The 61730-nt window shown below is 45.8% G+C and overlaps 2 protein-coding genes across 3 annotated transcripts; both read right to left on the bottom strand.

The window, feature by feature from the left end:
* Positions 1-26643: 26643 nt before the first annotated feature.
* On the bottom strand, positions 26644-32612 carry LOC147645881 (maestro heat-like repeat-containing protein family member 7). The gene is made up of 16 exons (XM_086874162.1): positions 31982-32612; positions 31727-31882; positions 31393-31457; positions 31134-31283; positions 30796-30944; positions 30344-30491; positions 29907-30094; positions 29680-29817; positions 29287-29401; positions 28977-29114; positions 28587-28763; positions 28295-28450; positions 28035-28136; positions 27709-27811; positions 27372-27428; positions 26644-27081 (listed from the first exon to the last, which is right to left on the bottom strand). The coding sequence occupies exons 1-16, from the start codon at positions 32103-32105 to the stop codon at positions 26882-26884; spliced, it is 2166 nt and encodes a 721-aa protein (XP_086730288.1). The 5' UTR covers positions 32106-32612; the 3' UTR covers positions 26644-26881.
* LOC147645880 (maestro heat-like repeat-containing protein family member 7) lies at positions 26644-60666 on the bottom strand. 2 transcript variants are annotated; one of them, XM_086874161.1, is made up of 17 exons: positions 60036-60666; positions 59778-59936; positions 59444-59508; positions 59185-59334; positions 58847-58995; positions 58395-58542; positions 57958-58145; positions 57731-57868; positions 57338-57452; positions 57028-57165; positions 56638-56814; positions 56346-56501; positions 56086-56187; positions 55760-55862; positions 55423-55479; positions 54897-55132; positions 26644-26844 (listed from the first exon to the last, which is right to left on the bottom strand). In XM_086874161.1, the coding sequence occupies exons 1-16, from the start codon at positions 60157-60159 to the stop codon at positions 54933-54935; spliced, it is 2169 nt and encodes a 722-aa protein (XP_086730287.1). In that variant the 5' UTR covers positions 60160-60666; the 3' UTR covers positions 26644-26844; positions 54897-54932. The 2 variants fall into 2 exon arrangements, with proteins under 2 accessions (XP_086730287.1, XP_086730286.1); XM_086874160.1 differs by lacking the exon at positions 26644-26844 and having other exon boundaries at positions 54690-55132.
* Positions 60667-61730: the final 1064 nt, after the last annotated feature.

Consider the following 61730-nt stretch of genomic DNA (forward strand, 5'->3'; position numbering starts at 1 on the left):
AAATTCCCTCAAAATTCTTCAAGTCTCCTCCAAATCTCACAGAATTCGAGAGAAATCCTCAAAATTCCAGGAAAATGCTACAAAATTCCTTGAATCTTCTCAAAACCTGACCAAACTCCAGCCACATCCCACAAAATGTCCACAAATTGCCACAAAATTCCAGAAAAATCCCACAAAATTCTTCAAGTCTTCTCAAAATCCCAGAAACATCTCACAAAATCTCCTCAATATCCCACAAAATTCTAGAGAAATTCCACAAAATTCCAGGAAAAATCCCACAAAATTCCCTCAATCTTCTCAAAACACAACCAAATTCCTGCACCATCTCACAAAATCTCCAACAATTTCCAGAAAAATCTAAGAAAAATCCCTCAAAATTCTTCAAGTCCCCTCCAAATCGCACAAAATTCTGGAAAAGCCCCACACAATTCTCTAAATCTTCTCAAATTTCTACCAAATTCCTGCAACATCTCACAAAATCTCCACGAATGTCCACAAAATTCAAGAAAAGTCCCACTAAAATCACTAAATTTCCTCAATATCCCACAAAATTCCAGAACCATCTCACAAAAATCTCAACAAATTGCCACAAAATTCAAGAAAACTCCCACAAAATTCTTGAAAGCCTCTCAAAATTCCAGAAAAATCCCACACAATTCCCACAATCTTCCCAAAACATTACAAAATACCAGACATCTCAAAAAATCTCCACACATTTCCACAAAATCTACGAAAATTCCCTCAAAATTCTTCAGGTCTCCACCAATTTCCACAAAATTCAAGAAAACTGCCACAAAATTCTTGAAAAGCTCCTCAAAATTCTAAAAAAATCCCACAAATTTCCCTAAACCTTCTCCAAACATTACAAAATTCCACAGACATCTCACAAAATCCCCACAAATTTCCACCAAATCTAAGAAAATTCCCTCAAAATTCTTCAAGTCTCCTCCAGATTCCAAGAAATTCAAGAGAAATCCTCAAAATTCCAGGAAAATGTTACAAAATTCCTTCAATCTTCTCAAAATCCTACCAAACTCCAGCAACATCCCACAAAATCTCCAACAATTTCCACAAAATCTAGGAAAAATCCCTCAAAATTCTTCAAGTCTCCTCCAAATTCCACAAACATCCCACAAACATCCCACAAAATCTCCTCAATATCCCACAAAATTCTAGAGAATTTCCACAAAATTCCAGAAATATCCCACAAAATTCCCTGAATCTTCTCAAAACACAACCAAATTCCTGCATCATCCTACAAAATCTCCACGAATGTCCACAAAATTCAAGAAAAATCCCACTAAAATCACTAAATTTCCTCAATATCCCACAAAATTCCACAGGCATCTCACAAAATCTCCACAAATGTCCCACAAAATCTAAGAAAATTCCCTCAAAATTCTTCAAGTCTCCTCCAAATCTCACAGAATTCGAGAGAAATCCTCAAAATTCCAGGAAAATGCTACAAAATTCCTTGAATCTTCTCAAAACCTGACCAAACTCCAGCCACATCCCACAAAATGTCCACAAATTGCCACAAAATTCCAGAAAAATCCCACAAAATTCTTCAAGTCTTCTCAAAATCCCAGAAACATCTCACAAAATCTCCTCAATATCCCACAAAATTCTAGAGAAATTCCACAAAATTCCAGGAAAAATCCCACAAAATTCCCTCAATCTTCTCAAAACACAACCAAATTCCTGCACCATCTCACAAAATCTCCAACAATTTCCAGAAAAATCTAAGAAAAATCCCTCAAAATTCTTCAAGTCCCCTCCAAATCGCACAAAATTCTGGAAAAGCCCCACACAATTCTCTAAATCTTCTCAAATTTCTACCAAATTCCTGCAACATCTCACAAAATCTCCACGAATGTCCACAAAATTCAAGAAAAATCCCACTAAAATCACTAAATTTCCTCAATATCCCACAAAATTCCAGAACCATCTCACAAAAATCTCAACAAATTGCCACAAAATTCAAGAAAACTCCCACAAAATTCTTGAAAGCCTCTCAAAATTCCAGAAAAATCCCACACAATTCCCACAATCTTCCCAAAACATTACAAAATACCAGACATCTCAAAAACTCTCCACACATTTCCACAAAATCTACGAAAATTCCCTCAAAATTCTTCAGGTCTCCACCAATTTCCACAAAATTCAAGAAAACTGCCACAAAATTCTTGAAAAGCTCCTCAAAATTCTAAAAAAATCCCACAAATTTCCCTAAACCTTCTCCAAACATTACAAAATTCCACAGACATCTCACAAAATCCCCACAAATTTCCACCAAATCTAAGAAAATTCCCTCAAAATTCTTCAAGTCTCCTCCAGATTCCAAGAAATTCAAGAGAAATCCTCAAAATTCCCGGAAAATGTTACAAAATTCCTTCAATCTTCTCAAAATCCTACCAAACTCCAGCAACATCCCACAAAATCTCCAACAATTTCCACAAAATCTAGGAAAAATCCCACACAATTCTTCAAGTCTCCTCAAAATTCCACAAACATCCCACAAACATCCCACAAAATCTCCTCAATATCCCACAAAATTCTAGAGAAATTCCACAAAATTCCAGGAAAAATCCCACAAAATTCCCTGAATCTTCTCAAAACACAACCAAATTCCTGCATCATCCTACAAAATCTCCACCAATTTTCACAAAATCTAGGAAAAATCCCACAAAATTCTTCAAGTCTCCTCCAAACCCTAGAAAAATCCTCAAAATTCCAGAAACATCCCACAAAATCTCCTCAATATCACAGAAAATTCTAGAGAAATTCCACAAAATTGCAGAAAAATGCCACAAAATTCCCTAAATCTTCTCCAAACATTACAAAATTCCAGAGACGTCTCACAAAACCTCCACCAATTTTCACATTATCAAAGAAAAATCCCACAAAATTCTGGAAAAGCCCCACACAATTCCCTAAATCTTCTGAAAACCTTACCAAATTCCTGTAACATCCCACAAAATGTCCACGAATGTCCAAATCATTCAAGAAAAATCCCACAAAATTAACTAAATGTCCCCAATATCCCACCAAATTCCAGAACCATCTCACAAAAATCTCCACCAATTTCCACAAAATTCAAGAAAACTCCCACAAAATTCTTGAAAGCCCCTCAAAATTCTGGAAAATCCTCACAAAATTCCCTAAATCTTCTCAAAACATTACAAAATTCCAAAGACATCTCACAAAATCCCCACAAATTTCCACCAAATCTAAGAAAATTCCCTCAAAATTCTTCAAGTCTCCTCCAGATTCCAAGAAATTCAAGAGAAATCCTCAAAATTCCCGGAAAATGTTACAAAATTCCTTCAATCTTCTCAAAATCCTACCAAACTCCAGCAACATCCCACAAAATCTCCAACAATTTCCACAAAATCTAGGAAAAATCCCACACAATTCTTCAAGTCTCCTCAAAATTCCACAAACATCCCACAAACATCCCACAAAATCTCCTCAATATCCCACAAAATTCTAGAGAAATTCCACAAAATTCCAGGAAAAATCCCACAAAATTCCCTGAATCTTCTCAAAACACAACCAAATTCCTGCATCATCCTACAAAATCTCCACAAATGTCCACAAAATTCAAGAAAAATCCCACAAAAATCACTAAATTTCCTCAATATCCCACAAAATTCCACAGGCATCTCACAAAATCTCCACAAATGTCCCACAAAATCTAAGAAAATTCCCTCAAAATTCTTCAAGTCTCCTCCAAATCTCACAGAATTCGAGAGAAATCCTCAAAATTCCAGGAAAATGCTACAAAATTCCTTGAATCTTCTCAAAACCTGACCAAACTCCAGCCACATCCCACAAAATGTCCACAAATTGCCACAAAATTCCAGAAAAATCCCACAAAATTCTTCAAGTCTTCTCAAAATCCCAGAAACATCTCACAAAATCTCCTCAATATCCCACAAAATTCTAGAGAAATTCCACAAAATTCTAGGAAAAATCCCACAAAATTCCCTCAATCTTCTCAAAACACAACCAAATTCCTGCACCATCTCACAAAATCTCCAACAATTTCCAGAAAAATCTAAGAAAAATCCCTCAAAATTCTTCAAGTCCCCTCCAAATCGCACAAAATTCTGGAAAAGCCCCACACAATTCTCTAAATCTTCTCAAATTTCTACCAAATTCCTGCAACATCTCACAAAATCTCCACGAATGTCCACAAAATTCAAGAAAAATCCCACTAAAATCACTAAATTTCCTCAATATCCCACAAAATTCCAGAACCATCTCACAAAAATCTCAACAAATTGCCACAAAATTCAAGAAAACTCCCACAAAATTCTTGAAAGCCTCTCAAAATTCCAGAAAAATCCCACACAATTCCCACAATCTTCCCAAAACATTACAAAATACCAGACATCTCAAAAAATCTCCACACATTTCCACAAAATCTACGAAAATTCCCTCAAAATTCTTCAGGTCTCCACCAATTTCCACAAAATTCAAGAAAACTGCCACAAAATTCTTGAAAAGCTCCTCAAAATTCTAAAAAAATCCCACAAATTTCCCTAAACCTTCTCCAAACATTACAAAATTCCACAGACATCTCACAAAATCCCCACAAATTTCCACCAAATCTAAGAAAATTCCCTCAAAATTCTTCAAGTCTCCTCGAAATCCCACAAAATTCAAGAGAAATCCTCAAAATTCCAGGAAAATGTTACAAAATTCCTTCAATCTTCTCAAAACCCTACCAAACTCCAGCCACATCCCGCAAAATGTCCACAAATGTCCACAAAATTCAAGAAAAATCCCACAAAATTAACTAAATTTCCTCAATATCCCACAAAATTCCAGAACCATCTCACAAACTCTAAACAAATTTCCACAAAATTCAAGAAAACTCCCACAAAATTCTTGAAAGCCCCTCAAAATTCTGGAAAATCCTCACAAAATTCCCTAAATCTTCTCAAAACATTACAAAATTCCAAAGACATCTCACAAAATCCCCACAAATTTCCACCAAATCTAAGAAAATTCCCTCAAAATTCTTCAAGTCTCCTCCAGATTCCAAGAAATTCAAGAGAAATCCTCAAAATTCCCGGAAAATGTTACAAAATTCCTTCATTCTTCTCAAAATCCTACCAAACTCCAGCAACATCCCACAAAATCTCCAACAATTTCCACAAAATCTAGGAAAAATCCCACACAATTCTTCAAGTCTCCTCAAAATTCCACAAACATCCCACAAACATCCCACAAAATCTCCTCAATATCCCACAAAATTCTAGAGAAATTCCACAAAATTCCAGGAAAAATCCCACAAAATTCCCTGAATCTTCTCAAAACACAACCAAATTCCTGCATCATCCTACAAAATCTCCACAAATGTCCACAAAATTCAAGAAAAATCCCACAAAAATCACTAAATTTCCTCAATGTCCCACAAAATTCCACAGGCATCTCAGAAAATCTCCACAAATGTCCCACAAAATCTGAGAAAATTCCCTCAAAATTCTTCAAGTCTCCTCCAAATCTCACAGAATTCGAGAGAAATCCTCAAAATTCCAGGAAAATGCTACAAAATTCCTTGAATCTTCTCAAAACCTGACCAAACTCCAGCCACATCCCACAAAATGTCCACAAATTGCCACAAAATTCAAGAAAAATACCACAAAATTCTTCAAGTCTCCTCAAAATCCCACAAACATCCCACAAAATCCCACAAAATTGCAGAAAAATCTCAAAAATTCCCCAAATTTACTCAAAACCCAACCATATTCCTGCAATATCCCACAAAATCTCCACAAATGTCTAGAAAATCTAAAAAAATTCCCCCATAATTCTTCAAGTCTCCTCAAAATCCCACAAACATCCCACAAAATCCCACAAAATCTCCTCAATATCCCACAAAATTCTAGAGAAATTCCACAAAATTCCAGGAAAAATCCCACAAAATTCCCTGAATCTTCTCAAAACACAACCAAATTCCTCCAACGTCTCACAAAATCTCCACCACTTTCCACAAAATCTAGGAAAAATCCCACAAAATTCTTCAAGTCTCCTCCAAACCCTAGAAAAATCACACAAAATTCCAGAAACATCCCACAAAATCTCCTCAATATCACAGAAAATTCTAGAGAAATTCCACAAAATTGCAGAAAAATCCCACAAAATTCCCTAAATCTTCTCCAAACATTACAAAATTCCAGAGACGTCTCACAAAACCTCCACCAATTTTCACATTATCAAAGAAAAATCCCACAAAATTCTGGAAAAGCCCCTCACAATTCCCTAGATCTCCTGAAAACCTTACCAAATTCCTGTAACATCCCACAAAATGTCCACAAATGTCCACATCATTCAAGAAAAATCCCACAAAATTAACTAAATTTCCTCAATATCCCACAAAATTCCAGAACCATCTCACAAAAATCTCAACAAATTTCCACAAAATTCAAGAAAACTCCCACAAAATTCTTGAAAGCCCCTCAAAATTCTGGAAAATCCTCACAAAATTCCCTAAATCTTCTCAAAACATTACAAAATTCCAAAGACATCTCACAAAATCCCCACAAATTTCCACCAAATCTAAGAAAATTCCCTCAAAATTCTTCAAGTCTCCTCCAGATTCCAAGAAATTCAAGAGAAATCCTCAAAATTCCAGGAAAATGTTACAAAATTCCTTCAATCTTCTCAAAATCCTACCAACATCCCAAAAAATCTCCAACAATTTCCACAAAATCTAGGAAAAATCCCTCAAAATTCTTCAAGTCTCCTCAAAATTCCACAAACATCCCACAAACATCCCACAAAATCTCCTCAATATCCCACAAAATTCTAGAGAATTTCCACAAAATTCCAGGAAAAATCCCACAAAATTCCCTCAATCTTCTCAAAACACAACCAAATTCCTGCACCATCTCACAAAATCTCCAACAATTTCCAGAAAAATCTAAGAAAAATCCCTCAAAATTCTTCAAGTCTCCTCCAAATCGCACAAAATTCTGGAAAAGCCCCACACAATTCTCTAAATCTTCTCAAATTTCTACCAAATTCCTGCAACATCTCACAAAATCTCCACGAATGTCCACAAAATTCAAGAAAAATCCCACTAAAATCACTAAATTTCCTCAATATCCCACAAAATTCCAGAACCATCTCACAAAAATCTCAACAAATTGCCACAAAATTCAAGAAAACTCCCACAAAATTCTTGAAAGCCTCTCAAAATTCCAGAAAAATCCCACACAATTCCCACAAACTTCTCAAAACATTACAAAATACCAGACATCTCAAAAAATCTCCACACATTTCCACAAAATCTACGAAAATTCCCTCAAAATTCTTCAGGTCTCCACCAATTTCCACAAAATTCAAGAAAACTGCCACAAAATTCTTGAAAAGCTCCTCAAAATTCTAAAAAAATCCCACAAATTTCCCTAAACCTTCTCCAAACATTACAAAATTCCACAGACATCTCACAAAATCCCCACAAATTTCCACCAAATCTAAGAAAATTCCCTCAAAATTCTTCAAGTCTCCTCCAAATCTCACAGAATTCGAGAGAAATCCTCAAAATTCCAGGAAAATGCTACAAAATTCCTTGAATCTTCTCAAAACCTGACCAAACTCCAGCCACATCCCACAAAATGTCCACAAATTGCCACAAAATTCAAGAAAAATCCCACAAAATTCTTCAAGTCTCCTCAAAATCCCACAAACATCCCACAAAATCCCACAAAATTGCAGAAAAATCTCAAAAATTCCCCAAATTTACTCAAAACACAACCATATTCCTGCAATATCCCACAAAATCTCCACAAATGTCTAGAAAATCTAAAAAAATTCCCCCATAATTCTTCAAGTCTCCTCAAAATCCCACAAACATCCCACAAAATCCCACAAAATCTCCTCAATATCCCACAAAATTCTAGAGAAATTCCACAAAATTCCAGCAACATCCCACAAAATTCCCTGAATCTTCTCAAAACCCAACCAAATTCCTGCACCATCTCACAAAATCTCCACCAATTTTCACAAAATCTAGGAAAAATCCCACAAAATTCTTCAAGTCTCCTCCAAACCCTAGAAAAATCCTCAAAATTCCAGAAACATCCCACAAAATCTCCTCAATATCACAGAAAATTCTAGAGAAATTCCACAAAATTGCAGAAAAATCCCACAAAATTCCCTAAATCTTCTCCAAACATTACAAAATTCCAGAGACGTCTCACAAAACCTCCACCAATTTTCACATTATCAAAGAAAAATCCCACAAAATTCTGGAAAAGCCCCTCACAATTCCCTAGATCTCTTGAAAACCTTACCAAATTCCTGTAACATCCCACAAAATGTCCACAAATGTCCACATCATTCAAGAAAAATCCCACAAAATTAACTAAATTTCCTCAATATCCCACAAAATTCCAGAACCATCTCACAAAAATCTCAACAAATTTCCACAAAATTCAAGAAAACTCCCACAAAATTCTTGAAAGCCCCTCAAAATTCTGGAAAATCCTCACAAAATTCCCTAAATCTTCTCAAAACATTACAAAATTCCAAAGACATCTCACAAAATCCCCACAAATTTCCACCAAATCTAAGAAAATTCCCTCAAAATTCTTCAAGTCTGCTCCAGATTCCAAGAAATTCAAGAGAAATCCTCAAAATTCCAGGAAAATGTTACAAAATTCCTTCAATCTTCTCAAAATCCTACCAACATCCCGAAAAATCTCCAACAATTTCCACAAAATCTAGGAAAAATCCCTCAAAATTCTTCAAGTCTCCTCAAAATTCCACAAACATCCCACAAACATCCCACAAAATCTCCTCAATATCCCACAAAATTCTAGAGAATTTCCACAAAATTCCAGGAAAAATCCCACAAAATTCCCTCAATCTTCTCAAAACACAACCAAATTCCTGCACCATCTCACAAAATCTCCAACAATTTCCAGAAAAATCTAAGAAAAATCCCTCAAAATTCTTCAAGTCTCCTCCAAATCGCACAAAATTCTGGAAAAGCCCCACACAATTCTCTAAATCTTCTCAAATTTCTACCAAATTCCTGCAACATCTCACAAAATCTCCACCAATTTCCACAAAATCTTCACAAAAATCCCACAAAATTCTTCAAGTCTCCTCCAAATCTCACAGAATTCGAGAGAAATCCTCAAAATTCCAGGAAAATGCTACAAAATTCCTTGAATTTTCTGAAAACCTGACCAAACTCCAGCCACATCCCACAAAATGTCCACAAATTCCCACAAAATTCAAGAAAAATACCACAAAATTCTTCAAGTCTCCTCAAAATCCCACAAACATCTCACAAAATCTCCTCAATATCCCACAAAATTCTAGAGAAATTCCACAAAATTCCAGGAAATATCCCACAAAATTCCCTCAATCTTCTCAAAACACAACCAAATTCCTGCACCATCTCACAAAATCTCCAACAATTTCCAGAAAAATCTAAGAAAAATCCCTCAAAATTCTTCAAGTCTCCTCCAAATCGCACAAAATTCTGGAAAAGCCCCACACAATTCTCTAAATCTTCTCAAATTTCTACCAAATTCCTGCAACATCTCACAAAATCTCCACGAATGTCCACAAAATTCAAGAAAAATCCCACTAAAATCACTAAATTTCCTCAATATCCCACAAAATTCCAGAACCATCTCACAAAAATCTCAACAAATTGCCACAAAATTCAAGAAAACTCCCACAAAATTCTTGAAAGCCTCTCAAAATTCCAGAAAAATCCCACACAATTCCCACAATCTTCCCAAAACATTACAAAATACCAGACATCTCAAAAAATCTCCACACATTTCCACAAAATCTATGAAAATTCCCTCAAAATTCTTCAGGTCTCCACCAATTTCCACAAAATTCAAGAAAACTGCCACAAAATTCTTGAAAAGCTCCTCAAAATTCTAAAAAAATCCCACAAAATTCCCAAAACCTTCTCCAAACATTACAAAACTCCACAGACATCTCACAAAATGTCTACAAATTTCCACAAAATCTAAGAAAATTCCCTCAAAATTCTTCAAGTCTCCTCGAAATCCCACAAAATTCAAGAGAAACCCTCAAAATTCCAGGAAAATGTTACAAAATTCCTTCAATCTTCTCAAAACCCTACCAAACTCCAGCCACATCCCACAAAATGTCCACAAATTGCCACAAAATTCAAGAAAAATCCCACAAAAATCACTAAATTTCCTCAATATCCCACAAAATTCCACAGACATCTCACAAAATCTCCACAAATGTCCCACCAAATCTAAGAAAATTCCCTCAAAATTCTTCAAGTCTCCTCCAAATCTCACAGAATTCGAGAGAAATCCTCAAAATTCCAGGAAAATGCTACAAAATTCCTTGAATCTTCTGAAAACCTGACCAAACTCCAGCCAGATCCCACAAAATGTCCACAAATTCCCACAAAATTCAAGAAAAATACCACAAAATTCTTCAAGTCTCCTCAAAATCCCACAAACATCTCACAAAATCTCCTCAATATCCCACAAAATTCTAGAGAAATTCCACAAAATTCCAGGAAATATCCCACAAAATTCCCTCAATCTTCTCAAAACACAACCAAATTCCTGCACCATCTCACAAAATCTCCAACAATTTCCAGAAAAATCTAAGAAAAATCCCTCAAAATTCTTCAAGTCTCCTCCAAATCGCACAAAATTCTGGAAAAGCCCCACACAATTCTCTAAATCTTCTCAAATTTCTACCAAATTCCTGCAACATCTCACAAAATCTCCACGAATGTCCACAAAATTCAAGAAAAATCCCACTAAAATCACTAAATTTCCTCAATATCCCACAAAATTCCAGAACCATCTCACAAAAATCTCAACAAATTGCCACAAAATTCAAGAAAACTCCCACAAAATTCTTGAAAGCCTCTCAAAATTCCAGAAAAATCCCACACAATTCCCACAATCTTCCCAAAACATTACAAAATACCAGACATCTCAAAAAATCTCCACACATTTCCACAAAATCTACGAAAATTCCCTCAAAATTCTTCAGGTCTCCACCAATTTCCACAAAATTCAAGAAAACTGCCACAAAATTCTTGAAAAGCTCCTCAAAATTCTAAAAAAATCCCACAAATTTCCCTAAACCTTCTCCAAACATTACAAAATTCCACAGACATCTCACAAAATCCCCACAAATTTCCACCAAATCTAAGAAAATTCCCTCAAAATTCTTCAAGTCTCCTCGAAATCCCACAAAATTCAAGAGAAATCCTCAAAATTCCAGGAAAATGTTACAAAATTCCTTCAATCTTCTCAAAACCCTACCAAACTCCAGCTACATCCCACAAAATGTCCACAAATTGCCACAAAATTCAAGAAAAATCCCACAAAATTCTTCAAGTCTCCTCAAAATCCCACAAACATCCCACAAAATCCCACAAAATTGCAGAAAAATCTCAAAAATTCCCCAAATTTACTCAAAACCCAACCATATTCCTGCAATATCCCACAAAATCTCCACAAATGTCTAGAAAATCTAAAAAAATTCCCCCACAATTCTTCAAGTCTCCTCAAAATCCCACAAACATCCCACAAAATCCCACAAAATCTCCTCAATATCCCACAAAATTCTAGAGAAATTCCACAAAATTCCCGCAACATCCCACAAAATTCCCTGAATCTTCTCAAAACCCAAACAAATTCCTGCAACATCTCACAAAATCTCCACCAATTTCCACAAAATCTCCACAAAAATCCCACAAAATTCTTCAAGTCTCCTCCAAATCCTAGAAAAATCCCACAAAATTCCAGAAACATTTCACAAAATCTCCTCAATATCACAGAAAATTCTAGAGAAATTCCACAAAATTGCAGAAAAATGCCACAAAATTCCCTAAATCTTCTCCAAACATTACAAAATTCCAGAGACGTCTCACAAAACCTCCACCAATTTTCACATTATCAAAGAAAACTCCCACAAAATTCTTGAAAGCCCCTCAAAATTCTGGAAAATCCTCACAAAATTCCCTAAATCTTCTCCAAACATTACAAAATTCCAAAGACATGTCACAAAATCCCCACAAATTTCCACCAAATCTAAGAAAATTCCCTCAAAATTCTTCAAGTCTCCTCCAGATTCCAAGAAATTCAAGAGAAATCCTCAAAATTCCAGGAAAATGTTACAAAATTCCTTCAATCTTCTCAAAATCCTACCAAATTCCAGCAACATCCCACAAAATCTCCAACAATTTCCACAAAATCTAGGAAAAATCCCTCAAAATTCTTCAAGTCTCCTCCAAATTCCACAAACATCCCACAAACATCCCACAAAATCTCCTCAATATCCCACAAAATTCTAGAGAAATTCCACAAAATTCCAGAAATATCCCACAAAATTTCCTCAATCTTCCCAAAACACAACCAAATTCCTGCATCATCCTACAAAATCTCCACGAATGTCCACAAAATTCAAGAAAAATCCCACTAAAATCACTAAATTTCCTCAATATCCCACAAAATTCCAGAACCATCTCACAAAAATCTCAACAAATTGCCACAAAATTCAAGAAAACTCCCACAAAATTCTTGAAAGCCTCTCAAAATTCCAGAAAAATCCCACACAATTCCCACAATCTTCCCAAAACATTACAAAATACCAGACATCTCAAAAAATCTCCACACATTTCCACAAAATCTAAGAAAATTCCCTCAAAATTCTTCAGGTCTCCACCAATTTCCACAAAATTCAAGAAAACTGCCACAAAATTCTTGAAAAGCTCCTCAAAATTCTAAAAAAATCCCACAAAATTCCCTAAACCTTCTCCAAACATTACAAAACTCCACAGACATCTCACAAAATGTCTACAAATTTCCACAAAATCTAAGAAAATTCCCTCAAAATTCTTCAAGTCTCCTCGAAATCCCACAAAATTCAAGAGAAATCCTCAAAATTCCAGGAAAATGTTACAAAATTCCTTGAATCTTCTCAAAACCCTACCAAACTCCAGCCACATCCCACAAAATGTCCACAAATTGCCACAAAATTCAAGAAAAATCCCACAAAAATCACTAAATTTCCTCAATATCCCACAAAATTCCACAGACATCTCACAAAATCTCCACAAATGTCCCACCAAATCTAAGAAAATTCCCTCAAAATTCTTCAAGTCTCCTCCAAATCTCACAGAATTCGAGAGAAATCCTCAAAATTCCAGGAAAATGCTACAAAATTCCTTGAATCTTCTGAAAACCTGACCAAACTCCAGCCAGATCCCACAAAATGTCCACAAATTCCCACAAAATTCAAGAAAAATACCACAAAATTCTTCAAGTCTCCTCAAAATCCCACAAACATCTCACAAAATCTCCTCAATATCCCACAAAATTCTAGAGAAATTCCACAAAATTCCAGGAAATATCCCACAAAATTCCCTCAATCTTCTCAAAACACAACCAAATTCCTGCACCATCTCACAAAATCTCCAACAATTTCCAGAAAAATCTAAGAAAAATCCCTCAAAATTCTTCAAGTCTCCTCCAAATCGCACAAAATTCTGGAAAAGCCCCACACAATTCTCTAAATCTTCTCAAATTTCTACCAAATTCCTGCAACATCTCACAAAATCTCCACGAATGTCCACAAAATTCAAGAAAAATCCCACTAAAATCACTAAATTTCCTCAATATCCCACAAAATTCCAGAACCATCTCACAAAAATCTCAACAAATTGCCACAAAATTCAAGAAAACTCCCACAAAATTCTTGAAAGCCTCTCAAAATTCCAGAAAAATCCCACACAATTCCCACAATCTTCCCAAAACATTACAAAATACCAGACATCTCAAAAAATCTCCACACATTTCCACAAAATCTATGAAAATTCCCTCAAAATTCTTCAGGTCTCCACCAATTTCCACAAAATTCAAGAAAACTGCCACAAAATTCTTGAAAAGCTCCTCAAAATTCTAAAAAAATCCCACAAAATTCCCAAAACCTTCTCCAAACATTACAAAACTCCACAGACATCTCACAAAATGTCTACAAATTTCCACAAAATCTAAGAAAATTCCCTCAAAATTCTTCAAGTCTCCTCGAAATCCCACAAAATTCAAGAGAAACCCTCAAAATTCCAGGAAAATGTTACAAAATTCCTTCAATCTTCTCAAAACCCTACCAAACTCCAGCTACATCCCACAAAATGTCCACAAATTGCCACAAAATTCAAGAAAAATCCCACAAAATTCTTCAAGTCTCCTCAAAATCCCACAAACATCCCACAAAATCCCACAAAATTGCAGAAAAATCTCAAAAATTCCCCAAATTTACTCAAAACCCAACCATATTCCTGCAATATCCCACAAAATCTCCACAAATGTCTAGAAAATCTAAAAAAATTCCCCCACAATTCTTCAAGTCTCCTCAAAATCCCACAAACATCCCACAAAATCCCACAAAATCTCCTCAATATCCCACAAAATTCTAGAGAAATTCCACAAAATTCCCGCAACATCCCACAAAATTCCCTGAATCTTCTCAAAACCCAAACAAATTCCTGCAACATCTCACAAAATCTCCACCAATTTCCACAAAATCTCCACAAAAATCCCACAAAATTCTTCAAGTCTCCTCCAAATCCTAGAAAAATCCCACAAAATTCCAGAAACATCCCACAAAATCTCCTCAATATCACAGAAAATTCTAGAGAAATTCCACAAAATTGCAGAAAAATGCCACAAAATTCCCTAAATCTTCTCCAAACATTACAAAATTCCAGAGACGTCTCACAAAACCTCCACCAATTTTCACATTATCAAAGAAAAATCCCACAAAATTCTGGAAAAGCCCCACACAATTACCTAAATCTTCTGAAAACCTTACCAAATTCCTGTAACATCCCACAAAATGGCCACGAATGTCCACATCATTCAAGAAAAATCCCACAAAATTAACTAAATTTCCTCAATATCCCACAAAATTCCAGAACCATCTCACAAAATCTAAACAAATTTCCACAAAATTCAAGAAAACTCCCACAAAATTCTTGAAAGCCCCTCAAAATTCTGGAAAATCCTCACAAAATTCCCTAAATCTTCTCAAAACATTACAAAATTCCAAAGACATGTCACAAAATCCCCACAAATTTCCACCAAATCTAAGAAAATTCCCTCAAAATTCTTCAAGTCTCCTCCAGATTCCAAGAAATTCAAGAGAAATCCTCAAAATTCCAGGAAAATGTTACAAAATTCCTTCAATCTTCTCAAAATCCTACCAAATTCCAGCAACATCCCACAAAATCTCCAACAATTTCCACAAAATCTAGGAAAAATCCCTCAAAATTCTTCAAGTCTCCTCCAAATTCCACAAACATCCCACAAACATCCCACAAAATCTCCTCAATATCCCACAAAATTCTAGAGAATTTCCACAAAATTCCAGAAATATCCCACAAAATTTCCTCAATCTTCCCAAAACACAACCAAATTCCTGCATCATCCTACAAAATCTCCACGAATGTCCACAAAATTCAAGAAAAATCCCACTAAAATCACTAAATTTCCTCAATATCCCACAAAATTCCAGAACCATCTCACAAAAATCTCAACAAATTGCCACAAAATTCAAGAAAACTCCCACAAAATTCTTGAAAGCCTCTCAAAATTCCAGAAAAATCCCACACAATTCCCACAATCTTCCCAAAACATTACAAAATACCAGACATCTCAAAAAATCTCCACACATTTCCACAAAATCTATGAAAATTCCCTCAAAATTCTTCAGGTCTCCACCAATTTCCACAAAATTCAAGAAAACTGCCACAAAATTCTTGAAAAGCTCCTCAAAATTCTAAAAAAATCCCACAAAATTCCCAAAACCTTCTCCAAACATTACAAAACTCCACAGACATCTCACAAAATGTCTACAAATTTCCACAAAATCTAAGAAAATTCCCTCAAAATTCTTCAAGTCTCCTCGAAATCCCACAAAATTCAAGAGAAACCCTCAAAATTCCAGGAAAATGTTACAAAATTCCTTGAATCTTCTCAAAACCCTACCAAACTCCAGCCACATCCCACAAAATGTCCACAAATTGCCACAAAATTCAAGAAAAATCCCACAAAAATCACTAAATTTCCTCAATATCCCACAAAATTCCACAGACATCTCACAAAATCTCCACAAATGTCCCACCAAATCTAAGAAAATTCCCTCAAAATTCTTCAAGTCTCCTCCAAATCTCACAGAATTCGAGAGAAATCCTCAAAATTCCAGGAAAATGCTACAAAATTCCTTGAATCTTCTGAAAACCTGACCAAACTCCAGCCAGATCCCACAAAATGTCCACAAATTGCCACAAAATTCAAGAAAAATCCCACAAAATTCTTCAAGTCTCCTCAAAATCCCACAAACATCTCACAAAATCTCCTCAATATCCCACAAAATTCTAGAGAAATTCCACAAAATTCCAGGAAATATCCCACAAAATTCCCTCAATCTTCTCAAAACACAACCAAATTCCTGCACCATCTCACAAAATCTCCAACAATTTCCAGAAAAATCTAAGAAAAATCCCTCAAAATTCTTCAAGTCTCCTCCAAATCGCACAAAATTCTGGAAAAGCCCCACACAATTCTCTAAATCTTCTCAAATTTCTACCAAATTCCTGCAACATCTCACAAAATCTCCACGAATGTCCACAAAATTCAAGAAAAATCCCACTAAAATCACTAAATTTCCTCAATATCCCACAAAATTCCAGAACCATCTCACAAAAATCTCAACAAATTGCCACAAAATTCAAGAAAACTCCCACAAAATTCTTGAAAGCCTCTCAAAATTCCAGAAAAATCCCACACAATTCCCACAATCTTCCCAAAACATTACAAAATACCAGACATCTCAAAAAATCTCCACACATTTCCACAAAATCTATGAAAATTCCCTCAAAATTCTTCAGGTCTCCACCAATTTCCACAAAATTCAAGAAAACTGCCACAAAATTCTTGAAAAGCTCCTCAAAATTCTAAAAAAATCCCACAAAATTCCCTAAACCTTCTCCAAACATTACAAAACTCCACAAACATCTCACAAAATGTCTACAAATTTCCACAAAATCTAAGAAAATTCCCTCAAAATTCTTCAAGTCTCCTCGAAATCCCACAAAATTCAAGAGAAATCCTCAAAATTCCAGGAAAATGTTACAAAATTCCTTCAATCTTCTCAAAACCCTACCAAACTCCAGCCACATCCCAAAAAATTTCCACAAATTGCCACAAAATTCAAGAAAAATCCCACAAAATTCTTCAAGTCTCCTCAAAATCCCACAAACATCCCACAAAATCCCACAAAATTGCAGAAAAATCTCAAAAATTCCCCAAATTTACTCAAAACCCAACCATATTCCTGCAATATCCCACAAAATCTCCACAAATGTCTAGAAAATCTAAAAAAATTCCCCCACAATTCTTCAAGTCTCCTCAAAAGCCCACAAACATCCCACAAAATCCCACAAAATCTCCTCAATATCCCACAAAATTCTAGAGAAATTCCACAAAATTCCCGCAACATCCCACAAAATTCCCTGCATCTTCTCAAAACCCAACCAAATTCCTGCAACATCCTACAAAATCTCCACCAATTTCCACAAAATCTCCACAAAAATCCCACAAAATTCTTCAATACTCCTCCAAATCCTAGAAAAATCCCACAAATATCCAGAAACATCCCACAAAATCTCCTCAATATCACAGAAAATTCTAGAGAAATTCCACAAAATTGCAGAAAAATGCCACAAAATTCCCTAAATCTTCTCCAAACATTACAAAATTCCAGAGACGTCTAACAAAACCTCCACCAATTTTCACATTATCAAAGAAAAATCCCACAAAATTCTGGAAAAGCCCCACACAATTCCCTAAATCTTCTGAAAACCTTACCAAATTCCTGTAACATCCCACAAAATGGCCACGAATGTCCACATCATTCAAGAAAAATCCCACAAAATTAACTAAATTTCCTCAATATCCCACAAAATTCCAGAACCATCTGACAAAATCTAAACAAATTTCCACAAAATTCAAGAAAACTCCCACAAAATTCTTGAAAGCCCCTCAAAATTCTGGAAAATCCTCACAAAATTCCCTAAATCTTCTCAAAACATTACAAAATTCCAAAGACATGTCACAAAATCCCCACAAATTTCCACCAAATCTAAGAAAATTCCCTCAAAATTCTTCAAGTCTCCTCCAGATTCCAAGAAATTCAAGAGAAATCCTCAAAATTCCAGGAAAATGTTACAAAATTCCTTCAATCTTCTCAAAATCCTACCAAACTCCAGCCAGATCCCACAAAATGTCCACAAATTCCCACAAAATTCAAGAAAAATACCACAAAATTCTTCAAGTCTCTTCAAAATCCCACAAACATCTCACAAAATCTCCTCAATATCCCGCAAAATTCTAGAGAAATTCCACAAAATTCCAGGAAAAATCCCACAAAATTCCCTCAATCTTCTCAAAACACAACCAAATTCCTGCACCATCTCACAAAATCTCCAACAATTTCCACAAAATCTAGGAAAAATCCCACACAATTCTTCAAGTCTCCTCAAAATCCCACAAACATCCCACAAACATCCCACAAAATCTCCTCAATATCCCACAAAATTCTAGAGAAATTCCACAAAATTCCAGGAAAAATCCCACAAAATTCCCTACATCTTCTCAAAACCCAACCAAATTCCTGCAACATCTCACAAAATCTCCGACAACTTCCAAAAAAATCAAAGAAAAATCCCAAAAAATTCTTCATGTCTCGTACACATCCGACAAAAATTCCCTCAAAATTCCAGAAACATCCCACAAAATCTCCTCAATATCATAGAAAATTCTGGAAAAGCCCCACAAAATTGCAGAAAAATGCAACAAAATTCCCTAAATCTTCTGGAAACATTACAAAATTCCAGAGACATCTCACAAAACCTCCACAAACTTCCACATTATCTAGGAAAAATCCCTCAATATTCTTCAAGTCTCCTCCAAATCCCACAAAATTCTGGAAAAGCCCCACACAATTCCCTAAATCTTCTCAAAATCCAACCAAATTCCCGAAACATCCCACAAAATCTCCACAAATGTCCACAAAATTCAAGAAAAATCCCTCAAAAAAACCTAAATTTCCTCATTATCTCACAAAATTCCAGGACCATCTCACAAAATCTCCACAAATGTCCACAAAATTTAAGAAAAATCCCACAAAATTTATGATAAGCACCACAAATTTCCAGAGAAATTCCACAAATCCCCTAAATCTTCTCAAAACCCAACCAAATTCCTGAAACAGCCCACAAAATCTCCATCAATTCACAGAAAATCTAAGAAAAATCCCTCAAAATTCTTCAAGTTACCTCAAAATCCCAGAAAATCTCACAAAAATTCCTAACTTTTTTCAAAACCCTACCAAATTCCACCAACATCCTACAAAATGTCCTCAAATATAAAAAAAATTCATGAAAAATCCCACAAAATTCACTAAATCTCCTCAAAACCTTAACAAATTCCAGAAACATCCAACAAAATCTACACAAAGGTCCACAAAATTCCAGAAAAATCACACGAAATTCCCTAAATCTCCTCAATTTCTCACAAAATTCCATGAAAATCCCACAAAATTCCCTAAATTGTCTCAAAACTCAAAACATTTAGCAAATGCCCCAATTTCTCATCTCCTACTGAATATATTTGTTTTGGAGGCAAATTAAATTGAGATACATTAACTTTTAAAGAAATCAATGCCATTGTTCTTTGCACTTCTCGAGCAATCTGTCGAGCTGTCCAGTCTGCTTTTCCATTTTCTTCACAAATTTTGGAGTTTCCTGATTGGTGTCCTTTGCAGTGCATATTTGCTACTTGTTCAGGTTTTGTATTGCTTTTATCAATTGCAGGACTGCATCTTGATGTTTAATGTGTGTGCCTTGAGCAGACAGCAGTCTTCTTTCTTTCCACAGCACTCTGTGGACATGCACTACTCCAAAGCATACTCTGAGCCAGACCAGATGTTTCCCCTTTTCCCTTTACTCAATTCTAGTGCTCTGCTTAAGGCAACCAGTTCTGCCCTCTGGGCAGATGCATTTGCTGATAATGCTTTTGCCTCCACTATTGCACTGACTGCTGTTACCGCATATCCAGCGTATCTGGTCCCGTTCTCCACCAAGCTGCTTCCATCTGTGAATAGCTCTCACTCTGCTTGCTCCAGTGGGATGTCTTTCAGGTCTTCTCTTGCCAAATAGGTGTCCTCTATTACTTCTACACAGTCATGCTCTAATGGGCCTTCTTCAGTTGTGGTACCCAGGAACAGAGCTGCATTCAAGAGGTCAGTTGTCTTTAGTGTGACATCATCCTGCTCAGTCAGGATTACCTGGAATTTCATCATCCTGCTTGGAGATAGCCAATGGCCCCTCTTTTGTTCTAAAACAGTGCTCACCATGTGTGGCACAGAGACATCTATGTGTCTACCCATGGTGAGTTTCCTGGCTTCTTGTGGCAGCATCACGCTGGCTGCAACTGCCCGCAGGCATGAAGGCCATCCAGCACTCCCCTTGTCAAGCTGTTTGGAAAAGCAGCCTACCGGCCTTTCCCAGCTTCCCAAACCTTGGCTCAGCACTCCCAGTGCTAGGTGTAGTCTTTCATGCACAAACAGCTGGAAATCTTTGGACAAATCTGGCAATCCGAACGCCGGAGCAGTTGTCAATGCCTCCTTCAGTTTGAGGAAGGCCTCCTTCTGTGCTCTGCCCCAGGTAAACGGCTGCGTCTTCTGGGCCTCATCCAGGGCTTTTGCAATTAGTCCATAGTCCATGATCCACAGGCAGCACCACCCTGTCATCCCAAGGAAGACTCGCAGCTCATGCACGTTCTGGGGTTCTGGAATAGCACAAATAGCTTGAATACAATTAGTACCCAGCTTACATTGCCCTGGTGAGATTTCACATCCCAGGGAAATCACACTCTGCCAGGCAATTTGTGCCTTTTCTTTAGACTCCTTATATCCTCCCATTCCCAGCTGATTTCAAATTTCAATTGTTACCTTTATGCAGGTTGTTTTCTCTTCTGTAGCTATCAGTACCCCATCAATATACTGTAACAGCAGGTATTGTTTTCTCAGTACTTGCCCGTTCTCAGTCCAAATCTCCAGCTCCTTCCCCAGCTGGCTTCCAAATAGGGTTGGACTCTTCTTGTATCCTTGTGGGAGTCGTGTTCAGGTGAGCTGAGTTTTCCTTCTATTTTCTGGACTTTCCCACTCAAAGACAAACAGTTTCCTACTTTTTTTGTCAAGGGGTGTGCAGACAAAGGCATCTTTTAAATCAAGTACAGTAAACCATTTCTATTTCTCTTTTATAGATGTTAACAATGAGCAAGGATTAGCTACCACTGGGTAAATATCTTTAGTTATTCCATATATTGCTCTCAAATCCTGCACTAGTCTTTATTGGTCAACACAGAAATTTGGGCTCCAGTGTTAACTACAAAAGTAAAAAGTGGATGTATAGGACCCACTATTATTGAGAAACCGCTCAGACTATTCAGCCTAGCCTTCACAGAAGTATGGAGAACACCATTTATTTCTATCTTCAGCACACTTTTATAGGGTTTTACAGGGTTCCCGGGCTAAGCAAGTTATTCTTGGTTAATCCACACAGGTTTACATTTTTTCTCTTATACGCAAGGATGTTGTTTTGCTTCATTCTCTCTGCTTCAGGAAAGTTTCAAGGACATGAGCCTTTAATATCACAACTTATACCAAAAGCTGGTTTGTGCAGACAGGCCTTTACTAAAATATCATGCCCACCTTCTGTTCAAATATTCTCTACACACTATTGCTGTAATCAATATGTCTCCAGTTTTGTTATTTCTCGTGAGCATTTGAAATAAAAGCAACCTCTGCCTCTCTGCTCACCCAGGAGAGGCAGAGTTCCCAGTTTCCCTGATTCTGAGGCTCTTTGGGCTCCACTCCCAGAAGCTGAGAAGGAGACGGCTTTGGCTCACAGCCCAGAGCCTGTGGAGCTGTGCTGGGTTATCCAATGGGGCATTCCATACAATGAACTTGGGACAGTGCCAATTAGAAACAACTTCACTCAACTTTGAAGTGAGAAGCCATCTATTACCTTGCTGGGGACCCCCTTCTTTATCTCCAGTGACCACCAATACTGGCAGTGAGAGATTTCTTTTGTCTGGGTTTTCCTTAAGAGAACCAATGCATCTAACACCTTTGCTTTCTCTGATTTTTCTTCTGCCATTTTTACAGGTCCATCATTTCTACTGGAATGAATTAGCTCTTTTGGAGGGTAAATTTGATTCAGGACAGAGGTTTCCCCCTCTTCTTTCCTCAATTCTTTGCTTAAAGCCAGTTTTTGGAGCTGCTGTAAAACAAGCTCCCAAAACTGAGCAGAGTAGAGTTTGATTTTTGACCAATTTAAATTTTCTTTCATCTTGTAAAGAACACACTCTATCAATCACATTTTCCAAATTAAACCACTAACTAAGCGCCTGCTTTTCCCCTCCCACAGAAGGTCTGGCATTGTGTTTTGCTAACAGAGCATAAAATGCAGCTTTAACTTCAGCACTGCCCTTTTCAGTCATTTTTACAAAGGGAAAACCACTATAGGGAGGTATAAACTTCAATTATAAACACACCCACACCCACACCCACACCCACACTGCTTTTTGCTTCCCTGTGTGGGTAAAAAGACCAAATCTGCTCAGGAGGCACTCTTTCAGTTTAAAATTCTGATTGTCTCTTTGCTACACCAAGCACTCAAAATTCACACACACAACAACAACAAAAACATTCCCACCCTTTTGCACTAAGAGATCTTTTGTGAAATTCTGCAGACAGAGCCCTCAAGTGAGTGTGGGGTGCTTTTCACCTCGGCGGTGCAGTTTGTGGGAAATTTGAGTTGCCCCCCTTGCTTTCTAGACACCGCTCACTCTCTTGGGAGTGTCGGGCTGGGTGCGGCTGGAGCAAAACATCTTTCCCCTAATACAGACTGCACAACAAACCTGCAGCCCCTTCTGTCTGTCAGAAATCCTGTCCGTGACTCCAGTTTAAATGTCACGATTCGCTAACGCCAGTGGGAGTCGCGAGAAGTTTCTTTGATCTCAGAGGGCAAAAAGGACACAAGGGATTTCAGTTGAAATCACAACAGCAATAATGTACATTTATTTTAGTGATAACAAAGACTATGTGATAGAGGAGAGGGAGTGAGAGAGAGAGAGAGGAGAAAGAAAACAAAGTAAAGAAAGAGAGAGGTTATAGCTACCAACAGATGAGACAGTGTCACAGGGGTCTTTTTCCGTGGGGAGATCTCACCAAAATCAATTCAGCCTTATGTAATTCTTCCCCAAAGTGACCTTGTTTCCAATGTGCTAATAAGCACCCCAAAGGAGAAGTTCCTGCTATGAGAGCATTGCTGCCCAAAACCCCTTTAAGCTTCTCCATGTCACAACTACAATACACCACAAATGCCGAACCTGCAACGCTTTCGCAGTCGTCTGACGGACGGCGCCCAGGCAATCCCAACAGGAATTCCTTTAGCCCAACCAAGCGCAGCTTTTGCTGCGTCTTATTGGCAGGCACCCAAACCAAAGTGAAAGCACCTTACCTCTTCTCCTGGAGACGCTGTGAGCAGCGCAGACGGTCGCGGCTGATGGGCTCCCCGAGAATCCCTCGGTGCCGGCTGGAGCAGGATCGGGTCGCGAGCTCGCTCAGCAGCACTCACAAGGTCCCATCTGGGTCACCAAAATGTTAGAGTTCAGGAACACACATCATCACACAATGATTATATGCAGGTGCTTTATTGAAGAGCTCTGGGTGTCAGGGGTACACAGACCCAAATCTGACCCATCTTGCTTTTGAGCTGAACATGTTTGGTACTCTATCATTATATAACTTACATATTAATTATTAAACTTACATTGTTCTATTGTATGCATTGTTTTTACCCAAGCATGGATTTCTCGTGATCCCACCTCAGCCCCCTAACATTGTTCCTCATGTTCTTTAAACAATAATTATATCTAATCACATCTAACAATTCTATCATTTATCATATATTGATTACACAGGTGCAGTTTCACATGATCTTTAGCAAGCACAAGGCCTAACATTTCCAGGGCCTACTTTTCCCAGGGCTTGCCAAGCCTAACTTTCTTCCTGAGTTCCCGAATTTCCTAAGATTTTAAAATGTTTTACGATCACCTCCAGACACAAAGAGTCCTGTCTGAACAGTCACAGTGCTACATCTATTTTTAATTTTAATTTTTATCAATTTTTCCAGAGCCTGCTGGCTGTGTTCAAGATTTTCTCCCTATTCCCTCCCTAGTGCACATTCTCCAGAAACTCTGCTTTTACATCCTTTTGCATTGATTAAACTTACCTGCAATGACCAGTCAATCCAAACCCTGGGAAAACTTCAACTTCAATGTGTACCTAGGGAAAATATTTACCTCCCACATCTGAAGCCATGAGCTGCCAAGTACTGTCCCCACTGTCATACCCTGTCCCCTGGAGGTGTGCTGATGCCATTTCAAAAGGGTTGCCAATGAAAACAAGTTTGAATATTTTGGTAGTTTCCACACTGGCATTCAAATCCTTGACTAGAAAAATCACAAGTCATGATTTCTAGGATTCTTCCATACCAAAGCTGTCATTCTCACCCTGGATTTTAGAGTGTCTGAACAGTCAGACAAGGTTTTAGTTTTAGACTCTACAGACAAAGTCCCTGCTGTTCGGCGATCCCATTCCATCAGCATATAGTCCTGCTGATTCCTTTAGGCAGGAGCAGCAAAAGGCAAGAATGAGGCAAACAAGCTGCTCCTGTGTTCTCATGTCCAGCACAGCAGTAACTGGGAATTCAAGAATGGATTCAGGAGACAATGGGTGCACAGGGAGCCACCACGACTTTGGGATGCTGAAATGGACCAGCGTGGTGCCTGTGCCCGGGCTGCACCGCGCTGAGCTCCAACTGGACAATCTAACAATGGTTGAATGGACACACCATGGGCCACTGGAGACTCCTACTCCTAGTTCTGTGAGCTACACTATTCACCTGTCATTCACCAGATGATGTTTTCATCTCTGCTTGAAATCCAGGAGAGGAAAAGGTCAACATGGAAAAGTGTTCTCCCAATTCTAGTGACACCTGTGCCTGCACACCACCTGTGCCCATGGCAGGGTGGTTGGAGGCTGGATGATGTTGATGATACTTTGCAACAACAAGTGCTCAGGGATTCTGGGATTGCCCAAGTGGAGAGCAAAACTGAGCCGTGTAAGTCCCTGGTTTTTTTCAGCACATGCTGCTTCTTCCTTTGTTCCAAGCAAGTCCAGGATTTGGTTTCATGTGTCTTTAAGGTGCCTGGACAGATGACAGGGAGGGCAGCTGCCCCATCAGACTCTCTCTCTCTCTCTCTCTCTCTCTCTCTCTCTCTCACTCAGGATGGTGCCAATGCCGCTGCCTTGGGACACCTGAGTGTGGAAGGCGAGCTCGCCCTCAAGCACGGCCATCCAAGTCAGTCACAGGCACAGGCTGCAGCTGAAGCTGCCAAGCGTTGCTGTGAGGCTGCAAGTGAAGAGAAAGCCATTGTGGCCAACTCTGCTGAAGCCTTTTGCCAAAGCAAAGGCAATTGTGCCCAAAGCCTCCCCCTGTTTGGCACCCGGCTGCTGCGGACGCCTCAGTGCGCAGGTGCTGACGTTGGGGCTGCTGCTGTTCCTGGGCACACTCTGCTGCTGTTTCTGTGGGCTCCAGAGCCGCTTGGGCAGCAGCCACTGGGCAGCCCTGCTGGAGGAGACATCGCCACCCTCCCCATGGTGGCAGCAGCTCTGTGGGCCCCGAGCTCTGTGTCAGGGGGGCCTCGGTCACAGCAGCGTGGCCTGGGCAGCCGCGAGGGCCCGGGCTGGCCGTCAGCCCTGCCTCTGCCCACTGCCCCTTCCTGAAGGCACCCAGTGGCCGTGGCCTGGCAGCACCCCCTGCCCTCCATGTCCCCAGCTAGCCCAGCCTGGGCACCTCGGGCTGTCCCCACCCTCCCGCTGGGGTGGTGTCCCAGCCTCCAGGCCTTCTGCTGCAGGCCTGGGGGACATTTTGGGACAGCACCGGAGCAGCCGGGTGTCAGGGACCAGGCGGCTGCCCGGGGGCTGCTTATGGCCTCTGACACCCAATTCCTCAGGGCTTCCCACCACCCCGGCTCCTCCAGGGCCTTCTGTCCCCTTGGAACCTCCTGCCACCCACTCCCTCACACATCCCCCTCGTGCCTTCCCACTGCCTTGTCCCGTCTGGGCCTCCGCAGCCCCTCATCCCTTCACGGCCTCCCAGCACCCCGTGCCCTCAGGGGCTCCCCCAGCCTGGCCCGGCAGCAGCGCCGCAGCCCCACAGGAGCTCCAGCAGCTCCTCAGCCATCACGGCAGCAACACATGGGCAGCAGGACACAGATGGCGCTTCCTGCCTGCCACAGGGCTTGTGGCTTCAGCACAACCACCAAAGGCCAAGGGGCTTCTGGCCATTTCCCCTGCACCACTGCATGCCCTGGCAGGTTGCTGAACACAAGAACCCTTTTCCCTCTCTTCCCCTATGCCCCGCACACCCTGGGCAGCAAAGGAAAGGTCTTGGGACTCTTGTGGTTTATAACATATCCTATATTATTTACATACTAGATGGAAACGAAACAAAGAACAATCTCTATCAAACAAAAACTAACAGATGGCCCATGTGGCCCCAGAAGACAGAGCCTCTCAGCCCTAACATATCCTACATTATTTACATAGTAAAAAGAAGAGAAAAAAGGAAAAGAACAACCCTTATGAAAAAAAAAATCCTGGCTGGCCCATGTGGCCCCAGAAGACAGAGCCTCTCAGGTCAGCTCTGAGTACACCTCCAGCAGCGCAGCCAGCCCAGGCCTGACAGACGAGGCCGTGTCCTCCATGCCCTGAGGATTTGGTCTTGCATCCTCTGGAGAATGGAGTAACGGGCACTCTGGATGGCCCGGAGGACATACAGCGTTTCAAGTGCCAGATCTGACACGGCACCGCTTCTGTCCTCCGTCAGGCGTTCGAGGGCTGCAAGAGAGACAAACAGAGCCACGGTCAGACCCCAGAGCTGTGGGGGCCCATCGAGAGCCCCCTGCCAGGGCCATGCCAGCCGGCTCTTGCCTTGGCCAGGAGGGAGCAGGGACCAAGGGGGTCAGCCCGAAGCTGCTGGCCACAAATGCCCCACGTGGCCCTGAAATCTCACTGTGCTCTGCCCACGCCGTCCCTCATCGGCACAGGGAGCAGAGCCCTCCACAGCCTGGCCAGGGCTTGCAGCTGCCCCCGACAGCCACTGCTGTCAGCCCGCTGCCCTGGCTCACCTCTGCACAACACCTGGAGCTCTGCGTGCTGCCCCCTCAGCTGCTCCCCGGCCATCCCTGAGAACACAGAGCCTGTCAGGGTCCCAGCAGCACAGCTCCCTGCCAGCGGCGCTGCCAGCCCTGTGGCCACACGGCCTCCTGCCCCGGCAGGGCTCAGCCCGGGCCCTTACCGCATCCTAACCCAGCCCAAGGGCACGGCTGCCAGAGGCCGGCAGCAGCAGCCCCGAGGGCAGCCGGGGCTCCAGGGCGCCGGGCCCGGGTGCCGCTGCCGGGGCAGCAGCCGGGGCTGGGGCCGAGCTGCGGCGGGGCGGGGAGGGAGCCCGGGCTCGGGACTCACCGATGACCCTGATGGCCGCCGCTCGCAGGGTCTCCTGTGGGTCCTGCAGGTACTGCAGGGCCCGGCGCAGGTGCTGGGCCAAGGGGATCCTGTGGTCTGCCAGCTGGAGAGAGCGGCAGGAGGGAAGGGTTGGCGCGGGCTCTGCCCCTCGGCCGGGCGCTGCTGCCTGCGGCCAGTCCCGGCCTCCCGTGCCCGGCCAGCCCTGAGAAGCCGTGCGGCCCCCGGCTGCAGCAGTGGGCAGGGGCACAGCTGCCAGCCCCACACACTGAGCACCGGGGCCAGGGGGCTTCTCTAGCCTTTGGCTGGCACTTGCAGCCCGCCCTTACCACGAGCTTGGCAAACTTCCACAGCTTCTCCTTCCTCACAGCTTTTTCCAGGTCTGGCCTCTTCAGAAAGCCAGCCGCGCGAAGGAGCGTTGTCCGAGAGGCCTGGGGAGCAGCAGAGAGCCGCAAATGGCCCCACAAGGCAGGGCACAGGAGTGTCCCAGTGCCAAGGGCTGGAGGAGGCTGCAGCCTGCAAGCCTGCGTCAGGGCAGGAGGCAGCTGAGCCCCCTGCCAAGGCGCAGCAGCAGCCCAGGAGTCCTCACCTCTGCTACATGCCGATTCTCATCTTGGCAGTGGAAAAAGAGTGGGAGCAGGCTCTGGTACACTCGTTCCTTCAGGGGCTTTCTTCCTTCTTCTTCTGCCGACGACATCATTCTTCGAAGGAGAGACATGGAGAGCAGCTGCACCTGGCTATCAGGCTGTATGAAAGGAAGGAAGGAAAAATGACCTCATCATTGGCTTCTTGTGGCCCACATTGGCGCAGGCCTGCAAATGCACAGGGCACAAAGTGTCCGGGCAGCAGGCAGTGGCCGTGGCTGGGGCACAGAGCCTTACATTGTCCAGGAGTTTCAGGAGCGGCTCAGCCAGCTGCAGGGCCCTGCGCCAGGATATTGGGGTTTCTTCATCCAGGAAAATATAGCTCAGGAGAGCAATGCTCATCCTGGCCACGTCACTGTCCAAGTCCCACAGGAGGTGCACTAGTCTTCCTGTCAGGCTCTGAATTCTTTCGGCCTGTGCAGAACACAAGGGTGTGAAAGCCCGGGCAGCTGCCGCAGGGCCCAGAGGCCAAAGGGCTGTCCCAAAGCACTCGGGCAGCTGAAGCAGGAGGCAGGAGAGCTGCGAGGAGCTGCCTCAGCGCCCAAGGCAAAGGCCAGCCAAGGCCAAGTGACAGCATTGCCCAGCCTCATGCTGCCCACACGGCTTCAGCTGCTGCCCCCTTCTCACCATGGAGGGACGGTCCTTTAGCAGGAGGAGAGCCCTGAGCACCTGGTGATGCATCTCTGTGGAGTTGTACCACAGGTACTTATACAAGATCTCCATTAGGCTGTCACCACAGTCACTCAAGTCCAGGCAATCTAGGAGCTGAAAGGCACAGGGCAGTGAGAGGGGAGCTGGCCGGCAGGAGCCTGGAAGTGCGCAGGGCTGGGCCCAGGCAGTAGCACAGGGCGCGGGTGCCGTCCCAGGCAGCTGTGGCTATGCCAGGGGACAGGGCTGGCAGGGAGCTGAGCGAGGTAGTGCTGGCCATCAGGCTCACCTCCACAAGGAATGCCATGGCAGAGACATCCCAGTGTGGCAACGGTTTGCTGAGCACCTCAAGCAGGTAGCTTAAGATGCTTTTGCACAAGTGGGCGGATGCACGGCGCATTACCCTGGAAGGCAGAAAATGGCAGAAAGAGTCTCAGCAAGGGTGTAAAAAACCTCTCCCAGGACTGACTGACACAGTTGTCCTATTGCCCCAGCACCCTGTGAGGGTATTTGGGCCCTTCAGATGTGGCTGCTCCTGGGCACCCTCCTCTCACAGCCTTTTGCAGTCTCCTTGGCCATCCCTCGGTGACGAGGTCCTCAGGCCCATGGCCACGGGGACTGTGGGGGGCATCCCGGGCAGGGGGCACAAACGTCAGAGGCAGTGGGGAGATGGGGGGCTCACCTGGCCAGCAGACCCACGGCATAGTGGTGGGTGTCAGCACAGAGCAGCGTGTCCCAGCCACGCTTGCGTTCCATTGCCACCACCACATGCTCCAAGTGGAGACTGCAGAGCAGGGCCTTCAGGGTCTGCACTGCAAACCTGTGCGCACAGCAAAGCCCAGGTGATGCTGGGAGCACTGGCTGTGAGGCTGGGGAAGTGGCAGGGACAGGAGGAGTGGCATGGAGCACCTGTTGGGGCTGGTGGAGAGGCCGTGTTGCTCCTGGCATTCCTTCCAGAAGGTATGGACGTCCTCTGTCATATACAAAGTACTGAAGTACGTTTGGAAGAGCAGATGCACAAAGAGGCGGGGGAAATAGACTGTGAGGATCTGTGGGCAACAGGGCCCCTGGAGGATCTTCCACATCACCAGAGTTGCCTGCAGAGGACAAAGCAGCCCGAGACAGCGCTCAGTGCCGGGGCGTCCGTGTGGCAGGGCCTGAGCGTGGCAGGGAGAGGCTGGGGCAGACGCAGGGGGAGCAGCGGGCCTGGTGGCCCTGAAGCTGCCCCTAGGCCAGGTTTGTGGCCAGTGCCTGAAGCAGGGAGATGCAGTGGGGGAAGGAGGCAACAGAGCTGCTGGAGAGGCGGCCGGCCTTGCGGTGAGCAAAGGCCAGCTCCAGAAACTCACAGTCAGGGAAAAGACAGCCGTCTTGTCCCCATCAGAGGTGCCCAGGTTTTTCTGCGGCCAGCTCCCCACCACATTGATGAGGAGCGGTGTCACTTCCTCTGAAATCCAGGGCGAGAGCAAGATGGTCGTCCACATGGCCATAGCAGCTCTGCGGGGTCAGACACATCACCGTGGGCTGGGCAGCAGCGGGGAGCTGAGCTGGCCGCCAGCTCTGCCTGTGCCCACTGGCCCTGAGCGGCAGCAGCAGCCAGGCAGCCCAGCCCTGTGGGGACAGGCCCCTGAGGGGCAGGCTGGCAGCACGGCAGCGGGCTCGGGGGCTGACTTTGTAGCAGGGCTGGCAAAGGGAGCAGCCAGAGGGCCCTGCAAATCTGTGTTGCTCACAGCCCTGGGCCGGGCTGTACAGGGTGATGGGCTGGGGAGCCCTGAGGCCTCGGGGCAGCTGGGCCCCATACCTGTCACACGTTGGGGCCACCCGCAGGAGAGTGATGGCCACATCATCGGGCTCTGCCTCGGCCACTTGCATCAGGGCCCAGTCCATCCTGTGCTCAGCAGCCTCATTGGCCATGAGCCACTGGTGGATGTACCTCACCACGGCGGGCACCTGGAGAAGGCACAGGGAGACTTGGAATGCCAGCAGAGGGAGTCAGCAATGTGCCCAGCTTCTTCCCCAGACAAGTGCTTCTCTTCCAGCCCGCTGCCATGGCCTCAAAAGCTTCAAGTGAGCAGCAGGCGTGGCTTGGGAAAGCCAAGCAATTGCTGGAGGATCAAAGGCTGGCCACAGGCTGCTTACTTGCTCTGGATTGAAAAGAGCCGTCTCTACAAGCAGATCCAGCTGGGCAGCGGTGCTCTGTTCTACCAAGACCTCTGAGGATGCTTTGACCTCAGTGTCCATAGGTCTGGTGTCTTCCTTGCCAATTCTCTTGATGTATTGGTAAAGAAACTGTAGGAGAAGGGCAGGAAGGCAGGGAAGTTGCATGGAGTGCTCCAAGTGCGGTGCTGGGCTGAGCAGTGCCAGCAGGCCCAGCGCAGGTGGGGATGGCTGCAGGTACCTGCGCTGCTCTGCGGAAGCGGCCACGGGCGGTGTCCTGCTCTTGTGTGCCGTCCATGGCTGCATCTGGCAAAGAGCAGCCAGAGCTGAGGGGCTGCGGGAGAGGCCGGAGAGCACAGCCCAGCCCTGCGTTCCCCAGGCAGGGACAGTCCCGGGATGCCCCAGGGGATGCAGCACGGCCACTGCTGCGGGGGCAGCCCCAGCCCCTTTTTTGTGCTGTCCATGGGTGTGTGTCCACAGGACAGTGTGGGATGGGATGAGATGGGATGCAATGGGATGGGATGGGGCCAAGATGGCCGCAGGCACCAGCCCTGTGGCCCAGCTCTGCCACTCACCCTCCTCCAGCGGCTGCAACTGCTGCACCTCTTCGGTCTCTGGTGCTGGGGCAGCTCCAGGACCTTCTTCCTCGACCTCCTCTTCCTCCTCCTCCACCCAGGCCAGTTTGGGCACTCTTGGGGGTCGCTGCTCCAAATCTTCCAGACTCTCCAATCCTTTCCATAGGAACAGCACCAGGGGATGGCATGGCATGTAATGGGATGGGGCCAAGCTGGCAACAGGCACTAGCCCTAAGGCTGAGATCTGCAACTCACCCTCCTGTGGTGCCTGGAACTCCTGCACCTCTTCAGACTCCTGTGCCAGGACAGCTCCAGAGCCTTCTTCTTCCTGCTCCTCAAGCCAGGCCAACTTGGGCACTCTTGGGGGTCGCTGCTCCATGGCAGTGACTGGATTTATGGCTGCTTGCAGGAGAGATGGCTCGGAAAAACTCAGAGTTAGCAAGTCCTGCAGTCGTGCCTGGAAGGCACCTGCAAGACTCAAGTCCTGGCAAGATTGCAAGACAGCGAGTCCTGCACTTGGGTGTTGAGGGCCCCTGCCACAAGGACAGGAGGCTCCTCGACAGGGATTGTGGTCTGGTCTCAAGGGCAGAGACTGCAGGGATGGGCGACACGTCGGAAAAGCTCCGGGTCACCAAGTCCCACGGTCTGCCCTCAAGAGAACCTTAAGAAGGAAGGCTCAGCAAGGCCACAGGTCAGCAAGACCTGTGGTCTGGCCTCGAGGTCACCTGTAGTAATAGTGCTTCAGAAAAGCTCCAGGTCCGACACAAAGGAGTGCGCTGTGCGGGGGCTCCTCACAGCACCGCTCTGGCGCGTCCTGACCCGTCGCGTGCACCGAGCACTGTGGCGTGGCCCTGTCACCGCCAGCTCCTATGTCAGCACGTGTCACAAAGGGCCCTTTGACATCTGCTCCCGTTGCCACCATCCCACGGTGACCGTGCTGCAGCGTGTCACAAAGGGGCCTTGCACACCCTGCCCTCCGCCCTGGGGCCGCCCCCATCCCCCCCCAAGTGGCCCAGCTTGGAAGGAATCCCTTGCCCAAAGTGTCTAAGACAGCCTGACGGGATCTTTAGGAACAGCTTGTTAGAAATGAAATGGAGGCAAATTTATCAATAAGAATTTTATTGAAAACTTTGTAAAATTTACTAATGGAAATGTCTCAGTGTTGAGAGACAGGTGTCTGCTAGGGAGGGCAGGAGCCTCCCTTGGAATGAAAAATGTAGACCCCCTCCCTCCGAATTATGATAATCTTGAAATCAAGGGGCTCTCAGGCAGAGATCTGGGGATAGGAATGACAGTTTTTTACTAATATTTATACCCAGGCAAACAAACAACAATAACTACAGCGTTAGCAAGAAAACAGAGCCAGGGACCCCGTGACAGCTTTCTGGGCTGAGACGGGAAAGGATGGAGGAGAGGATTTGTTTTACAAACCCCCTCGGGTTGGCAGTCAGTGCTGGTGCTCCTGCAGGGCTCTGAGGAACACTCAGCTGGAACAGCAGGGATGAGCTGAGATCCCGGGCCAGTGGCTGAGGTGGATCAGCAGCTCCGTGGCGGTGGCTGGCAGTGCCACACGTCCCGGCAGGACAGGGGGTGCGAGGCCACCAATGAAGAGGGAAGAAGGAGAAGAAGCAGCAGCTCCATCTGGGTGATGGCGAAATTCCCTTCTCCCCACCACAACAGCTCTGCACCCAAAGTGTTCTTCTCCGAAGCTGAAGAAGCCACCAAACTGTCCCCACCCTCCCCTTTTCCTGCCCCCTTCCCCCCCTGGGCCCAGCCAAACTCTTTATCTTTCCTCAAGCACCCACCAGGTACCCGCAGTTAAGTTTTCCCTGCAAGTCATGAGTAAAAATTCCACAGGCAAGCCAGAACTAAATAGAAAATAAAGGACACCTAACCCCCAACACCTGTAAGTTGTATCTTCAGAGTCAGCCAGGATCTTTGTTTGCCAGAAACACCTCTGAAGTTTAATCAAGGCATTAGTAATCAAAATTATTTTGAAAATTTAAAGATCAAAGTAGCCAAAATACTCAATGTAACTAATTGCTGGGTATGTTCTCAGCTCAGGTTGGGAGGAATGGGGTTCCCTCGGAGGGCTCACCCTGTGGGGTGGCCAAAACTCTGTCAATGGGCTCTGACTCGTAACGGATCCAGTGCAGGGACACTGACAGAAAACTGTGCTGTGGAACACAGGAATGCAATTATCAGTTTTACAGGATTGACTGAGATTTCCCTTCAGGAGAAACCAAGCCCTGTTCTAGTTGGAGACCACAATGTGAAAGGATTTCTGTGCTTTACCATCACAAGCTTACTCATTCTTTTTCCTCACTCTCATTCACGTTAGGAACAATAATTCTGTTGTCCATGGAGCTGGCACCTTTTGAATTCCAGAATAATGTCCCCAAGGTCCTTTGCTGTTCAGCTTTACCGCGCTGTCTGTGGCTAACAAGGCTTGCTGGGGTCCTTTCCCCTTCGGCTGGAGAGGTGCCGAGTCCCAGTCCCTGAGGGACAGCCAGGCTCCTGGCTGGAATTGGTGTGGAAGTCCCTCAGGGTCACATCAGCCTTCACATGGAGCCCCATGGATCTGAGCATTTTCCAAAGGGGCCGTTGGGGCAAACAGGGAGATTTGGTCTGGCAGGGTCTGTAAAACAATATCCCATCCCATCGACTTGTTCTGGCAGAGAACACTTGGCTGCAGGGACATATTCCCATTGTTCCTGCCCAGGTCTCAGGATTCAAACAGTGTTGTCTTTGCCCAGAGCTGTTCCTTCAGCTGGCTTGGGAGGGCCATTTGGCCTCTGGACCCACACTCTGGCTCCTTTATTAGGACTGCTGGGTCCAAACTCTTTTTATCCACAAATGGAGGCAATTTGAAGTTGTTATAAATGCAAAGGCAATTTCGGGTTATATAAAAGAGAAAATTTATTATCAAACAATAATAAATTCGAACAAAGAGAAAAAAAAAACCACAATAAAATAAGCAGCGCAGCGCTGGGTGGACAGGGTCTATACGCAAGGTATAGATGCTCCCAAATCCACGCCTGAGAGTCCTTTGGCCTGGGTTTTTATAGGAAGTTTGTGTCCCGAGGCCAAATTCCAAGCAGGCACCCTTTGCTAAGAGGTTCTTGATTGTTCGAAGAATAGATTTCCTGGCACTGGGGAATAGAGTCAATAGACGTTGGGCAGAGGCTCCTCATATGTAAAGAGGTCCAGGATGTCTTTTTGATATCATTTTGGTCCGGGCCATTAGGGTGGAGTGGTGGCACCCATCCTGGAGCCGATGGCTATCTCGGCTGGCTCCTCTTCCTTTGTCTAGTTTCTCCATTTCTCCAGCACAGGTGGTCAGGGCGGAGATGCTCGGGCTCGGCGATATCTCGTCCAGGCCCGTTCCTTTGTTTGTTCGATGGCCCGTGTCCTGCCCATTCTTTCGGCGCTGATGTGCCTGCTTGCGATTGTTATCTGGGTGCTTGGCTGCAATCTGTTGCTTTGGAAGAGAAATCCTGCCTCGACCTGGAGGAGGATTTCTCATTCCATATTTTCATCATTTACAATTACATATACTTTATTTAAACCTTTTCTTTCGAATTTTTATTCATCCAATTCTTTATTACAGTCCCCCACCTAATAATTTGACCACATTAAAAATTCGTATTATTTTATTCAATCTTACAGAGGGATGAGTGTGAGATTAACCACATTCACTTTTCTCCCAGTCTGATATTTTGCTTTTAGGATTTAACTCGTCTTCATCTCTGGAGAAACAGAATACTTGGTCAAATTGTAAACATACCCGGTCAACTTCACTTTTTAACAAATCTAAAATTATTGGTTCATTATTGAAGGAAGCTTTTGTTTCATGTTTTAAATTTCTATCTTCTTAATACATTTTTCCACTTATAGTACACGTTTTCAAGTTCGCTTTATTGTAACATAGGATTGATTTTGTAATATGCTACAAAGGTGGATTGTCTTTTTCTTCTGATCTAGATGGTTTTATTACATTGACTATAAATTGAAATCGGAGGAATCCCTCCCACTTCTCTCTTGTACCTGAAGTGGGTAGTTTTGATCTTTTGTCTTTCAGGAGTTTGAAACTGCCCGTCTTTAAAACTTGCCTTTGAGCAGTAACACCAGACCTCCCCCTTTAATTTACAGATCTTATACTGAGTGCCGTTGGAAAAACACATCCCCTTCTGCAGTTCTGGAGGACAGTCAATCTTTCGTCCGGTTTCTGTGGCAGTCTGACACTGCTCACACTTCCCCAGGGGACTCTCCCCCTGGAGGTACCTCGGGACTCGTTCCCTCGGCCAAGCACACGGCTAGGTTCAGGACTATCAGGATTCCCCACCATTGCATCTCTCTGCCTTGCCCTTCGCCCGTATAGGAACATACAGCGGGGATTACCATCTTCTCGGCAGCAGGGACTGTCTTCAGGGGCCCTTGTAGTCCTTAAGGCGTACCTTCTTTTGAAAGTAGCCCACCGAGACAATTTAGTTGGGTCTGTCCTACACAGTACTTTAAACTTTAATTGTTTTTCGGCACTCGATTTCTAAAGCCTTGGCTTTGGAATCTAACTGGCCTCTTAACCCCTTTTGGAACAATAGGAACCACTCAGGAGAGTTTAGTTCCAAGGACCCCGCCCGGGTGGCAAGTGTTAAGAAACGGCTAGTCTCCTCCTGTTCTTTCTCTAGACACTTTGTGCACAATCCTTTAGGTTTGTACCCTCTTAAACAGTGGGCTACCCAAATCTGTTTACAATAAGCACACTCGAAGTGGATAAATGGAAAACAATTACAATCAGGATTAATACAACTTATCTGGTCGTCACTTGTCATTTGTGATGACGCCGGCGTTTGATTTTCAGCTCTCTCGGAGGTGTGGTGACTTTCCCCTCGGAGGAGTTGTAATCCGTTACTTTTTTCACTCGAGGTGAGTGTGTCCAGTTCTTTTCTGCAGTCCGGACAGCTGTGTCTGTGGTCAGGAGGACGAGAAACGGTCCTTCCCAGTGAGGGTTGAGGGGGAGCTCTTTCTAAGCTTTGATCAGGACTTTATCCCCAGGCTGCATTTGGTGTATGGCAAATCCCAGTGTTGTGCTTTGGGGAATCAGTCCTCTTTTCTGCAGACTGGTTAACAAAGCCGCTCGTTTTTCCTCTTTGTCTGCCAGGTTGTTACTTCGGGTGTGGAACTGCCATCCTGTTTGGTGTCCTTTTACATGGACAACTGATATTTCCTTTGGTTCTCTGACAGCCTGTAGAATTTGTCGAATGATTTCCCTATGGATTAACTCTTTTTTTTTTCGTATTTATCAGACTTCTTTTTCTCAAATTTTCTTAAAAGTATGTACTACCTTAAAAGCATACCGCGAATTTGTATAGATGATCCCCCTCTTTCTTTTCAACCCCTGGAGGGCTCTCAGGAGAGCATAAAGCTCGCAAGCTTGTGCAGACCAGCTTGCTTTCAGGGGGCCTGATTTCACAATGCTTCCTGATATGCCATTTACTCTAGCATATCCTGACTTTCTTTTTCTCTCAACAACTTTCGAGGATCTATCTATAAACTACTTTTCTCCTTTTTCTAACTCCTGATTTTCTAAATCTGGTTTAACTTTAGTTTGCAATTCCACAGTTTCAATGCAATTGTGTAATAGTTTCTCTGTTGGTTCCCCAAACAGGAACTGCGCAGGATTCTGCGCAGTAGTGGTTCTTAATTCTAAACTAGGCAAGCTGATTAAGATGGCTTCATATTTCAGAAGCCTCAAATCAGTCAACCACTTTTCCGCTTTTTGTTGTAAGATATTTCTTACATCATGTAGACTATCAAGGGAGCTCTGAAAGTTACCCCTTTTTTTTTTTTTTTTTTTTTTCTTCTCTTACTAATAAAGCCACTGCCACAATTGCTTGCAAACAAGTAGGCCAACCCCGACTAACCGGGTCTAAAAATTTTGAGAGAAACCTTATGGGCTTCTTTTTTCTGCCCACTCTTGGGTCAGAACTCCTTGTGCTGCTTGTCTATTCACATCTACGAATAATTGAAATTCTTATTGGTATCCAGTAAAGTTAGTACGGGGGCAGTTATGAGTGCATCTGTAAGAGACGCTTTCTGGGGACGGTCAGAGACACGGCAAAGACCTCTATAATCGAGTTAAGTGTTAGAAGTTTATTTCAGGGCGTGGGGTAGAGAGGTAGAGAGAGAGAGCAAGAGAGGGCAAGAGAGAGAGCGCAAGAGAGACGGAAAAAAAGAGCAAGCAAGAGAAAAAAAGAGACCGAGCTCTTCTATACCACTACTTATATAACCTATACCTTTGAATATTCTATTCCTTTTCTAACCAATCTTTCTAAGTATACTAATATAGTAACATTTGTGTACAACCTATAGAAATCGCTATTTTTGCATATTTTTAGTTATCTCAGGGTCCTTCAGACCTTTCCTTATAAGGCTGGGATGAGGGGCCTCAGCTTGGTTTTATTGCAGGAAAGAATGTGTTCTGGCATACCAGCCCGGTTGGTTTCTTTGAATTATTCAAACCGTGCTATCATTTGTATTTCTTCCTTAGCCTTTCTGGCTACAAAGTCATATTTATAATTTCTTTCTAATTCTACCTTCCCAACATCTCCCCCGTTTTGTCTATGAATAACTAAGATATTAGATACGGTTCTACTCATTAGTTTCTGCATGCATTGGAGTATACAAGGTATAGCTATTAAAACTACAATTATCACTATACAGATTAAAACAAAAAGATAAAAACAACATGCACTTGGGTAAACGACAGAACTCCATTTTTTTTTTTCTTGAGCTGCTTCTGGTAGATCACTTTCTTCTTGAAGATTCTGCGTAGATCAGGCTTGGGCGTCTGCTTCTTGGCTCTTTTTTGCAGGGTCACTGGCTGGTGTGGAGGTTTCAGCAGACTTCGATGTGCAGTAGGGTTTTAGTGAGCTTTTGATCTCGTGCCTCTGCTTGAGCCGCGATTACTGCAGCTTGTGATGTTTGTGCTAAAAGAGTTTTTTCCAGCTTCTCCCCTAAGGTTCTCCCCAATTCAGTTGCTTGAATTGCTGCTACATGTTGTGGACTTCCTATTTTGTTACAAGCGTCTATCATTTCTGGCACTGTTGGCTTTTCTTTTCCCAGGGCTTTGATCACCTTCTTACATTCGGCATTAGCATTATTTTCGATAATGTCCCGTATCATAATTGGACGGGCTATATCATCACCACACTGGCGTTCAGCAGCTTGAATTACACGATCCACAAATGTTGTGAATGGCTCAGAGGCTTCTTGGCTAATAAGGTTATAAGCTTTTTCAAAAGTTCCAGCAGGCTGAATTTGCAAGAAGGCTCGCCGTGCCATTTTTTTGATGTCATCTAATGCTACCCTAGGCAGGTTTATCTGATTTTCATTTCGGTCATCTGGAGGTTCACCTGTGAGCTTTGACAGGGTGAGAGCACGCAAATCTGGATCATTACTACGTCTATAATTGTCCAATACATTTCTGAGTAGTCTCTTCCATTTCAATTCCCATAGCATAAATTGCGAATCTGTAAGGGTAATGCTAGCAATATTTTTGCAGTCATTGGGTGTGAGAGTATGCTCTTCTAGTGTACTTTTCAGCAGTTGTTTAAAATATGGAGAGCAAATGCCACTGTCCTTTATCGCTTTTCGCAGTTCTTTTATCTCCTGGGGTGAAATAGCTGTCCATGTTCTTGGACCGCCCGCCTGCTGACTAAATAACACCGGCATTGCTAGGGGGTTTATGTTTTCTTCTTTGCAAATTTGTCTTTTGACTTCCAGCCAGTTTGTAAGTTGGCTATCATCATAACATTCTTGGGAATTTATGTGTAGTGGAGCTTCGAATTTTACAATCTCACTTTGAAGTGGTAAAGTCAGGGGATTAGCTGTTGCATGCATAGAATAGTTCACTGTCTCTCCTGTATTTATTAATGCAGATACTGTGTTAGAAATTCCCCCTTCCTTTTGTACCTTTTGTGTAGCCAGGTGTAGCGGCGGCCTTGTAGTTGTAGTGTCGGCTGACAGTAGCTGCGATAGGGGACGGTCAGGGGGCAGAACGGGGTGCTGCACTTGCGGATAAGCCTCTGGGAGCTGCGGCACGGCCGGGGGCAGGGAAGCAGGTTTCAGTTGTTCGCAGTTATAATGCGCGGGGGCATCTGACAGCGAAGCGGCAGTTCTTGGTGATATTACAGCCGGGTCTGGTAGAGGATCGGGGGAATACACAGGACCAGACGCTGGCGGGAGTAGCGCGGTGTTTTGTGACCGTGTGGAAACCTGTGGTTGACACTGCGTTTGTGTAAGTTCCGGTCCAGGGTCGGTGGTGGCGGCCCTCGTGGCAGGCAGAACCGGGACCTGCTGCGGCTCGGGACCGCGTGGCCAGAGAGAAACAGCAGAAGGAGCTGAGGGGGCCGGGGTGGACCGGGCAGCGGAGGCTGGAACGTCTGCGGGCCGCGGCGAAACGGGAGGCGGAGAAAAATGAAACAACGAGATGTTCGAGGCAGCAGTGGTCTGTGTCGGCTCAGGGGCCGAGGTGTGACCCGCTGCTGACGGCGGGGCTGACTCCGCGGTGACAGGAGGTAGTGGAAGAGTTAGGGAAGAGGCTGCAGTGTGGCTTTGTAGCGCAGATAGAATATAAGCGGTAGCCGCGATGACGGCCGCAGGGTGCAGCGGGGGAGGAGCGGGAGATTCTCCAGTGGGGAGGAGGGGTGGTGGAGTTGAGGCGACAGCACCGACGGGGGGAGGAGCCACGATGATATCGCTGGGCGGAGGCGCAGGGGCGGAGTCAAGGGGCGGGGTCGCACCGGTGACGGGAGCGGGAGGGGCGGGGTGCACCGCGAGGGCAGAGCCGGGGGTGGGCAGCGCGGGGGTTGTGACAGCGGAGACGGGGTTTCCTGAGGGAGCGGGGAGCTCACCGCTTGCCACACTGGGGGCGGGAACAGTATCAGGAGGGGGAGGGGGAGCAGGGGCGGGGGCCGCAGGGTCCGCCGAGGGGGATGGGGTCACCGGAACAGATTGCGAAATCACAGGGGCTGGGGGGGGTGGGGAAGGGACGCGCGAAACTGCGGATGCTGGAGTCGCTGAGTTTCGGGGGGCCGGAACGGGCCTGGCCACGTTTCGGGCCTCCGTGGCCAGGGACAAACGCGTAGTAGGGACCGGATCCGACGCGACAGCCACTGATGGTTGTTGCTTATTATGAAAGAGTTCTACGAGAGCTCTACACGCTGGTACTAGCTGCGCGGCTGTCATATCGCGGTGTGAGATATTATTAAAGAGTTTAATACCGACCGTGTCCCAAAAATGTCTAGTAAATACAGCTGAACGGTCAGCGTTGGGGAAGTTAAGTAGAGTCCATTCTAAAAGATCTTTTAGCTCTTGTTTCGGTAAATTATTGGACTCAGAGCGTAATAAATGTTTTAGTCGCTTATAGAGGTCTCTGTCGTGAATAGAGTAAGATTGTCCCATGATTAAAACTTGTGCGCACTAACCTCAGTACCGGAGAAAACAGCGTATCCAATCCCAGCTTCTCGTGGGGGCTCCCCTGCTGCGGCTCCAGACGCTGCTTTTCGGGTTCCTTCACCAAGCTCCGCTTCTAGCTGTTGCTTTGCAACACTGCAGCGAGCTCAGAACCCCTTTTCAGCACAGCACCAAGCGGTGCCAGGCACCTCGCTGTGCTCCACTCCCGGGGCTGAGTCTCCCACAGCTCCAAAAGACACCGATCCTCAGCGTCTCTGGACTCAGGAACTCCCCTTGCAACTTTAAAGAGCTTCGGCCCAACTCGCTGCTAAGCAGCGTGGTCCTTGCTCACGGTACTGGGAAAGCAGGCACGACAGATAAGTGTTAGTTACCGTCCATGAGGGTCTCTTACAGCTGAAGAAAACGATCTGCTCCTGCCTGGCTCGCCAATCTGTAGGAGACGCTTTCTGGGGACGGTCAGAGACACGGCAAAGACCTCTATAATCGAGTTAAGTGTTAGAAGTTTATTTCAGGGCGTGGGGTAGAGAGGTAGAGAGAGAACAAGAGAGGGCAAGAGAGAGGGCAAGAGAGACGGAAAAAAAGAGCAAGCAAGAGAAAAAAGAGAGAGACCGAGCTCTTCTATACCACTACTTATATAACCTATACCTTTGAATATTCTATTCCTTAACTAACCAATCTTTCTAAGTATACTAATATAGTAACATTTGTGTACAACCTATAGAAATCGCTATTTTTGCATATTTTTAGTTATCTCAGGGTCCTTCAGACCTTTCCTTATAAGGCTGGGATGAGGGGTCTCAGCTTGGTTTTATTGCAGGAAAGAATGTGTTCTGGCATACCAGCCCGGTTGGTTTCTTTGAATTATTCAAACCGTGCTATCATTTGTATTTCTTCCTTAGCCTTTCTGGCTACAAAGTCACATTTATAATTTATTTCTAATTCTACCTTCCCAACACCTCTCAAACAGACAGGCTTGGAACCATCAATCATCTCTTTAGGAAGCCTGTTAGGAAGTGTTTGACCCATGTCTATTGATAAAAATGCTTGCTAAACCTCATCTAGCTCAGTTTGGAACCATTCCCATCTGTCTTATCACTGGATACCGGGGAGAAGAGATCAGCACCTTGCCTTCCTCAGGTGTTTGGAGAGAGCAAAGAGTTTGCTGCTCAGCCTCATTTCCCCCAGCTGCCAGCACTGCTGGGTAATTCCCCCTTTTGACCAATTAATGATGCTGTGTTTCATTTGCCCCAGCATGACGTTCCCTGGGGGCACACTGCTGACTCCTCTTTAGCCAACACCCCCAGATCCTTTTCTGTAGGGCTGCTCTCCCCCCACTTCTGTCCAAACCTATACTTGTGTCCAGCTTGACTTTTTTTCTTAGTGTTGACTTCTACAATTCTGCATCACCAGCAGACTCTGCTGATTATGTCCTCACATGCTTCTGCTAAATTTATTTGGCCCATCTCAGCTTTTATCCGTGTATCTACTTGTCCAAATCAGAGGATACATATGAAAATATTTCCCAGCCTTGTTTGTGCATTTCTCACGGTCAAGTACATCCATTGCTTTGAATTGAAGAAGTATTTCAATAGGTGAATGAAAACTATCAGCAATATACAAGGCAAGGTAGAAATGCAAATTAGAGGGAGAAGTTGGTTTTAAAGACACAAGCGATTAGGGCCAGTCACATCGGTTAGTTTTGATTGCAAGGCCACAACTTAGACCTAGTGCTTGGGATTTTCCACAGAAGCATTCAGTCTGGCTTTGATGACATTGAGTTATGAGGCATCTACTCTTTTCTTCATGTTTTGATTTACTGGCCATTCACTCCACATTAAAAAAAAAAAAAAAAAAAATAAGAAGTTTGATAAGTATTTTCTCCTGAATTTTTGCATCTTTTGTACCCATAGTATTGTTTGCTGCTAGATGAAAGAGTTATTTCATATCCTGTACTTTTACCTTGAGAAGGCAGTTAGAAACTATGATCAAATAACCCCTCAGTCCTCTTTTGGATAAGTACATTGATCTCTAAAAGATCTATTTAAAGAGTAAAACTGGTGGGGGAGAGGGCAATGCTCATTTTACTTGCATGCTCCTGTAATTACTGATGCCATGGGAAAGATATTTATTACAACAATATGTCTGGAACTGTACAACATACAGAGAAATGTGTGCTCTCCAAATTTACTTGGATTATCTCAAGGTTTTTCCTAAGACTGCATTTATCTTGCATTGCCTTGACTGTCAATGCATCATTGCTTTTATGTTCTTAGAGGAGCAAGAACGAAGACACTCTGAAATGGTATTAGAATTCCAACTGGGATTTCTTCCAGTGCTGCTCAGCATAAGTAATTGAAACCCAATATTGTATTTTTATATACTCTGGAGCATTTCTTCCAAGGAGCAAATTTCTACTCACTTACTGTTGTGTAGGTTATAAATGACATTGTGCATTTCTTCGGATCCATTCTTTTAGCCTGGGATTGAGATTTTCTGAGGTGGAACAAGCCCTTTGGAGTTGGGATTGAGCCCTTTTGGGGTCAAATGGAGCTGTTTTGCGTGGGATTGAGTTGTTCTGAGGTGACAGATGGATCCCTCCTGGCTTTTGGAGTGCAAAGAGATGGAGATGAGAAGCAAACTGTGGCCAAAGGAGAAGGATAAGCAGCCAGGTGTATTGCCAAGGTGGATCCCAGGAACGTGCCCAAGGTGGCTCCTCCAGTGGGGGATGGAGCTGCAGCAGCGCACGAAGCTCTTCCCGCACTCGGGGCACTCGCAGGGCTTCCCTTCCGTTGGTGTCGGGTCAAGTGAGAGCTCTGTGAGAAGCTCTTCCCACACTGGGAACACTCGTGGGGCCTCTCCCCGCTGTGGATGCGCCGCTGCTTGACCAGGTTGCTGTTGTGCTTGAAGCCCTTCCCGCAGTCGGGGCAGCGGAAAGGCCTCTCATCCCTGTGAATCCGATAGTGCCGGAAGAGAATGGATCTGTTGGGAAACCTCTTCCCACACTGAGAACACTCGGAGATCCCTGTTCTGCTCTGGGAGCGCTCCTGGTGTTGATCCCAGTCCCTGTGCTGGCCTCGCTCTCAGTCTCGGAGCAGTCCCGGGGCACTCCCGGAGCCGATTCCGGTCCCGGTGTCGATCTCAATGGCGCAGCGGTGCCGGTCCCGGTCTCAGTCCCGGTCCCGGAGCGGTGCCGCTCTCGGTGCCGGTGCCGGATTCAGTCCCAGTCTCAGGCCCGCTCTAGGCCTCAGTCTCGGTCCCGGTCTCCATCTGGGTCTCGCTCCCAGTCCCGGTGCCGCTCGAACCGAGCCCTTTTCGGGTGATTTCAGGTCCCTTTTGGGCGTTTCAGGCCACTTTGGCTGATGTTGGGGCCCTTTGGGTGATTTGAGGCAAAACCAGCGACTTTCAGGGTGGACCTTGCACCCATTTGGGAGATCCCAGGGTGATTTTAGGCCATTTGGAGTGGGTTTGACACCGCTTTGGGCATTTTTATGCCCTGGTGGCTGCTGTTTGGACTCCTTGGGATGATTTTAACCCCATTTGGCTGATGTTAGGCCAAACTATGCGGATTTAGCGCGCAGTTTAGGTCCCTTTATATGATTTTGCTTTTCTCCTTTGTTTATTGAAATTTCAGCAGTTTTAACACTTTTTTCCCAGCTTTTTTATCAAAATCTTCATAAAAATTGCCCCAAATGTTCTCAAAATCCTACAAAATTCCAGAAAAACTCCACAAAATTCCACAAAAATCCCACAAAACCTCCTGAAATTCCCACAAAATTCCAGAAAAATACCACCAAAGTCACCAGACTCAAAATCCTGAAAATTCCAGAAATATCTCACAAAATAATAGAAATATCCCACAAAAATCCCTAAAGCTTTTAAATATCCCACAAAATTCTTTAAAAAATTCACAAAATTCCACAAAACCCCCAGAAATTACAGAAAAATCTGATGCAATTACACAAAATTCCACTAAATTCCAAAAATATCCCAAAAATCTACTCTAATTTGAAAAAACTCCAGAAATATTCCAGAAAAAAATCAAATGAAACACCACAAAATTCTTCAGGTTTTCTCAACATCCACAAAATTCAAGAAAAATCCCAGGAAATTGCAGAAAAATACCAAAAAATTCCCTGAAACTTCTCAAAACCCAACCAAATTCCAGAAACATTTGATAAAATCTCCACAAATTCCCACAATATTTAAGAAAAACCCCACAAAATCCCCGAAATTTTTTCAAAACCCAACCAAATTCCGGCAACATCTCACAAAATCTCCACCAATTTCCACAAAATCCAGGAAAAATCCCTCACAATCCTCCAACTCTCCTCCAAATCCCACAAAAATCCCACAAAATTCCAAAAACATCCCACAAAATCTCCTCAATATCACAGAAAATTCTGGAAAAGCCCCACAAAATTGCAGAAAAATGCAACAGAATTCCCTAAATCTTCTGGAAACATTACAAAATTCCTAAGACATCTCACAAAACCTCCAGAAATTTCCAAAAAATCTAAGAAAATTCCCTCAAAATTCTTCAAGTCTCCTCCAAAGCCTGCAAAATTCTGGAAAAGCCCCACACAATTCCCTAAATCTTCTCAAATTTCTACCAAATTCCTGCATCATCCCACAAAATCTCCACAAATGTCCACAAAGTTCAAGAAAAATCCCACAAAATTCATTAAATTTCCTCAATATCCCACAAAATTCCACAGACATCTCCCAAAATCTCCACCAATTTCCACCAAATCTAGGAAAAAAAATCCCTCAAAATTCTTCAAGTCTCCTCCAAATTTTAAGAAATTCAAGAGAAATCCTCAAAATTCCAGGAAAATGCTACCAAATTCCTTCAATCTTCTCAAAACCCTACCAGACTCCAACCACATCCCACAAAATGTCCACAAACGTCCACAAAATTCAAGAAAAATCCCTCAAAAATTCATTAAATTTCCTCAATATCCCACAAAATTCCAGAACCAGCTCACAAAATCTCCACACATTTCCACAAAATTCAAGAAAACTTCCACAAAATTCTTGGAAGCCGCTCAAAATGCCAGAAAAATCCAACAAAATTCCCTAAATTTTCTCAAAACATTACAAAATTCCACAGACATCTCAAAAAATCTCAACAAATTTCCACCAAATCTAGAGAAAATTCCCTCAAAATTCTTCAAATCTCCTCCAAATCTCACAAAATTCTGTACAAGCCCCACACAATTCCCTAAATCTGCTCAAAACCCAACCAAATTCCTGCAACATCCCACAAAATCTCCAGAAATGTCCACAAAGTTCAAGAAAAATCCCTCAAAATTCATTAAATTTCCTCAATATCCCACAAAATTCCTGCACCATCACACAAAATCTCAACAAATTTCCACAAAATTCAAGAAAACTCTCAAAAAGATTCTTGAAAAGACACTCAAAATTCCAGACATATCCAACAAAATTCCCACAATCTTCTCAAAACATTACAAAATTCCAAAGACATCTCACAAAATGTCTACAAATTTCCACCAAATCTAGGAAAAATTCCCTCAAAATTCTTCAAGTCTCCTCCAAATTCCAAGAAATTCAAGAGAAATCCTCAAAATTCCAGGAATATGTTTCAAAATTCCTTCAATCTTCTCAAAATCCCACGAAACTCCAGCCACATCCCACAAAATGTCCACAAAATTCAAGAAAAATCTCTCAAAAATTCTTCAAGTCTCCTCAAAAATCCCACAAACATCTCGCAAAATCTCCTCAATATCCCACAAAATTCTGGAAAACCCCACAAAATTGCAGAACAATGCCACAAAATTCCCTCAGTCTTCTCAAATCCCAACCAAGTTCCTGCAACATCTCACAAAATCTCCACCCATTTCCACCAAATCTAAGAAAAAAATCCCTCAAAATTCTTCAAGTCTCCTCCAAATCCCACAAAATTCTGGAAAAGCCCCACACAATTCCCTAAATCTTCTCAAATTTCTACCAAATTCCTGCAACATCCCACAAAATCTCTACAAATGTCCACAAAATTCAAGAACAATCCCACAAAAATCACTAAATTGCCTCAATATCCCACAAAATTCCAGAACCATCTCACAAAATCTTCACACATTTCCAGAAAATTCAAGAAAACTCCCAAAAAAGTTCTTGAAAACCCCCTCAAATTGCCAGAAAAATCCCACAAAATTCCCTAAATTTTCTCAAAACATTACAATATTCCACAGACATCTCACAAAATCTCCACCAAGTTCCACAAAATCTAGGAAAAATTCCCTCAAAATTCTTCATGTCTCCTCAAAATATTAAAAAATCCCACAAACATTCCACAAAATACCACAAAAACCCCACAAAATCTCCCCATTATCCCACAGAATTCTAAAGAAATTCCACAAAATTCCAGAAAACTTCCATAAAATTCCCTAAATTTTCTCAAAACGCAACCGAATTCCTGCAACACCTCACAAAATCTCCAACAATTTCAAAAAAATACTAAGAAAAATCCCTCAAAATTCTTCAAGTCTCCTCCAAATCCCACAAAATTCTGGAAAAGCCCCACACAATTCCCTAAATTTTCTCAAATTTCTACCAAATTCCTGCAACATCCCACAAAATCTACACAAATGTCCTCAAAATTCAAGAAAAATCCCTCAAAAATCACTAAATTTCCTCAATATCCCACAAAATTCCAGGACCATCTTACAAAATCTCCACAAATGGCCACAAAATTTAAGAAAAATCCCACAACATTTATGATAAGCCCCACAAATTTCCAGAGAAATCCCACAAATCCCCTAAATCTTCTCAAAACCCAACCAAATTCCTGCAATATCCCACAAAATCTCCATCAATTCACAGAAAATCTAAGAAAAAACCCTCAAAATTCTTCAAGTTACCTCAAAATCCCAGAAAATCTCACAAAAATCCCTAACTTTTTTCAAAACATTACCAAATTCCAGCAACATCCTACAAAATGTCCTCAAATATGAAAAAAATTCATGAAAAATCCCACAAAATTCCCTAAATCTTTTCAAAACCTTAACAAATTCCAGAAACATCCAACAAAATCTACACAAAGGTCCACAAAATTCCAGAAAAATCACACGAAATTCCCCAAATCTCTTCAATTTCCCACAAAATTCCATTAAAATCCCACAAAATTCCCTAAATTGTCTCAAAACTCAAAACATTTGGCAAATGCCCCAATTTCTCATCTCCTATTGAATATTTTTGTTTTGGAGGCAAATTAAATTGAGATACATTAACTTTTAAAGATATCAATGCCATTATTCTTTGCCCATTTCAAGCAATCTGTCGAGCTGTCCAGTCTGCTTTTCCATTTTCTTCACAAATTTTGGAGTTTCCTGATTGGTGTCCTTTGCAGTGCATAACTGCTACTTGTTCAGGTTTTTGTATTGCTTTTATCAATTGCAGGACTGCATCTTGATGTTTAATGTGTGTACCTTGAGAAGACAGCAGTCTTCTTTCTTTCCACAGCACTCATCCCGTTACAAGGGCTTTTGCAATTAGTCCATAGTCCATGATCCACAGGCAGCACCACCCTGTCATCCCAAGGAAGACTCGCAGCTCATGCACGTTCTGGGGTTCTGGAATAGCACAAATAGCTTGAATACAATTAGTACCCAGCTTACATTGCCCGTGTGAGATTTCACATCCCAGGGAAATCACACTCTGCCAGGCAATTTGTGCCTTTTCTTTCAACTCCTTATATCCTCCCATTCCCAGCTGATTTCAAATTTCAATTGGTACCTTTATGCAGGTTGTTCTCTCTTCTGTAGCTATCAGTACACCATCAATATACTGTAACAGCAGGTATTGTTTTCTCACTACTTGCCCGTTCTCGGTCCAAATCTCCAGCTCCTTCCCCAGCTGGCTTCCAAATAGGGTTGGACTGTTCTTGTATCCTTGTGGAAGTCGTGTTCAGGTGAGCTGAGTTTTCCTTCCTATTTCTGGACTTTACCACTCAAAGACAAACAGTTTCCTGCTTTCTTTCTCAAGGGGTATGCAGAAAAAGGCATCTTTTAAATCAAGTACAGTAAACCATTTATATTTCATTTTTATAGATGCTAACAATGTGCAAGGATTAGCTACCACTGGGTAAATATCTTTAGTTATTCCATATATTGTTCTCAAATCCTGCACTAGTCTTTACTGGTCAACACAGAAATTTGGGCTCCAGTGTTAACTACAAAAGTAAAAAGTGGATGTATAGGACCCACTATTATTGAGAAACTGCTCAGACTATTCAGCCTAGTCTTCACAGAAGTATGGAGAACATCGTTTATTTCTATCTTTAGCACACTTTTATAGGGTTTTACTGGGTCCCTGGACTAAGCAAGTTACTCTTGGTTAATCCACACAGGTTTACATTTTTTCTCTTATATACAAGGATGTTGTTTTGCTTCATTCTCTCTGCTTCAGGAAAGTTTCAAGGACATGAGCCTTTAATATCACAACTTATACCAAAGGCTGGTTTGTGCAGACAGGCCTTTACTAAAATATCATGCCCACCTTCTGTTCAAATATTCTCTACACACTATTGCTGTAATCAGTATGCCTCCAGTTTTGTTATCTCTAGTGAGCATTTGAAATAAAAGCAACCTCTGCCTCTCTGCTCACCCAGGAGAGGCAGAGTTCTCAGTTTCCCTGATTCTGAGGCTCTTTGGGCTCCACTCCCAGAAGCTGAGAAGGAGACGGCTTTGGCTCACAGCCCAGAGCCTGTGGAGCTGTGCTGGGTTATCCAATGGGGCATTCCATACAATGAACTTGGGACAGTGCCAATTAGAAACAACTTCACTCAACTTGGAAGTGAGAAGCCATCTATTACCTTGCTGGGGACCCCCTTCTTTATCTCCAGTGACCACCAATACTGGCAGTGAGAGATTTCTTTTCTCTTGTCTGGGTTTTCCTTAAGAGAACCAATGCATCTAACACCTTTGCTTTCTCTGATTTTTCTTCTGCCATTTTTACAGGTCCATCATTTCTACTGGAATGAATTAGCTCTTTTGGAGGGTAAATTTGATTCAGGAGAGGGGTTTCCCCCTCTTCTGTTTCTTTTAGCGAGTCAGCATTTTTGAATTTTCATCCTGGAGGGCTGCTCGCAACAGATTGATCTTACTCTTTTCTTCATTGAATTGTTTTTGCAAAATTTCAACTAGGTTTTAGAAGGAGTCTATTCTAGTTCTTTCCTCACTTCTTTGCTTAAAGCCAGTTTTTAGAGCTGCTGTAAAACAAGCTCCCAAAACTGAGCAGAGTAGAGTTTGATTTTTGCCCAGTTTAAATTTTCTTTCATCTTGTAAAGAACACACTCTATCAATCACATTTTCCAAATTAAACCAGGAATTAAGCGCCCACTTTTCCCCTCTTGGAGAAGGTCTGGCATTGTGTTTTGCTAACAGAGCATAAAATGCAGCTTTAACTTCTGCGCTGCCCTTTTCAGTCATTTTTACAAAGGGAAAACCACTACAGGGAGGTATAAACTTCAATTATACACACATACACACACACACACACACACACACACACACACACTGCTTTTTGCTTCCCTGTGTGGGTAAAAAGACCAAATCTGCTCGGGAGGCACTCTTTCAGTTTAAAATTCTGATTGTCTCTTTGCTACACCAAGCACTCAAAATTCACACACACAACAACAACAAAAACATTCCCACCCTTTTGCACTAAGAGATCATTTGTGAAATTCTGCAGACAGAGCCCTCAAGTGAGTGTGGGGTGCTTTTCACCTCGGCGTGTGCAGTTTGTGGGAAATTCGAGTTGCCCCCCTTGCTTTCTAGACACCGCTCACTCTCTTGGGAGTGTCGGGCTGGGTGCGGCTGGAGCAAAACATCTTTCCCCTAATACAGACTGCACAACAAACCTGCAGCCCCTTCTGTCTGTCAGAAATCCTGTCCGTGACTCCAGTTTAAATGTCACGATTCGCTAACGCCAGTGGGAGTCGCGAGAAGTTTGTTTGATCTCAGAGGGCAAAAAGGACACAAGGGATTTCAGTTGAAATCACAACAGCAATAATGTACATTTATTTTAGTGATAACAAGGGTTATGTGATAGAGGAGAGGGGGAGAGAGAGAGAGAGAGAGGAGAAAGAAAACAAAGTAAAGAAAGAGAGAGGTTATAGCTACCAACAGATGAGACAGTGTCACAGGGGTCTTTTTCCATGGGGAGATCTCGCCAAAATTAATTTAGCCTTAAGTAATTTTCCCCAAAGTGACCTTGTTTCCAGTGTGCTAATAAGCACCCCAAAGGAGAAGTACCTGCTATGAGAGCATTGCTGCCCAAAACCCCTTTAAGCTTCTCCATGTCACAACGACAATACACCACAAATGCCGAACCTGCAACGCTTTCGCAGTCGTCTGACGGACGGCGCCCAGGCAATTCCAACAGGAATTCCTTTAGCCCAACCAAGCGCAGCTTTTGCTGCGTCTTATTGGCAGGCACCCAAACCAAAGTGAAAGCACCTTACCTCTTCTCCTGGGGACGCTGTGAGCAGCGCAGACGGTCGCGGCCGATGGGCTCCCCGAGAATCCCTCGGTGCCGGCTGGAGCAGGATCGGGTCGCGAGCTCGCTCAGCAGCACTCACAAGGTCCCATCTGGGTCACCAAAATGTTAGAGTTCAGGAACACACATCATCACACAATGATTATATGCAGGTGCTTTATTGAAGAGCTCTGGGTGTCAGGGGTACACAGACCCAAATCTGACCCGATTTGTTTTTGAGTTGAACATGTTTTATACTCTATCGTTATACAACTTAGATATTAATTATTAAACTTACATTGTTCTATTGTATGCATTGTTTTGACCCAAGCATGGATTTCTCGTGATCCCACCCCAGCCCCCTAACATTGTTCCTCATGTTCTTTAAACAATAATTATATCTAATCACATCTAACAATTCTATCATTTATCATATATTGATTACACAGGTGCAGTTTCACATGATCTTTAGCAAGCACAAGGCCTAACATTTCCAGGGCCTACTTTTCCCAGGGCTTGTCAAGCCTAACTTTCTTTCTGAGTTCCCGAATTTCCTAAGATTTTAAAATGTTTGACGATCACCTCCAGACACAAAGAGTCCTGTCTGAACAGTCACAGAGCTACATCTATTTTTAATTTTAACTTTTATAAATTTTTCCAGAGCCTGCTGGCTGTGTTCAAGGTTTTCTCCCTATTTCCTCCCTAGTGCACATTCTCCAGAAACTCTGCTTTTACATCCTTTTGCATTGATTAAAGTTACCTGCAATGACCAGTCAAGCCAAACCCTGGGAAAACTTGAACTTCAATGTGTACCCACGCAAAATATCTGCCTCCCACATCTGAAGCCATGAGCTGCCAAGTACTGTCCCCACTGTCATACCCTGTCCCCTGGAGGTGTGCTGATGCCATTTCAAAGGGGTTGCCAATGAAAACAAGTTTGAATATTTTGGTAGTTTCCACATTGGCATTCAAATCCTTGACTAGAAAAATCACAAGTCAAGATTTCTAGGATTCTTCCATACCAAAGCTGTCATTCTCACCCTGGATTTTAGAGTGTCTGAACAGTCAGACAAGGTTTTAGTTTCAGACCCTACAGACAAAGTCCCTGCTGTTCGGCGATCCCATTCCATCAGCATATAGTCCTGATGATTCCTTTAGGAAGGAGCAGCAAAAGGCAAGAATGAGCCAAACAAGCTGTTCCTGTGTTCTCATGTCCTGCACAGCAGTAACTGGGAGTTCAAGAATGGATTCAGGAGACAATGGGTGCACAGGGAGCCACCAAGACTTTGGGATGCTGAAATGGACCAGCCTGGTGCCTGTGCCCGGGCTGCACCGCGCTGAGCTCCAACTGGACAATCTAACAATGGTTGAATGGACACACCATGGGCCACTGGAGACTCCTACTCCTAGTTCTGTGAGCTACACTATTCACCTGTCATTCACCAGATGATTTTTTCATCTCTGCTTGAAATCCAGGAAAGGAAAAGGTCAACATGGAAAAGTGTTCTCCCAATTCTAGTGACACCTATGCCTGCACACCACCTGTGCCCATGGCAGGGTGGCTGGAGACTGGATGATGTTGATGCTACTTTGCAACACCAAGTGCTCAGGGATTCTGGGATTGCCCAAGTGGAGAGCAAAACTGAGCCGTGTAAGTCCCTGCTTTTTTCAGCACATGCTGCTTCTTCCTTTGTTCCAAGCAAGTCCAGAATTTGGTTTCATGTGTCTTTAAGGTGCCTGGACAGATGAGAGGGAGGGCAGCTGCCCCATCAGACACTCTCTCTCTCTCTCTCTCTCTCTCTCTCTCACTCAGGATGGTGCCAATGCCGCTGCCTTGGGACACCTGAGTGTGGAAGGCGAGCTCGCCCTCAAGCACGGCCATCCAAGTCAGTCACGGGCACAGGCTGCAGCTGAAGCTGGCAAGCGTTGCTGTGAGGCTGCAAGTGAAGAGAAAGCCATTGTGGCCAACTCTGCTGAAGCCTTTTGCCAAAGCAAAGGCAATTGTGCCCACAGATTCCCCCTGTTTGGCACCCGGCTGCTGCGGACGCCTCAGTGCGCAGGTGCCGACGTTGGGGCTGCTGCTGTTCCGGGGCACACTCTGCTGCTGTTTCTGTGGGCTCCAGAGCCGCTTGGGCAGCAGCCACTGGGCAGCCCTGCCGGAGGAGACATCGCCACCCTCCCCATGGTGGCAGCAGCTCTGTGGGCCCCGAGCTCTGTGTCAGGGGGGCCTCGGTCACAGCAGCGTGGCCTGGGCAGCCGCGAGGGCCCGGGCTGGCCGTTAGCCCTGCCTCTGCCCACTGCCCCTTCCTGGAGGCACCCAGTGGCTGTGGCCTGGCAGCACCCCCTGCCCTCCATGTCCCCAGCCAGCCCAGCCTGGGCACCTCGGGCTGTCCCCACCCTCCTGCTGGGGTGGTGTCCCAGCATCCAGGCCTTCTGCTGCAGGCCTGGGGGATATTTTGGGACAGCACCGGAGCAGCCGGGTGTCAGGGACCAGGCGGCTGCCCGGGGGCTGCTTATGGCCTCTGACACCCAATTCCTCAGGGCTTCCCACCACCCCGGCTCCTCCAGGGCCTTCTGTCCCCTTGGAACCTCCTGCCACCCACTCCCTCACACATCCCCCTCGTGCCTTCCCACTGCCTTGTCCCGTCTGGGCCTCCGCAGCCCCTCATCCCTTCACGGCCTCCCAGCACCCCGTGCCCTCAGGGGCTCCCCCAGCCTGGCCCGGCAGCAGCGCCGCAGCCCCACAGGAGCTCCAGCAGCTCCTCAGCCATCACGGCAGCAACACACGGGCAGCAGGACACAGATGGCGCTTCCTGCCTGCCACAGGGCTTGTGGCTTCAGCACAACCACCAAAGGCCAAGGGGCTTCTGGCCATTTCCCCTGCACCACCGCATGCCCCGGCAGGTTGCTGAACACAAGAACCCTTTTCCCTCTCTTCCCCTATGCCCCGCACACCCTGGGCAGCAAAAGAAAGGTCTTGGGACTCTTGTGGTTTATAACATATCCTATATTATTTACATACTAGATGGAAACGAAACGAAGAAAAGAACAATCTCTATGAAACAAAAACTAACAGATGGCCCATGTGGCCCCAGAAGATAGAGCCTCTCAGCCCTAACATATCCTACATTATTTACATACTAAAAAGAAGAGAAAAATGGAAAAGAACAACCCTTATGATATAAAAAATCCTGGCTGGCCCATGTGGCCCCAGAAGACAGAGCCTCTCAGGTCAGCGCTGAGCACATCTCCAGCAGTGCAGCCAGCCCAGGCCCGACAGACAAGGCCGTGTCCTCCATGCCCTGAGGATTTGGTCTTCCATCCTCTGGAGAATGGAGTAACGGGCACTCTGGATGGCCCGGAGGACATACAGCGTTTCAAGTGCCAGGTCTGACACGGCACCGCTTCTGTCCTCCGTCAGGCGTTCGAGGGCTGCAAGAGAGACGAACAGAGCCACGGTCAGATCCCAGAGCTGTGGGGGCCCAGCGAGAGCCCCCTGCCAGGGCCATGCCAGCCGGCTCTTGCCTTGGCCAGGAGGGAGCAGGGACCAAGGGGGTCAGCCCGAAGCTGCTGGCCACAAATGCCCCACGTGGCCCTGAAATCTCGCTGTGCTCTGCCCACGCCGCTCCTCATCGGGACAGGGAGCAGAGCCCTCCACAGCCTGGCCAGGGCTTGCAGCTGCCCCCAACAGCCAACACTGTCAGCCCGCTGCCATGGCTCACCTCTGCACAACACCTGGAGCTCTGCGTGCTGCCCCCTCAGCTGCTCCCCGGCCATCCCTGAGAACACAGAGCCTGTCAGGGTCCCAGCAGCACAGCTCCCTGCCAGCGGCGCTGCCAGCCCTGTGGCCACACGGCCTCCTGCCCCGGCAGGGCTCAGCCCGGGCCCTTGACGCATCCTGACCCAGCCCAAGGGCACGGCTGCCAGAGGCCGGCAGCAGCAGCCCCGAGGGCAGCCGGGGATCCAGGGCGCCGGGCCCGGGTGCCGCTGCCGGGGCAGCAGCCGGGGCTGGGGCCGAGCTGCGGCGGGGCGGGGAGGGAGCCCGGGCTCGGGACTCACCGATGACCCTGATGGCCGCCGCTGGCAGGGTCTCCTGTGGGTCCTGCAGGTACTGCAGGGCCCGGCGCAGGTGCTCGGCCAAGGGGATCCTGTGGTCGGCCAGCTGGAGAGAGCGGCAGGAGGGAAGGCTTGGCGCGGGCTCTGTCCCTCGGCCGGGCGCTGCTGCCTGCGGCCCGCCCCGGCCTCCCGTGCCCGGCCAGCCCTGAGAAGCCGTGGGGCCCCCGGCTGCAGCAGTGGGCAGGGGCACAGCTGCCAGCCCCACACACTGAGCACCGGGGCCAGGGGGCTTCTCTAGCCTTTGGCTGGCACTTGCAGCCCGCCCTTACCACGAGCTTGGCAAACTTCCACAGCTTCTCCTTCCTCACAGCTTTTTCCAGGTCTGGCCTCTTCAGAAAGCCAGCCGCGCGAAGGAGCGTTGTCCGAGAGGCCTGGGAAGCAGCAGAGAGCCGCAAATGGCCCCACAAGGCAGGGCACAGGAGTGTCCCAGTGCCAAGGGCTGGAGGAGGCTGCAGCCTGCAAGCCTGCGTCAGGGCAGGAGGCAGCTGAGCCCCCTGCCAAGGCGCAGCAGCAGCCCAGGAGTCCTCACCTCTGCCACATGCCGATTCTCATCTTGGCAGTGGAAAAAGAGTGGGAGCAGGCTCTGGTACACTCGTTCCTTCAGGGGCTTTCTTCCTTCTTCTTCTGCTGAAGACATCACTCTTCGAAGGAGAGACATGGAGAGCAGCTGCACCTGGCTATCAGGCTGTATGAAAGGAAGGAAGGAAAAATGACCTCATCATTGGCTTCTTGTGGCCCACATTGGCGCAGGCCTGCAAATGCACAGGGCACAAAGTGTCCGGGCAGCAGGCAGTGGCCGTGGCTGGGGCACAGAGCCTTACATTGTCCAGGAGTTTCAGGAGCGGCTCAGCCAGCTGCAGGGCCCTGCGCCAGGATATTGGGGTGTCTTCATCCAGGAAAATATAGCTCAGGAGAGCAATGCTCATCCTGGCCACATCACTGTCCAAGTCCCACAGGAGGTGCACTAGTCTTCCTGTCAGGCTCTGAATTCTTTCGGCCTGTGCAGAACACAAGGGTGTGAAAGCCCGGGCAGCTGCCGCAGGGCCCAGAGGCCAAAGGGCTGTCCCAAAGCACTCGGGCAGCTGAAGCAGGAGGCAGGAGAGCTGCGAGGAGCTGCCTCAGCGCCCAAGGCAAAGGCCAGCCAAGGCCAAGGGACAGCATTGCCCAGCCTCATGCTGCCCACACGGCTTCAGCTGCTGCCCCCTTCTCACCATGGAGGGACGGTCCTTTAGCAGGAGGAGAGCCCTGAGAACCTGGTGATGCATCTCTGTGGAGTTGTACCACAGGTACTTATACAAGATCTCCATTAGGCTGTCACCACAGTCACTCAAGTCCAGGCAATCTAGGAGCTGAAAGGCACAGGGCAGTGAGAGGGGAGCCGGCGGGCAGGAGCCTGGAAGTGCGCAGGGCTGGGCCCAGGCAGTAGCACAGGGCGCGGGTGCCGTCCCAGGCAGCTGTGGCTATGCCAGGGGACAGGGCTGGCAGGGAGCTGAGCGAGGTAGTGCTGGCCATCAGGCTCACCTCCACAAGGAATGCCATGGCAGAGACATCCCAGTGTGGCAACGGTTTGCTGAGCACCTCAAGCAGGTAGCTTAAGATGCTTTTGCACAAGTGGGCGGATGCACGGCGCATTACCCTGGAAGGCAGAAAATGGCAGAAAGAGTCTCAGCAAGGGTGCGAAAAACCTCTCCCAGGACTGATGGACACAGTTGTTCTATTGCCCCAGCACTCTGTGAGGGTATTTGGGCCCGTGAGATGTGGCTGCTCCTGGGCACCCTCCTCTCACAGCCTTTTGCAGTCTCCTTGGCCATCCCTCGGTGACGAGGTCCTCAGGCCCATGGCCACGGGGACTGTGGGGGGCATCCCGGGCAGGGGGCACAAACGTCAGAGGCAGTGGGGAGAAGGGGGGCTCACCTGGCCAGCAGACCCACGGCATAGTGGTGGGTGTCAGCACAGAGCAGCGTGTCCCAGCCACGCTTGCGTTCCATTGCCACCACCACATGCTCCAAGTGGAGACTGCAGAGCAGGGCCTTCAGGGTCTGCACTGCAAACCTGTGCGCACAGCAAAGCCCAGGTGATGCTGGGAGCACTGGCTCTGAGGCTGGGGAAGTGGCAGGTACAGGAGGACTGGCATGGAGCACCTGTTGGGGCTGGTGGAGAGGCCGTGTTGCTCCTGGCATTCCTTCCAGAAGGTATGGACGTCCTCTGTCATATACAAAGTACTGAAGTACGTTTGGAAGAGGAGATGCACAAAGAGGCGGGGGAAATAGACTGTGAGGATCTGTGGGCAACAGGGCCCCTGGAGGATCTTCCACATCACCAGAGTTGCCTGCAGAGGACAAAGCAGCCCGAGACAGCGCTCAGTGCTGGGGCGTCCGTGTGGCGGGGCCTGAGCGTGGCAGGGAGAGGCCGGGGCAGACGCAGGGGGAGCAGCGGGCCTGGTGGCCCTGAAGCTGCCCCTAGGCCAGGTTTGTGGCCAGTGCCTGAAGCAGGGAGATGCAGTGGGGGAAGGAGGCAACAGAGCTGCTGGAGAGGCGGCCGGCCTTGCGGTGAGCAAAGGCCAGCTCCAGAAACTCACAGTCAGGGAAAAGACAGCCGTCTTGTCCCCATCAGAGGTGCCCAGGTTTTTCTGCGGCCAGCTCCCCACCACATTGACGAGGAGCGGTGTCACTTCCTCTGAAATCCAGGGCGAGAGCAAGATGGTCGTCCACATGGCCATAGCAGCTCTGCGGGGTCAGACACAGCACCGTGGGCTGGGCAGCAGCGGGGAGCTGAGCTGGCCGCCAGCTCTGCCTGTGCCCACTGCCCCTGAGCGGCAGCAGCAGCCAGGCAGCCCAGCCCTGTGGGGACAGGCCCCTGAGGGGCAGGCTGGCAGCACGGCAGCAGGCTCGGGGGCCGACTTTGTAGCAGGGCTGGCAAAGGGAGCAGCCAGAGGGCCCTGCAAGTCTGTATTGCTCACAGCCCTGGGCCGGGCTGTACTGGGTGATGGGCTGGGGAGCCCTGAGGCCTCGGGGCAGCTGGGCCCCATACCTGTCACACGTTGGGGCCACCCGCAGGAGAGTGATGGCCACATCATCGGGCTCTGCCTCGGCCACTTGCATCAGGGCCCAGTCCATCCTGTGCTCAGCAGCCTCATTGGCCATGAGCCACTGGTGGATGTACCTCACCACGCCGGGCACCTGGAGAAGGCACAGGGAGACTTGGAATGCCAGCAGAGGGAGTCAGCAATGTGCCCAGCTTCTTCCTCAGACAAGTGCTTCTCTTCCAGCACGCTGCCATGGCCTCAAAAGCTCCAAGTGAGCAGCAGGCGTGGCTTGGGAAAGCCAAGCAATTGCTGGAGGATCAAAGGCTGGCCACAGGCTGCTTACTTGCTCTGGATTGAAAAGAGCCGTCTCTACAAGCAGATCCAGCTGGGCAGCGCTGCTCTGTTCTACCAAGACCTCTGAGGATGCTTTGACCTCAGTGTCCATAGGTCTGGTGTCTTCCTTGCCAATTCTCGTGATGAATTGGTAAAGAAACTGTAGGAGAAGGGCAGGAAGGCAGGGAAGTTGCATGGAGTGCTCCAAGAGCAGTGCTGGGCTGAGCAGTGCCAGCAGGCCCAGCCCAGGTGGGGATGGCTGCAGGTACCTGCGCTGCTCTGCGGAAGCGGCCACGGGCGGTGTCCTGCTCTTGTGTGCCGTCCATGGCTGCATCTGGCAAAGAGCAGCCAGAGCTGAGGGGCTGCGGGAGAGGCCGGAGAGCACAGCCCAGCCCTGCGTTCCCCAGGCAGGGACAGTCCCGGGATGCCCCAGGGGATGCAGCACGGCCACTGCTGCGGGGGCAGCCCCAGCCCCTTTTTTGTGCTGTCCATGGGTGTGTGTCCACAGGACAGTGTGGGATGGGATGAGATGGGATGCAATGGGATGGGATGGGGCCAAGATGGCCGCAGGCACCAGCCCTGTGGCCCAGCTCTGCCACTCACCCTCCTCCAGCGGCTGCAACTGCTGCACCTCTTCGGTCTCTGGTGCTGGGGCAGCTCCAGGACCTTCTTCCTCGACCTCCTCTTCCTCCTCCTCCACCCAGGCCAGTTTGGGCACTCTTGGGGGTCGCTGCTCCATATCTTCCTCCAGACTCTCCAATCCTTTCCATAGGAACAGCACCAGGGGATGGCATGGCATGGAATGGGATGGGGCCAAGCTGGCAACAGGCACTAGCCCTAAGGCCGAGCTCTGCAACTCACCCTCCTGTGGTGCCTGGAACTCCTGCACCTCTTCAGTCTCCTGTGCCAGGACAGCTCCAGAGCCTTCTTCTTCCACCTCCTCAAGCCAGGCCAACTTGGGCACTCTTGGGGGTCGCTGCTCCATGGCAGTGACTGGATTTATGGCTGCTTGCAGGAGAGATGGCTCAGAAAAGCTCAGAGTCAGCAAGTCCTGCAGTCGTGCCTGGAAGGCACCTGCAAGACTCAAGTCCTGGCAAGATTGCAAGACAGCGAGTCCTGCACTTGGGTCTTGAGGGCTCGTGCCAGAAGGACAGGAGGCTCCTCGACAGGGATTGTGGTCTGGTCTCAAGGGCAGAGACTGCAGGGATGGGCGACACGTCGGAAAAGCTCCAGGTCACCAAGTCCCACGGTCTGCCCTCAAGAGAACCTTAAGAAGGAAGGCTCAGCAAGGCCACAGGTCAGCAAGACCTGTGGTCTGGCCTCGAGGTCACCTGTAGTAATAGTGCTTCAGAAAAGCTCCAGGTCCGACACAAAGGATTGCGCTGTGCGGGGGCTCCTCACAGCACCGCTCTGGCGCGTCCTGACCCGTCGCCTGCACCGAGCACTGTGGCGTGGCCCTGTCACCGCCAGCTCCTATGGCAGCACGTGTCACAAAGGGCCCTTTGACATCTGCTCCCGTTGCCACCATCCCACGGTGACCGTGCTGCAGCGTGTCACAAAGGGCCCTTGCACACCCTGCCCTCCGCCCTGGGGCCGCCCCCATCCCCTCCCCCAAGTGGCCCAGCTTGGAAGGAATCCCTTGCCCAAAGTGTCTAAGACAGCCTGACGGGATCTTTAGGAACAGCTTGTTAGAAATGAAATGGAGGCAAATTTATCAATAAGAATTTTATTGAAAACTTTGTAAAATTTTCTCATGCAAATGTCTCGGTTTTTGGAGACATGTGTCTGCTAGGGAGGGCAGGAGCCTCCCTTGGAATGAAAAACGTAGACCCCCTCCCTCCGAATTATGATAATCTTGAAATCAAGGGGCTCTCAGGCAGAGATCTGGGGATAGGAATGACAGTTCTTTACTAATATTTATAACCAGGCAAACAAACAACAATAACTACAGCGTTAGCAAGAAAACAGAGCCAGGGACCCCGTGACAGCTTTCTGGACTGAGACGGGAAAGGATGGAGGAGAGGCTTTGTTTCACAAACCCCCTCGGGTTGGCAGTCAGTGCTGGTGCTCCTGCAGGGCTCTGAGGAACACTCAGCTGGAACAGCAGGGATGAGCTGAGATCCCGGGCTAGTGGCTGAGGTGGATCAGCAGCTCCGTGGCGGTGGCTGGCACTGCCACACGTCCCGGCAGGACAGGGGGTGTGAGGCCACCAATGAAGAGGGAAGAAGGAGAAGAAGCAGCAGCTCCATCTGGGTGATGGCGAAATTCCCTTCTCCCCACCACAACAGCTCTGCACCCAAAGTGTTCTTCTCCGAAGCTGAAGAAGCCACCAAACTGTCCCCACCCTCCCCTTTTCCTGCCCCCTTCCCCCCCTGGGCCCAGCCAAACTCTTTGTTTTTCCTCAAGCACCCACCAGGTACCCGCAGTTAAGTTTTCCCTGCAAGTCATGAGTAAAAATTCCACAGGCAAGCCAGAACTAAATAGAAAATAAAGGACACGTAACCCCCAACACCTGTAAGTTGTATCTTGAGAGTCAGCCAGGATCTTTGTTTGCCA

Source organism: Cyanistes caeruleus, unplaced genomic scaffold (assembly GCF_971803275.1).
Source record: "Cyanistes caeruleus unplaced genomic scaffold, bCyaCae1.hap1.1 HAP1_SCAFFOLD_149, whole genome shotgun sequence".
NCBI lineage: Eukaryota > Metazoa > Chordata > Aves > Passeriformes > Paridae > Cyanistes > Cyanistes caeruleus.

What these genes read in the sequence shown, in the direction of transcription:
- LOC147645881 (XM_086874162.1), bottom strand. Translation starts at nt 32,105, where the DNA reads ATGGAGCAGCGACCCCCAAGAGTGCCCAAGTTGGCCTGGCTTGAGGAG. An exon ending in GTGGCCCCAACGTGTGACAG is followed by an intron (nt 30,492 to 30,795) that starts GTATGGGGCCCA and finishes CTGACCCCGCAG; the next exon opens with AGCTGCTATGGCCATGTGGA. An exon ending in AGAATCGGCATGTAGCAGAG is followed by an intron (nt 28,137 to 28,294) that starts GTGAGGACTCCT and finishes GCTGCTCCCCAG; the next exon opens with GCCTCTCGGACAACGCTCCT.
- LOC147645880 (XM_086874161.1), bottom strand. Translation starts at nt 60,159, where the DNA reads ATGGAGCAGCGACCCCCAAGAGTGCCCAAGTTGGCCTGGCTTGAGGAG. An exon ending in CTCTTTTCAATCCAGAGCAA is followed by an intron (nt 58,996 to 59,184) that starts GTAAGCAGCCTG and finishes TGCCTTCTCCAG; the next exon opens with GTGCCCGGCGTGGTGAGGTA. An exon ending in GCCGTGGGTCTGCTGGCCAG is followed by an intron (nt 57,453 to 57,730) that starts GTGAGCCCCCCT and finishes TCTGCCTTCCAG; the next exon opens with GGTAATGCGCCGTGCATCCG.